Source organism: Lissotriton helveticus, chromosome 3_1 (assembly GCF_964261635.1).
Source record: "Lissotriton helveticus chromosome 3_1, aLisHel1.1, whole genome shotgun sequence".
Lineage (NCBI taxonomy): Eukaryota > Metazoa > Chordata > Amphibia > Caudata > Salamandridae > Lissotriton > Lissotriton helveticus.
Window position 1 is genome coordinate 877,080,897 of NC_136061.1, and position 72,089 is coordinate 877,152,985.

Consider the following 72,089-nt stretch of genomic DNA (forward strand, 5'->3'; position numbering starts at 1 on the left):
AAATATATTTACCAAGTACAAATCCCTCTCCAAATTGGCCAGCACTCAAACGTCTATGCAATCCACTGTGCCTAAAGATATAAGAGTCATGAGTGCTCCCTGGGTACTGAGCCACAATATCAGTGATTAAGTACTTTGCATTGCACACCATTTGAATGTTGAGGGAATGGTAACATTTCCTATTGCTATAAACAAATTCTGTGGCAGCAGGTGGAGTGATGGCAATATGGGTGCCATCTATGCATCCAATCACATGTGGAAAACGAGCAATTTGATAAAATTCCAATTTTGAATCTTGAATGTCTTGTTGATTGCTGGAGAGGAAGATATGATGCTGAAGCCTACTCATCATTGCTTCTAGGAAAACTCTAAAAAAAAGTGACAGAGCACTCTGAGACACACCTCCAACCTCTGCAATGACCCTTTGAAATGAACCAGAAGCCAGAAGGTGCAGGGAGCACAATACCTGCACATGTGTAGGAATTGAATGTGTTCTGTTTGTTTCATGTTCCAAAAAAGTCTTTAATTCATCAATTAGGTCCAAAATGGTGTTTGGATGCAGTCTGTATTTTTCAAAAATGTCCTCTTCTGTTAGCTGGAAAAGCGTTATCCGCAGTCTGAAGATTCTCTCCTGCCTCTGTCTCCTCTGTGCAAGAGCTTGAATGCGCAGCCTCCTAGCTATCAGGTAAAGTCCAGCCTTTGTGCTTTGAAAAAATGCATTGTGGGGTCTTTTTTATACTTTCAAATTGGTTACCACCTGACTGATGTTAGTGTTAATTGCGATTTCTCAATTTGCGAATTTCCTGTTTTTGCAAATAGCGATATTTTCATACATCTTTATGCGATTTCTAATGCTGCGATTTCTTAATTGTGATTATCGCAAAAAAGAAACCGTGCAAATTTAGAAATCGCAAAAAACATTCGCAGAATTCTACAAATCGATAGTAAGTAATCGCAATAATTGCGATTACTTATTTAGCGATGGGATTACTTACATACATCGCAAATTTCTATTTTCTTGTCGCAAACGGTGAATTTTAGTGATTCGCAGCGTTTGCGACAAAAAAATAGCTTGATACATCTAGGCCTATATCTCCCAACATGCCACACTTTAGATCGCAGGCGAACAGACGCTCAGTCCAGAAGACAGCGTGGCAGGAAGTGGGGTGCCTGCGCAGAGTCCTTTTCTACCATGGCTAGATGCAAAAGGTTTGTGTTGGAACTGGATAGGTTTGACAGTACTTTTGAGACACAGTATAGCACCACATGCACTGAAGAGCCATGTAGTTGTTCGTGTGCATCCTCAGGAGGTGAATCTTCAAAGTGCGTGCAACAACAAGAAGCTAGGCACATGCAGTGGTGCTGTAAAGAGAGTCCTAGGCAGTGACGAAGGAATGAGAGGTAAGTGGTGACCGATGTTAAGGTTGCCAAGTTGCCCCAACGCCAACTTTAGTTACCGCTGTTTTGCATGCTATCTTATACGAGTTAACGTAGAATGTTCCAAGCATCATTGCAAGTCTCATATTGCACCTTACAAGTGACCAAAAAGCTAGTTAGAGTCACTTGGGAGTTAGAGAAAGTCACCATGGTATGTGAGAGGGTGGAATGGGTCATATACATTGAATGGTCATTAATGTGATTAGTGTACTTGTTGTTGCTGTTTAACATACAAATGCTGTGTTTGTGTGTAGTCCAATTATCAGTGAGGTGGGGCACAGGGGTGGGGTGTAGTGAGGGGATAGTAGGAAGTGATGTTTTTTGCAGTGTGGGTTATGAAAGTTCATGAAAAAGTGGAGAAGTTATGGAGGTATAGGATGTATATCGATGTTGAAAGGGCATGGAAAATGTGAAGGGTATGTGCCTGCGAGGGTCAAAGTTCCAGTAGCATCAAAGGCAGCTAGACATTAGCATGCCATACCGGTTCACCCTGACATTTGCTGCATTGAGTCAGAGTTCATGCAGTCTCAAGACAGGCTGGGAGCTATAGGACCCAGTCCTGCTCTGCCAGGCACATGACCTCCAGTGTTGAACTGGGACGAAACATGCTCAAGTAGAGAAAAACTCACATTTTGCAGTTCAAGACTTTTTGCTGCGCCCTGTTTTGTAGTACTTACATGGTTGGTTCACGTTTGACAAAACGAGTGGCAAGCTGTGCTTTTTAAATAAAGCAAAATGGGTCAACAGTGTTGTGCAGAACTTGGCAGGGTTTTACGTATTTTTAGGGCTCGGCCTCCGCCCACTGAAAGTGGGAGGAGTTTCGAGATCCTAATGTTAAAGGAAAAAAAAAAGTTTCTCCTAGGGCTTTGGCGAGACACATTCCACACATTCCTTAGTCTGGTATCTCATCTGGCCAGTGATTCGTCTTCGTTGTGGTGTCGTTTTAATAGGCTTGAAGTGATAGGGTAAATGTAGTTATCCTCCGCCATGTTGGGCATTTTTCGTTCGTGTGCGCGCAAAGAAGTACATTAATTATAATTAGGAGCTGTCAGGGTGCCTCCGTAAGTGAATCCAGATGGCCGGGCGCGTTCACCATTCAGCAGCGCTCAGCGCGCAGCTGCTCCATGCCAGGCCGGGAAAGGGCTTCATTAGTTCAAGAACAAGAGTCTGACGTTCTGTCATGGGCTGTTCTTTTAATCTCAGTTTCATTTTTTTTCTGGAATGGTCCGTGGCCGGTGTGAATGGAATTGTTCTCTCGAGTTTATTATGTGTTTCTTTGCAGCAGCTTTTGTTTTCGGAGCTGAGGTAATGAATAGCAAGCTGGCAGGCAGCGCCTTTTAGAACTGTTTGCTTTCTGTTTGAGACTCCTGACAATGTTTTACAAAATCTTTTTTCTAAAAGCAAGCATCTATCGGAAGTGGGAGATAGGAACCTTTTGACTGGTTTCATATAGTTCAGAGATTCACTTTCATTCCTCTTTAAATATCACTCTTTAGGTGTTCAAGGTTTGTGTATTTTTTTTTTACATATCTTAAGACAATCTAAAAGTATTTTTTCAAGATGAAATGCCAAAGCAGCACTATGCAGAGCAATGACATACTACAAGTGGCATACTATAATATTTTTTTAATAAGGGGCAAGACGTTGAAAGCCTAATAGCATTCTCAAAGTTTATGTGTAGTGTTCATAAAAGCAGCAAATCTGGGATAAGCTGGGGGGAACTGTCTTTCGCTCTAAAGGCTGTCTGTCAACAGGTTTCCGCTTTCAGAAGTCTAAGTGGAATTCTTCAGGACTGTTTATATGGAGTAGTTGCACTATTCTAGCAGACAGTAAAGCATCTGATTACAGTGGTCTTGGGGGCAGAAAACATGACCGCCTTGCTCCTGTCACACTCACATACGTGTACATGACAATTGTGAGAGTGCAGATTGAGAGTTGAGAGTGCAGATTGAGAGTGCAGATTGAGAGTGCAGATTGAGAGTGCAGTTTGAGAGTGTAGTTTGAGAGTGCAGTTTGAGAGTGCAGTTTGAGAGTGCAGTTTGAGAGTGCAGTTTGAGAGTGCAGTATGAGAGTGCAGTATGAGAGTGCAGATTGAGAGTGGTGTTTGAGAGTGCAGAGTGGAGATTGAGAGTTGAGAGTGCAGTTTGAGAGTGCAGTTTGAGAGTGCAGAGTGGCGGTGCAGAGTGCAGAGTGGCGGTGCAGAGTGGCGGTGCAGAGTGCGGAGTGGCAGTGCAGAGTGCAGAGTGGCGGTGCAGAGTGGCAGTGCAGAGTGCAGAGTGGCGGTGCAGAGTGGCGGTGCAGAGTGCAGAGTGGCGGTGCAGAGTGGCGGTGCAGAGTGCAGAGTGGCGGTGCAGAGTGGCGGTGCAGAGTGCAGAGTGGCGGTGCAGAGTGGTGGTGCAGAGTGGCGGTGCAGAGTGGTGGTGCAGAGTGGCGGTGCAGAGTGGTGGTGCAGAGTGGCGGTGCAGAGTGGCGGTGCGGCGGTGCAGAGTGGCGGTGCAGAGTGGCGGTGCAGAGTGGCGGTGCGGCGGTGCAGAGTGGCGGTGCAGAGTGGCGGTGCAGAGTGCAGAGTGGCGGTGCAGAGTGGCGGTGCAGAGTGGCGGTGCAGAGTGGCGGTGCAGCGGTGCAGAGTGGCGGTGCAGAGTGGCGGTGCAGAGTGGCGGTGCAGAGTGGCGTTGCGGCGGTGCAGAGTGGCGGTGCAGAGTGGCGGTGCAGAGTGGTGGTGCAGAGTGGCGGTGCAGAGTGGCGGTGCAGAGTGGCGGTGCATAGTGGCGGTGCAGAGTGGCGGTGCAGAGTGGCGGTGCAGAGTGGCGGTGCAGAGTGCAGAGTGGCGGTGCAGAGTGGCGGTGCAGAGTGGCGGTGCAGAGTGGCGGTGCAGAGTGCAGAGTGGCGGTGCAGAGTGCAGAGTGGCGGTGCAGAGTGGCGGTGCAGAGTGGCGGTGCAGAGTGGCGGTGAGTGCAGAGTGACGGTGAGTGCAGAGTGACAGTGAGTGCAGAGTGACAGTGAGTGCAGAGTGACAGTGAGTGCAGAGTGACAGTGAGTGCAGAGTGACAGTGAGTGCAGAGTGACAGCAGAGTGACAGTGAGTGCAGAGTGACAGTGAGTGCAGAGTGACAGCAGAGTGACAGTGAGTGCAGAGTGACAGCAGAGTGACAGTGAGTGCAGAGTGACAGCAGAGTGACAGCAGAGTGACAGTGAGTGCAGAGTGACAGTGAGTGCAGAGTGACAGTAGAGTGCAGAGTGACAGTAGAGTGCAGAGTGACTGTAGAGTGCAGAGTGACTGTAGAGTGCAGAGTGACTGTAGAGTGCAGAGTGACTGTAGAGTGCAGAGTGACTGTAGAGTGCAGAGTGACTGTAGAGTGCAGAGTGACAGCAGAGTGCAGAGTGACAGCAGAGTGCAGAGTGACAGTGAGTGCAGAGTGACAGTGAGTGCAGAGTGACAGTGAGTGCAGAGTGACAGTGAGTGCAGAGTGACAGTGAGTGCAGAGTGACTGCAGAGACAGTGTGTCAGGGTGCACATTGTGTGAGTGTGCAGAATGAGTGTGCAGGGTAAACAGTGTGTGACTATGCAGGGTGACATTAGGAGTGTGCGGGTGAGCAGTGTGTGAATGTTACGGGGCAGTGTGTGAGTGTGCAGAAAACACCACACACACATACACCACACACACATAACGCACACACAAACCACACACCTCAGTCTCTCAACACCACACACTTGTCACCACTCAACACAACACACTCACCACCACACTCACTCCCCAGGCTCACCCCCACAGACTCACCACCACACACTCACCAGCACACAGAAAACAACACACACAACAACACACCCCCAGCCGTCAATGAATGCTTTCACCATGCACAAACACCAACAACCATCATCCATCTGTGCACGCTTTTACCAAGCACACACCCACCAGCCGTCAGTGCACCCTTCCACCAGGCACACACACCAGCCGGCAGTGCACTTTTCCACCAAGCAATCGCAGTATGGTACACTTTACTTTTAAACATATTCATATAAAGCACAGCATGCCACCATTGGTAAAATTACAATTCAACAAACATACTTCCACTACACACCACATGCACACACTCCATAACACATGGCAAAAAGACATTGGCATTTACAATGCCATTAGCTCAAACTCAAATAAATCCGAGCCCGATTGCATTTCTAATGCTTGTTTATTGTGTGATTATTAATTAAGGAACAGCAAAAAACTTGCTCTTCACAAAGTACTCATCACACTTCCTTCCAACCTGCTTGTCTAGATGCAGGCTCCATTTACATTTCTGCCCTAGGCTCTGCTCTGACCATTTGCTTTGGCTCTTACAGTACTCATGTGCTAACCACTAACAAGCCAGCTCACATTGGGTGCAGAACCACCGTTTTGGCACAAAACTGACCATATTTTCTGTTTTGGGACAGATATTTTCATATTATCGTATTGTGAGGTAGTGCATTCCAGACCTAGTACCCTCCTGAGGTAGGATTTCATACAGTGTGCTATCTCATCTATACTAGCATATCACATCTGCCATGGATTGCACATGCTGTTGTAGTGATGTAGTTCATTGCATTAAATGGGGAGAAGTCTGTCCTTGATCTGCCCTCAGTCTGGTGAATTGTCAGATTGCTGTTGAGGTCAAAATCTATGTCTGCGATGTGTCATTGCCACCACAAAACAAACGGTGGATTCTGCTGGGCGAGCAAAGGGAGGTTTATGTCCCTTTTAGGGATATTTAGGAAACAGTCAGAACAACGCAGGCAGGGCCACCCGTGTTCCAAAAATACAAGCTCTACCACACTTGTCTTAACCACGCATATGCCTTAACCACTCAAATGTGTGGTTCAGGCAGTGCGTGGTCTACCTGTTGCTGGGCAGAAGCAGGAAGGATCGGGAGAGGAGGCTGTGTGATGAGTGAGTCTGGGGCCGGGTTTTTAGGGGGAAGGTAGTTCTTAAGGCTTGGGGCTAGTTTTCAGGGATGAGGGTCGGAGTTGTTTTCAGGGCTGAGGGGCTAAGGGAAGTTTTTAGGGCTTAGGGGAGGGAGGGGTCATGTTTAGGGCTTGGGACAGGGACGTTTTTAGGGTGTGGGGCAGGAGGTTGGTTATCAGGAGGATGGGGTCGTTTTTGGTCTCAGGGCAGGGGCTTGGAGGGCCATTTTAGGGCTCATGGTACGGGGCGGGGATCAGGATACATTTTAGGGCTTTGGGGGTAGGGTAGTGTATATTGCCCGGTGGGTCGGGTAGTTTTTAGGGCTTAGGAAAGGGTGGGTAGTTTTTAGGGCTTGGAGGCAGGGGAGTTTTAAGGGCTTGGGGGAGGGGGTTGGTTTTAAAGAGGGAGGGGTAGTTTTAGGTCCCAGGGCAGGGGCAGGGGACGGAATTTGGGGGGCAAGACTTACCTGATAAGTCTTAACCACACATAAATGTTTGCCATACATGCCTTAACAACGCATAGTTCGTTGTAAAGGCATGCTTGGAAATAGCATATGCATGGGTAAGACTTGTGTGGTTAAGACCGCGTGGAACTGGCATGTGTGGTAAACACGTGTAGTTCTGTAGCACAATCATTGAGTTTACTTGTAAAGACGGTGAGCAGGATTAGCTATTGCCCCTCCAACGACCTGGTTTCCTTTTCTTCTTGATGCTTGGTCTGCACTTGATTGAGTATTTCTGTTTCTTTTCCCTCGAGGACATACTCATGGACTGTGCATGTGAGCTCCTGTCTCTTCTCGCCGTGGGCTTTACTTTTCACTACTCGTAGAATTGGCCTCCTATTTCTAAGACTTGTAGAAAATAGTATTGGAAGCCTTTGCTATCACTTTTCCAAGGGTGAATCCAGGAAGGTTCAGCTCAGCCTAAACAGCACAGAATGCCCTGGCAGTGCCATAGGCAAGATAATGAAAACAAAACCACTGGGTATGGGCTCCCACCGGCATAGCTTGCCACGAGCATATAATGAACAAGAAAAAGTGCCACTGCCGCTAATTCGAAAATCAAACTTTTGTTTAGTCAAAACACATGGGTAAGGCAATGTGTTTGTTGAATTTAATTCCACTTTTTTATTTTCTTTAGATTTTCAATTGATCACTTCTATTTCAATGAATAATTTTTGCATGTGTTATACAAATATTAAAACCTGGTGTACACAACAAATATAATATACATTTCTCACAAAGACCTTACTTATTTACAAAATAGTGCATCCTACTCAACATTCAGTCTTCATTCATCCATCAATCAAACCACTACAAACAGCAAAAAAACAAACCGTAAATGATTCGATAAATGCTGGAATAATAATATTCACAACAAAAAGCCAATGTTTGTTTCACAACAGATTGAATGTATGCCATTTTTTCTTGCATAAATTGTTAATTTCTCTTTTTTAGGCTTATGAGGAGTCTACGCGTTTCGAACTACCGTTATTTCGTAGTTCTCATCAGGATCATATCTGTAATGGAAAAACAGAAATTGCTTTAGGAAAGGGGTTGCCTGTTTCTACGCTGCCTGTGCCCAAAACTCAAGTTTCCTCACCTACCTCGCACTCGTCAGAGAAAGCTGGAATTGTTGTTAGAACCTCAGTCTAAAAAAATATCAGAAAGCCACAATCAGGAAATGAACAATTCATAAGCACGTATATTCAGCATTCAAACCCATTCACTATTCATCCTCACTTACTTGGAGGTGTCGGTTGGCCCGTTTGGACTGACCTGGCTCGCCACTGTCTAGATGGAGAGGGAGCAAAAACGTTTCGTAATTACTAACACGTTATCGTGTGTTTCTCAAGTTCTTAGACATCTCAGGTTCTCAGAGCGCCGCTTACCTAGTGGAGCGAGTCAGGCGCGTTGTGTGTTTCTTTGAAGTTTCGCCGTTACCGTTTTTGTTCTGTTGGGCAAAACAAACACGATGTCTTAAAAAGTGTGTCAGAATGCTGCCTTTAAAGTTTAATTGGCAGTGCGGTAGTCGTGCGTTTGTTTGAATTTTGGTATCTCTTACTTGTAAAGACCGAGCTGTCTAGCGTCTTAGTACGAGGCCATCCAAACGCTGACCTAGTTGTTTTCACTTCCTGGTCCGCATAGGATCATGGGAAGTGTAGTTCTAAACCATTGCGCTATTTGTAGTATGAGAAAACTTTTTTTGTTTAAAGACTTTATTTTTTCTGTGCGGACATGTGGGTGGAAAACTATCAATATTTTCAATGATAATGCTAGTGTTGGACAAAAAATGACGACCATTAATCGCGCATGTTCATTGGCTGCCTTGTGCGGATTGTATGCACATCAACATTCTTTTTCTCTGTTTAGGTTGTATTACAAACACTTTTCTTTTTTTGGGGGGACCTCGCTGATTATTGTGGTGGGTTGGATGTCAGTATATGTGCGTTATGTTTTAATGAATTGTTGCGCTTGAAGCGGTGTCAATAAATTACAGCTTGAAAATTTCCGTCAGTTCATTCAAGCCTGAAAAGGCTGTGTTGAATTTAACAATAAGCATCGCCTCTCTTTTTATTAATTTAGCATCCAAGTCTCCACCTCTTACGTCATTTTCCACTTTAGAGATTACTGTCCAAATCATCTCGCTTTCTTGATGTTTTTTTTCTTTCCAATGGTTAACCAAGGGGGCGTTGGCAACATTGTTTTTAATTCTGGATTTGTGCTGTTGTATCCTCACCCGTACTTCTTGGTTGGTTTTCCCAATGTATAGAAGATCACATGGGCATAAGATTCCGTAGACCACATACCGAGTTTTGCAATTTGAAAACACTTCATGTTTCCAGTTGATCTCATTGTACGTGAAGATTTTCCATTCCTTTGTGGAATCACAACATGAGCAATTGCCACATTTGTGATGACCTTGAATTGGGGGCAGACGCAACATTGTGCGCAAGTCCGGATTTTTTGTTTGTGGTAATGCAGCTCTCACCAGATGGTTGGAGATGCTGTAATTTTTCCTGAATGCAAACAGTGGTTCATTTTCAAACGATTGATCCAGGTTTTTCAACAAGTGCCAGTTCTGTTTGACTAATTTTTTCGACATGTTTGAATTGGGACAGAAGGTCGATACAAATACCATTCTTTCCATTGTCTTTTTTGGTCTTTTTTCTAACAGACATTCTCTCGGCGTCCACCATGCTCTCTTTAATGATTTCTTGAGCAGTTTCTTCGGGTATCCGCGTTGTTTTAGATTCATAGTCAGAATTTCTGCATGTCTTAGATATTCCTCCTTTTCTGTGCAGCTACGACGGATGCGAAGGTACTGCCCATAGGGCAAGTTTTCCTTTAAACTCCGCGGGTGGTTACTTCCAAAGTGTAACGCTTTATTTCGGTCCGTTGTTTTTTTTATACAACGTTGTCACTAGGCCACCTCTGGAGGGATAATCCTCCACGTCTAGAAATGGCATCTTATCTCTTGAATGGTCCAAGCTGAATTTATTCGATGGTACCCTGTTGTTTATCCATTCATGGAAATTTCTTAGGTTCTCTTCTGATCCAGTCCACACGAAGAAAATATCGTCTATAAAACGATACCAATGGGTTATCCATTGGACAAAAGGATTATTGTTGTACACAAATGTTTCTTCATATTTGGCCATAAACAAGATGGCCAATTCCGGGGCAAAGGGGCAACCCATGGCCACGCCTCCTATTTGAAAGAAGAATTCCCCATTGAAATTAAAATAATTTTTTTTGAGGGCGAATTCTGCAAGTTTTCTTATAAATGAAGTTGGCACTTTGTGTGGTCGTTCCCGCTCATCAAGATATGCTTCAAGGACATTAATGCCTTCCTCCTGTGGTATTTTAGTGTAAAGGGACGTAATGTCCATGGTAACCATTAGATGAGTATTTTTATCAAACTGAATGGTAGAGAGCTTGTTTAAAAAGTCGGTTGTATCTTGTAAGTAAGATCTGACCTGATGGAGAAAAGGCTTTAGGAAAAAATCCACACATTTGGAAATCGGTTCTAGTAAGGATCCACATCCTGATACTATTGGGCGGCCAGGGGGTGCGGTTGCATCCTTATGTATTTTAGGCAATACGTATAATAGAGGTATTCTTGGATGTTTCGTTTTCAGAAATTCTAGCTCTTTTTTTCCTAGGAACCCCTGTTCAAAACTCCCATCCAGGAAAGCAAATAGTTCATTTTTTAAGTCAGATGTAGGATCTTTTTTAATTTTTCGGTAACATGTTACGTCGTCCAATTGTCTGCTGACCTCTTGTATATATAATTCTTTGTCCCAGACAACTATTGATCCGCCTTTGTCGGCCTGTTTTATGATGACCGAAGTGTCTGATTTTAAATTGGTCAAGGCCACTGATTCTGCTTTTGAGATGTTGTATTTGATCCATTTTTTATTTCCTTCCATTTGGGCCACAGCCGATAATAAAGTGCGTTCAAATGTAATCATTTCTTTCGGGACTTTGTTGGTTGGTGGACAAACTGTTGATTTGTTGCGTAAACCTGTTGACTCCGATGTCATTTGGTAGATGTTATCTGCAAAAAACTATTTCAACCTCAATTTCCGACAAAATTCGATCACTTCGGTTTTAAGTTTGATGAAGTCTGTGTGTTTAGATGGAACGAATGTTAATCCTTTCCTCAGAACGGATTCTTCATCTTTAGTGAGTATTTTTCCAGATAAATTGAATATGGGTGATGGGGTTAATTCTTGTAATTTTGCCGTCTCGTTGACATTTCCCATGGTTGAGGGGTGTTCCTTGTCTTTCCTCGTTGTTTTGTCTGGCCTCCACCTAAAAAAGGACCTTGGTGTTGTTGCTGGAATCCTTGCTGTTGTTGTTGGTGGCCACCTCTCCTGTTGTAATTGCTCTGATAGGTAGAATTGTCCCCTTCACTTGAGCTTCCTGATGATGATGTGTCTGAGAAGGTTATGAATTTATTGTAGGATCTCCCCTGGTATTGTTGTAGATGTCTTTTAGATTCCGGTCTTGAATAGAAATCCGCTTGGAGAAAAGGGTACACTTTCTCAAGATTGAAGTTGAGTTTGTCCTTCTCGAATTGCGCAGTTTTTTGATTAACCTGTAATCTTTAAATTCTCCAATGTCCTTCTGAACTTTGTCCAGTAAAGTTTTAGCGTCCGTAATTAATTGGTTCGTGGAGATTGCAATTTCTAGCGCTTGAATTTCCTCCAATTGCGTTTTTGATAGTCTTTGAGCCGTTTCTATGGTTAATACCATAAGGTCCCTACTGCATTTGGTCTCAATATAACGGTAACCTTTTTTGTATATGGGATCCTCTGTGAAAATAACAGGAATGTTTTTTATCTGTAATCCACCTGGGATTGTTCCACCTCTCAAATGTTGTAAAAGGAAGTGACCGTGTAGGTCCGTCCAAATTTGTTTCTTTTTTAGCCTTGTAAGTTTGTCTATTTCATTTTGGTTCTGAACCGAGACACTTAGTGATGCGGAAACGAATAGAGGGGGGGCAGCTAATAGATTCCTTATGTGTTCCTCGCTGTACGCAAATGCTTCATTCTCAGAAATACTATGAAAAACCTTTCACACACTCTTACCACCAGATTCACTGACAAAAAATGATGATAATAACCCATTTCAGCACCTCTTTGTCTGCTGACTGGTTACTCACCGAGCCACAAGGCTCACAATCCTTACTCAGCTATTTATACTGGGAAAAAGGACCACACAGACTGTTGCCTGCAATTAACACTGAAAACAAAACCACTGTGTATGGGCTCCCACCGGCATAGCTTGCCACGAGCATATAATGAACAAGAAAAAGTGCCACTGCCGCTAATTCGAAAATCAAACTTTTGTTTAGTCAAAACACATGGGTAAGGCAATGTGTTTGTTGAATTTAATTCCACTTTTTTATTTTCTTTAGATTTTCAATTGATCACTTCTATTTCAATGAATAATTTTTGCATGTGTTATACAAATATTAAAACCTGGTGTACACAACAAATATAATATACATTTCTCACAAAGACCTTACTTATTTACAAAATAGTGCATCCTACTCAACATTCAGTCTTCATTCATCCATCAATCAAACCACTACAAACAGCAAAAAACAAAACGTAAATGATTCGATAAATGCTGGAATAATAATATTCACAACAAAAAGCCAATGTTTGTTTCACAACAGATTGAATGTATGCAATTTTTTCTTGCATAAATTGTTAATTTCTCTTTTTTAGGCTTATGAGGAGTCTACGCGTTTCGAACTACCGTTATTTCGTAGTTCTCATCAGGACCATATCTGTAATGGAAAAACAGAAATTGCTTTAGGAAAGGGGTTGACTGTTTCTACGCTGCCTGTGCCCAAAACTCAAGTTTCCTCACCTACCTCGCACTCGTCAGAGAAAGCTGGAATTGTTGTTAGAACCTCAGTCTAAAAAAATATCAGAAAGCCACAATCAGGAAATGAACAATTCATAAGCACGTATATCCAGCATTCAAACCCATTCACTATTCATCCTCACTTACTTGGAGGTGTCGGTTGGCCCGTTTGGACTGACCTGGCTCGCCACTGTCAAGATAAGGCAGCAGCCTTAGAGCCTGTCCTGGCGGGGCACAACATAACGAGAAAGGACAAACACGCCCTTTTCATTCAGCAGTGTTGTTTTGCCAGGAGTGCTAGAAAACCATGCAGCATTCCTGATGGGTTCGCTCTGGATTTGTTCTGTAAGGTGACCACTTTTATTTCATTTCCAGGGGTTGCCGAGCAGTACTCTGCCCACTCGTGGAACTCCGTGGACTTTGGTGGAGTTTTTCGGTAACTACACTGAATTCCAAAGAGTGAAACTCCATGAGCTCCACGCAGGCCTACTCTTGACTAAAATCTCCTTCTCCATATGCCTCTTTATGTCTTACGTACAGTTTCTCAGGAGAGTGCCTTTTTCATTTCATCCTTCAAACATATCTACATCAGGCTGTTTTTGGCATGTGTCACATGGTTGAGATTTCAAATCAGGAGCAAATAACCTCAGCTTCATGACTAACAGTCAAAGATCACACGTTGAGATATTTATTTTAATGTAAACAGGTTGTGTGGCAAAGGTTGACAGCATCTGAGGACAATGGCAGCAAGCTGCCATCCTTGATTGCCAGCTGAAATATTTAGATAGGAGATTAGTAGCTGTCATAACATTCATAGAATGTTAAAAAATGAAAGTTAATTTTTTTTTAAATACATCCTGTTTCCATTTAAGGAAAACCAGCTGCATAAAAAAAGATTGCTTTATTTAAAAGCAATTACAGACATGATTGTGATGTACTTGTGTCATTGTGATGATCCCTGCAAAAGGTATCATTCCAAACGAGTCAAAAGCTGTGACCTAGTGCATTAATATTCATGAGGTAGGTAGATTTGTGACCCACTCGGAATCACTAATTTAAAAAAAGTTTCATACATCAGTAATAGCGATTTCCTAACTGCGATTCACAGAAAATCATAATTTGGAAATCACTATCCTTAATGTGAGTACCTCTGTCCCATAGTTCACAGCCTCAGACCAGCAGGAATATGCAATCACTAGCCCGGGATATAGTGAATGTACAGATGGGGACATTGTGACCAAGGTTAGGTCAAGTGACACACAGCACAAATAAAATGGCATTATGGTGGGGATTCTGTTTGCTTCGGAGGCATACTATTTGTAGCTCCTGAACATGCTAGACAGTAGAGTTTTATGCAGGGTTGAAAGGCTCTCTTGGAATATGCAACCCTAGCACAGAACTGGCACACCACTCACCATTGCTTAGTGTTACTTGGCTGGTGTCTGACAGTAACGCAAATGTGCTGAGCCAAAAGAGAGATAAGATAATACACAGAGAAGGGAAGGACATTCCTCCCTCTCACATTTCCAGTGCACCTTCTGAGACATTCCTTGTTGCTGCCCCTTGATATACCCCACTTTTTGCTTCAATTCCTTTGTGTCTTCCTTGAGGAATAATGCCTCTTTGGGGAACATGAATCGTTGATGTATCCTCCTTCCTCAAGCAGATTGACAAGGGGAGATGGAACCCATCTACATGGTGGCATGCTTTTTTCACTCGTCTTTGTCTCTGTGTGGCACTAAGCCTTGTTTAATCTTTGAACATTCCTGCAATCATTGTAAAATAGTTATCGCGTTGTAAGCAGAGGGACCATTAGAAGATTTTTATTTTTGGAAAGAACTGTGGCGTTATATAGGTACAGCTCTTCTTCAAGGCAGCTCTGACTGAAAAACGCCTAATATAGACCCATATAAAATGCACCGCTTCTTGGATGGAGAACTGAGTAGTCCTCTATTGCCTCATATCCCATCCTCGTCGCCAATTTATGTTGTGTCCTGGAAGAACTTGAGTAAGTCCAAAGGCAGGGTTAACGGGATAGATTTATTCCATCAAAGAGTTCAGCAGCAAAGAGCCTCACAGAGCGTTTCTCGTCATCAGCCTCCAGAGGATAACTGCCCAACTGGAGCTTCAAAGAGAGTAACATTCCACAGTGCTAGGCAACTAATACAATTGAAGGATGCAAGAGAAAGAATATCATAATAAGAGCCAGGATAGGATACAACACCTCAATTATAAATTGAAAGGAGCAGAATTACTGTGTTAGATAAACACACATGGAGCAGAAACCAAACCCGCCTCCAGACACCCGTACTGGGGGGACAACAATGTTTAGAAAAGCAGGTGAAAAAAGAATTGTATCTGCCACTGTTATCAATTACAGGGTTTCAGCTTGCATGGAGATTCTGATAACATTAGCAGTAGTCATGGAAAAGGTATTTAAACATACTCGCTTGTGTGATTATTTTGTACTATTGCAGCAGGCAAGTCAGCCTTCTATACATATGTAACTCAGAGGCAAATCTGAAATTTTCTATTTTCCCCTGTTACAAAAATAATGTCTTTCTAGATTTCCACAATCATTGAACACCTAGGGCCACATTGCATAAACATTGTACATGTGGCAAAAATGGTAAATCTATTTTTTCACTATTTTCCGATGATAGTTTGATAATGAATAGAGCACCAGCTAACATTGTATACAGTATTGCACCATGGAGCATAACATATTTGGTCATGTTTACATAATGAGGAGTGTGGCAAATACGGGTTGGAAGCAAAATACTTTTGCTGTCTTTTGCATTACTAGTTTAGAGCATAATCAGTAGCTGCTTCTCACATTTGTAGACTTCCTTGTTACCTCTTTGATTTAGGCAAGCTGAATAGCTGGAACGCATTAGGGATACCGCATACTGTCCCACTCTGTCCTGCAGAGATCAGGACAGTATGCTATGTTATGTTATAGGGTATTTGTTAAGTGCACGGCTACTCTGAGGAGTGTCCCTGCGCTATCTTGACCCCGGACCAGAGCAAATGAAAGACCTAACAGCCATAACCAGGTAGTCTACTCTACTGTTGGAAAAGCCAGGTTTTTAAGCTTTGCCTAAAGCTGAGGAGGTCACGTTCTTGTCTAAGGAAAAGTGGGAGACTATTACATAATTTTGCGGCTACTACCTGAAAGGAGCGTCCTCCTTTGCAAGAACGTCAAAACTTAGGCACAATTGTCAATTGCTGGGTTGATGACCGCAGAGTTCTGGATAGCTTGAGGGCTGACATTTTTTCCTGACATATGGGCCCCAATGTTATTTAGGGCCTTAAAAAGTCAGCACCAGGGATTTAAAACTGACCCTTTTTTCACTGTTAACCAGTGCAGGGATCTAAGGTGGGGAGACATGTGTGACCTGGGTCCGACCATGAGCACAGCCCTAGCTGCCGCATTTTGAACTACCTGAAGGCAGTTCAATAAGTGGTCCGGAAGGCCCAGATACAACACAATTACATAGTGCAGCCTTGACATGATCAGTGCTTGGACCACAGTTTTCCTATGAGGGATAGGAAGCAGGGGGAGGAAATTCCTCATCATTTTTGAAAGCCCGAAACAGGTGCCAGCAACCAACTAGATTTTTTGTGATGGAGACTGGACTATCAGGGGAGATACATTTTGTGGCACCCATTGACGCCATGCGTCACCTAGAGTGTGTCCAAAAAAAATAAATTCTGACTTGTCAGAGTTGCAGAGTAATTGATTTTGCCTGAACCAGTCAAAGACCTTGGTTAGGCAAATATTGACTTCATTACCGTTAAGCACCACATCCTTCTCACAAGTAAACAGCAATTGCGTGTCATCAGCTTACAATATAATTTTTGCCCCATATTGTTTGACTAAAGGAGCAGGAGGGCTATGTATATATTAAACAGGGTAGGGCTTAAAACAGAACCCTGTGGAGCCCCTACATTCAATGGAGGGGTGAGGGCTGAGAATGGAGGAGCCCAGACTCTTTGCGGCGGCTATCCAGAAAGGAAGAAACCCATCTGAGCACCGTGCCCCCAATGCCGCTCTCCCTCAGTCTATGAAGGAGGCTATCATTTGGCACAGTGTCGAAAGCCGCCAAAAGATCTAATAGTATCAACACAGCCTTTCCTCCTCTATCAAGGGTGGTTTTGATCGTCTCTGAGATTTCTAATAGAGCCATTTCTGTACTGAAGTTTGCTCCAAATTCTGATAGGCTCGGGTGGAGCACCTGGCTGACCTCAATAAAATCTGTGATGATGGCATTCACATATTTCTCTATACCACAGTCAGTCTCTTCACCACTATTATGGCCCTTACACACCTTAGTAGAACCACAAAGGCAATGTCAAATTAAGGAATTTTTATCCACAGTATTTATTAAAAAAGTATTTTAGAAAATATTTTTGGTTAAAAACACATCAGTTCATTGGCGGCATAAGATTCTTCTTAATACAGAGCCTAATGCTCATCAACAGTTTTATCACACTGACTTTAGCAAAATGCACAAATTAAATTCTTTTTTTTTTTAAATTATATTTATCCCAACAAGGTTGTCGAAGTGTTTCGGTGGATTCGGCTGTGAGCCCCACCTTCTTCAGGACAATTTATAATACACATCAATCTGTAAACATAAAAATCCAAAGTAAAAATACATCCAAGAGTGCGGTTTTCATTTACATTTCATCTCTTTTGAAACCAAATCTATACATTCTGCACTTATGCTGTTTGTGGTCCTAGGATCGACATGCCTCATTATACTCCTACAATTTCTCCCCCTTCTCATGGGTACGTGCCCTCATTCACTCATGATTTCCCCTGATTATCTTATCAAAAATACCAGGTTTTTCCGGGTCCATTTATACCCTCCATTTTTCTTTTAAAAAGTTCACCTTCACCCTCTCCTTCACCCCTTGCGCTTATGTACTTTTTTACGGCTGCATACCTTCATCAAATCTATTACGTATCCTTTTATTAATTCAGGTACGTCTGTTTACGATTTTCAATGCTGGTTATATTCAATCCCAGTCTGTAAATAAAAGTAATCGTTCTAGTGTCAACTACTTGTTCTAATGTTTAAATTTAACATAACACAGGGAATACTGTTTCTTTGATTGTATTTTACCCAGTTCCTGTGGGTCCAAAGGGTACTCTCTTTCTCTTTAAGTCTATTCACATATTTCTCCAAAGCCTTGGAGTAATAAGGTAAGAGTGATATGGTCTATAATTGCTGGCTACCAAGGGATCGGCTAATGGTTTTTTAAGAGCGGAAGAATTTTTCCATGCTTCAAATTTTCTGGCATCCTTCCCTCAAACAGAGATAGATTCAATATCCGGTTGACAGCTAGATTAATTACCTCAGCAATCAATGCCAAAGTTTTTGCTGGACAGGGGTCAGAGGGGGATCCAGATTTCAGGGCCTTCATGATTTTAAGTGTAGTGGCCTTGGGCATAGGAGAAAACTCCAAAAGAGTATTCTCCATAATGGGGAATACGGGGAGAGGCCTAGCAATATTGCTCTCCCATCCAGGGGGGCTACTAAATGAGTCCTGAATGGTTTTAATTTTCCTGTAAAAGTATTGTGCAATTTAATTTGTCCATTCATTGGTAGGGGCAAGGAAGCTTTTTGAGGCATGAGGTGAGGAGAAGTCCTTGACAATCTTGAACAATTCTTTGGCACAGTTTTCAGCTTGTTTAATTTTTTTAACCCAAAAATGTTTCTTTTCCTCTCAAACTTTAGCATAGTGGGCCTGCAAAGCCGCTTTATATGTAAGTTTATTTATGGGATCAAACTTTCTCCTCCCTAAACGTTCTAGATTTTTACATGCACTTTTCCTTTTCCTTAAGGACTCAGTAAACCACGGTGCTGTGGTTCTGCCTTGTTTGGCCACTCATGTTTTTTAAAGGGGCTAGCGTTCTGGTCCACTCCTGAAGCCAGCCCAAAGAGAGTACATCATGTTCTAAGTTATTGTTAGCTGATATAGGATGATGGCAAAGTATAGCAGCTAAAGCCTCTGTTGTCATTTGATCGAAAGATCTAAAGCTTTTCGACTGATTTTTACAGTAAGACTGAGACTTGGCCGGAACCTTTTCCAACCTAAAGGTTAGCAAAAAGTGATCCAACCAAATGATTGGCCGGGGAACGATTGGTTCTAGCCAAATTGGTGAAAAGTTTAATCTAGAGTATGACCCTTTTCATGCGTTGGAAGCTACATATAAGGTGTCAAATTGAAAATGCTCAATAGTTCACAGAGTATCATAGCCTCTGGGTTGGTCATTTGGTCGAAATGAATGTTAAAATCCCCCATAATCAAGCACTGACTGTTCTTGGACACAATGGGCGTGATAGCAAGGCCCAGGGATTCCAAGAACATTCCTGCTGGTCCCGGGGGCGGTAAATTACAGCGCCTGTGATAGACTGGTGAGCCGAGATCATCAGATGTAAACCGAGTCCCTCTGCCCCTTCTAGCTCTGTCATAGGTATTAATTTGCAGGAGAGTGGGTTTTTATATATAATCACCATGCCCCCGCCCCTACCTCCTGGTCTATCCTTCCTAAGTATCTTATACTCTGATGGGAGGGCGCTGGCGATGGTAGGGTTTGAGCCCTCATTGAGCCATGTTTCTGTCGCAAACATGACATCAGGCTTTGACTCTGTGAGGAGGTCAAAAAGTTGAAGTTCATGCTCTTTTATGGATCTAGTATTGAGAAGGACGGCTTTCAGCTTACCCCGTCCCCCACAACCCCAGAAAAAGGGAAATCAATGGCCTGCTCTATCTTACTTAAATTACCGCCTCTATCAAACTGTAAGTGGGAGCTCCACTTACACTCCGTACAGATGAATGGCTCTAAATCTACTGATATGGGGCATTGGGAGCATCGATTTATGCCACTACCAAGCATCAAAAGTTTTTCTCTACTATATACTTGTGTGGGGTTATAAGAGCCAGTGTTACCTGGTGGAAAATCCACAGCATAACTGGCGCCGGTCGCCTCCGGATCGCGGACGGGCGCAGACAGGTTTGCCTTAGGCGCGCCAGCGGTACGCCGCTGCTTGCTTGCGCAGCGTCTCTCTTTATGTGTTCCAGATTGAAACACTAGACCATACCCCGATCCAAAATGGCATCCGGGAGTGTTGAGTCAGAAGAAGTAATCCGGGTTTGAATCCCACCAGCCCCCTTAAGTTTTCAAAGTTTTCACAGCAAATATGCAAACTCGCTCCTGCACTAGGAACTACGCATTAGTGAAAAGGTGACCGGCTATTTGAAGCTGTTGGTCCACCTCCATTGGCAAAGTTTGGGGTGAGGTGGCCCGCCGTGGACGGCACTATTTTTGGCGCGCTGCAGAGGCGAGCAAGTAGTGTCTGTCGACTACCACCAGCCACCCAAAAACAAGTTGTCCGTGAACCGTCAGACCACCTCCCCTCACGCCCCTGCCCCCCAAACCCCCTCCCCCCGGAACAAGTCATCTGACGGTCACCACCCCCCGCCCTTAACTGCATCAGGCAGCAAACTGAGTGCAGTAGGTCTAGCTACGCCACTGTGCACCTCACACTGTGCAGACAGCAAACAAACTGCCTTTTTTTTAAGGAGGGCAGGTGCACTGAGTGAATCATCGGCTGCCCCTAATATGACATCAATGTACCCCGGGTGCCAAGATGTGGGTGCAGTCACCCATTACTCACCAGGTACCCTACCTTTATTGTGGTCCCTGATGTTTTAAAGGTAGTCCTTTAACTATGTTTAATAGCTGCTCGGTGTTTGGGTTATCAGTTAACCATTTAGTAACATGATGCTGTTTAGAGTGTTTAATAATAATCGTTTACAAGAAAACGTAATCATCTGTCATTGCTTTTCAGTGTATTTGGAGTGTCATGCGGTGTTTGATGGCATTTTGTAATGCCCTGTGAATTTGGTGAAATAAACCCAGTTACCTTCATTATGTAGTTTCTCATGTAGGTAGGAACCTTATAATTTCTAAAATGTATTCAAGGTGTCCAAAGCCATAATGTTTTTCTTTGGAAACTACGCAGATTTTTTGTTCTTAAAGTATGAAAAATATGGGCAGGTGGCAACATTCTACTAGATGAAAATCAGAACTTCTGCAGCAATTTTATAGACGAGTGTAATTTGACATACCTTTCCTTTATGAGTGTTACAGATGCTACCCGTTTCCACAGATCTTACCAGAAAAAGAAGTTTAGTTTCAGCTCTTACCAGAAAAAGTTTAGTTTCAGCTCCAAGACACACTACCGAGAGAAAACCTGCACTCATGTAGAAGCAAAGGAAAACTGGTGTGCTCTGAGAACTATGTGCAGGTGAATAACTGGGAAACACAAAACTTCACTCCTGTATAACATTGCCTTATTGGAGTTAAAAATAGAAATTCTATACACAATGGAGTGATATTTTGTAAGTACTATTTGACTACAATATTAATGTCAGATGTTACTTTTAATATCAGTGGCGACTGGTAGGGAACAGGGGTGGCAGGGCAGGCATGGAGGATGAAAACAATAAAAATATATATTTTTAAAAACCACTTACCTCTTCTGCCGTCTCTCCACCATCATCTGTCCGCTTCTCATCTCTTCTCTTCCAGTCGGGAAGCAGGAAGCACACAGGCTCCCCAAAGCCAATCATAACACTGCTGTCACCATGTCAGCAGTGTGGTGATTGGTCTGAGTGCTGTGGTTCGGAGCTCAGATGAGGACTAAACCTGTGCATGTTCTCCACCGAGGCTGTGCATTACAGCCTAGTGGGGAACATGCAAAGTGCACATGACTGTTTGGCCGGCCCAAGATGACAGGTCAAACCGTCATGTGCACTTAGAGTGTGCCCACCACTTCTCCCCTTGTGACCCCAGCCCATCCCGCGCCAACCTAGCCCCATAGCTACAAAAGATAAAATTATAATAGCGTTGTTCCCCTGCTCTGAGAGCAGTGAGGCAACGCTCCTGCATCCTAGCGGAGGAGCCACCCCTGTTTACCGATATTCTGACATTCAGCCACCACAAAATGTGGTTTTAGTGTGGCCAAAGGTCAGGAGATATCACTTCAACTACCACTATATGTTTGGTGAAATGATGCCACCTCATCGGGCAAACAGTAATGGACAATGGATCCCTTAGTCCTCACATTGAAAACTTTAGGGAACAAGAAGACCAACCACTTAAATAAAAGTAGTGCAATTGCTGCCTTTTTATACTGTGGTCCGAGTGGATCAGATGTGCAATCAAAGAATTGTATTCAGATAAATATCGATTTATCACATTCTCTTGATGTAGTAGGCTCCTTTGTTGCATTGTGGAGTAAATTCTTACGCCTGCACAAATGGGATTTTGAGCAGGAATGCAATTCCCACAGTTTTCCCAGACAGATTTCTTAGGGAGGAAATTGCCAATTGTATTGGGGAAAATCAGTGGAAAAGGGCAAAATGTGGAATTGTGTGTGGAAAACCAAAATTCTCCGTTTCTTGACAAATTCCTGCCTCGAAAATTCAAAATACGAGGTATTTACTGTGTATCATAATTTCCTCACCAAAATGGGCAGTAAATAGCATGCCTATTCTACGGAGGTGCCTATAGAAACATTTCGTAGTTCCACAATAATTAACTACAGGTATAATAAAACATCTTGGAAAAACTGTGATCATGTACTACTAGGAAACGAAGGCTGAAGACAATTAATCTACCGATATGTACAATGGGTGATACCACATCTCCTTAGGGTTGTAATTTAATTACCATATCGGAGTGTTACCTCTGATTAAGTATCAGTCTCTAATGGGGTTCATTTTCAGTTGCACAGAAATGAGTCCTCTTTCTAATTCGCTTGGTAATCCTGCACAGTTAACATATTTTAAGTCACTTCATCTTTTTTCAAGGAACTGCTGTGCAAATTATAACGAATTCTTTTTTTTCCTTGTGCTTACCCACATGAATCCCTTTGTTCTTTAAACGATTTTCTAAGGATACCTTTACCGACATTCTTCGCCCTTATCACTATTTGTGGCTGAGTCAGCTGAAACCACAGTGCTGCCTACCTCAGCATTGGTTCCTTCTAATGATAATATTGTCCTTGTAAAATATCTCGACTTTTTCTAATTCCAATTGAAGTGGTTAGGTCAGCAGAAAGGCCAGCATACAGAAACACTGTGGTATCTCTCCATGCTTGAACATGTTATGATGAGATATTGACACAATCTTTGCCACTCTGGACTCTAAGCTTCAGCATGGCCACTCCCTAAGAAAAGGTTGTTTCTGGCACGTAAACTTGTTTTTGTAAAACATGCTTAGTACTTTATTGAAGACCTTCTAAGGGGCACACGTGGTGCTAAAAACAACATGCAATTGGTAAGTTTTCTAGATCTTTTATTCTACAACACAGCTCAGAATTCTGTTTTCCAGTCCATGTGGCTCTAAGGGCTTCGTCAATGTGCCAACCTGAGACTAAAAACCAGTCGGACTTCAATCACCCCACAACACACTGAGCATTATTTGAGTAAGAAGTCTTTCAGGTATAGATCAATCCCCTGAAGTATTATGTGAATCGTCAGTGGAACCTCAAACCCCCTTTCATTAAAGAAGAACACACTTTAGAACACTAGAAATATCAAGATACATTTAAAGTTTTATTTTTGAAATCAACATCCCGTCCTAGTGCCCACAGTATGAATTGCAACTACAATAAAGATAAATAGAATGTTAGCTGCAACATTTGCTGAAAGTGTAAACAGGAAAAACTGTAACATATCTATTGCATGATTTTATAGGAATCCTACTCTCATTCTTCGACTTCGATTCACTAAACTAAGTTTAGAATAAAGGGGAAAAGAAAGATGAATTTCAGCTTCATAGATGTTCACATCTGAATACATCTTTTGACAATTAATCTTATGTTTAATATAATTTCAGAGCCTGTTTTTCTCTTCTAATGTTCACAGCTGGCTGGTAAGCATGACAAGTGAAGGAGGAATGCCTTCCCACTAGCCTTCAGCTAAAATTGGGTGATGCGATTCTGCATGGGCTGTCTCACCTGCACAGTGGTGCCTCTCACGCCCTTCACACCCTATACCTGGCTTTTGTATTATTCTGTAGACATTGTTTTAACATTTAGGATAAACAAGACTTTGTTTTTTGAACAATGACAACACACATAGTACACATTTATCAGCATTCTATGAAACTTTGCCCATAACTCAATAGTAGTGTAGTATAGATGGTGGGTTCATTGTCGACGTTGATAAGTTAGAATGAGCTTCGCTGCCATGAGGCTGCTTTTGTGCACACCACTGCACAAGTTTATTTTGCAAGACTCTGCTTGTGCCCCTTTCACATGAGAACTGTCTGCCTTTCGTGTTCTCTACGGTGATCTGAGGTTTAGTCTGCACACGATGTGCAAGGTCGATCAACAATACCCCTTGTTATTCTTTTCTGGTCAGTCCCTCGCACCTAGACATAACATGACACACAGAGCTGCACTACTGGAAATCGTATGCTTTAATATTGCAGGCAAAACATGTGGTTGACACTTGGAGGGACACCTTTACAGATAAAAGAGCTGTGCTTGTCCTGAGATGTAAACCTTTCATCTAGGCCTTGAGTGATGGGTTCTGCTGCCAAAGCCCAGAGGTCTTCCTTTTTATAGTAAATTCCTTCTTACCAGGGGAGGGTGGTCAGGTACTGTAGTCCTATTCCACTGTCTTTATAAAATGATTTCTCCATTTGTATTCTACGTAATTGTGACAAAGCTGACTATATTGGATTTATGCATTTTGCTGCTAGTAATGGCATGTGTACTGTACCATAGAGGGCTTTTGTTATAATAAACATTTTAAACTATACCATATCTGTAATTACTCTAATTGTAGACAAGGGTCAGGAGTGTAATGTTCTGGGTTGTCTAATTATTGGTAGCTTCGCTGTTAGTCGGAGAACGAATGAGACACTATTGCTAGTCATTCTGGGACTTTGGGTTCCAATGTGGTAAGTCGGTACATCCCCTATCCACTGAGGTCCTGGTTCCCTGCGCATAGTTCTGTATATGTGCAGAATCTCCGCAACATGGCGCCCAATGTTTGGTCTGGTTCTTATCTGCAAGACGCTTGAGTAGTGCTTGTGCTTGTCCACAATACCTTCACTTCTGTCTCCGGAGACAGCTGTGATGGTGCAACCTCCAATATTGATGTTTTTATAGGTTCATTCAAGCTTGAAGTTTTAAAAAAGGTTTCTCTATCTTTCTTCTTAAACCGGTTGTTGCGCTGCCACTTTTTAGGTTGTTCATCTTTGCTTTGGGTGATGGCACATATTATTCCGCTTCATAGTCGTGGGGCTCTCAGACCCTTTTTGGCTCTACATGGAGTCCCTGATGCTGGTGTTGCTCTCATTTTTGTAGTAGAAGCGAATCCAGCTTACTGCTTTGATGTGTTTTATTCATGGGTCACCTTTCCGGTGGTGGATGGAGCAGATAATCTGTTTTATGAGTACACTGCCACGGCCCTTCCTAATGCATATCAGCCATATCGGGCTCTGGAAGTTCAGCTTACAGCTTGGCAACACCGAATTTGGTTTAATGGTGCCCTTCCTCACCCAATCATGCCGGTCCGTTTAGGTCCTTTATCGATAGATGAGGCAACTTGGTCTGTTTTGGCTGGGTATACACCGCACCCGCGTGGGCTGACAACGGCCACGCTGGCAGAACTTTGCATGTTACATACTTCTTTGATACACATAAAAAGAGCTGTTATACAGTTCAAGTCAGACAACTTTCAGGTGGGACCACCTGGTGGTGCTGCGCAGCCTACTGGACCTGTTGGTGTAACCATCAGTCCTGTCATGGTTAATTCCGTCATGGGCAAACGGTCACCAAATATGGACGATTTGCCTTATTGGCTAGCTGAAAAAGTTGGACAACTTGAAGCGGTCTTTCCCAATACTTCTCCTGTAGAGAAACACAGGATATTGACTATTAGTTTGCCTAAAGACTTGCATCCTGAAGTAGCAGATTGTAACACCTGGGGTAAGGTGTTTACAGTGGTATATTCAAAGTGTTCCAGCACTCCCTCTATGACTGTACTCCCCATCGTGATTAAGCGCATTCAAAAAGAACATGGCGCTGAAGCAGCTGTTGAGCTGGGGATACAACAGGTGGCGGTGTTCGACGTGGTTGCTGATATGATCCTTCCCAATGTCAAGGGGGATGCAGTAAGCTTTCATGTGGTAAACCGCTTGGAGGCTGTCCCTGAGGCCGACAAACCACGCGAATTACCTAAAAGTATTGCAAAGGCTTATAAAACTATGGACTGCAATAGTTTGGGAGTTGAGAATTTTACTCAAAAGCAAACTCAATCTCAAAAACAACAACAGAGCCAGTCTGAAAAAGACGGGTGTCCAGTCTTTCCCAAAGGAAACTGGAAGAATAATAAGAAGGGGCAGAAACAACAGAAGCAAAGCTCTCTTGTGGGTTCACCGAAAACAGAACCCTCCAAGGGCAGCTACGACTTGCGCAACCTCGCGAAACTTAAACCTCTTGATAGATTTCAGATCCCGGATCAGCGTTCTCCTCGCTCTTCACAGGACACATCGGGCTGTCACCAGGATCGTGGCAAGAGTCAGCCTCCACCACAGGGACGTGATCAACCTAGACAATTTGAAGTCAAGGGAAAGCAGGAGGAACAGCCGCGCTTCTGAGCCCCATTTAAAAAAAAAAAGTTGCTGGTTTAACAGTAAGATATGCCTCAGACGGTGAGAACCAGACTGCTGGATTGGTCTTGGGCGGTGGCTCTGCTCAACAGCTGAGTCGAAGTTACTATAGTGCGGGAGGCACTGCATCCTTGTCTGGAGGCAACAGTAACTGACACTTTCATTACAGTAGAGACAGCTGACACCCAAGTTGCCCCCCCCCGATAGACTGTATAATACAGTTTTTCAAATTGAAGGTGACGTTCAACGTGTAATCACAGTGATTTTCTTACAACATTTTGTTGGCAGAGGCAGATTGGCCCCCACCATTTGTTCTGGCCACATCTAGAGAGGAGAAGGTGATACTTCTGAGTTTTTCATGGTGCTAGACCTGGCATCTTTGGCGTGGTTTCCCCTGTCTTTTTGCTTCTACCTCCTATATTTTTTATGCTGTGCTGGATTTCGTTTTTGCTGGTCTAGATGCTTTGGGCACTTTGCCACTGCTGATCAGTGTCAAAGTGCAAGTTGTCCCTGAGTAAGTTGTTATTGTAATTGGTTATCCATGATTGGCATATTTGTATCACCAAGAAGTCCCTATTACAGTGCAGTGAGTGTGCCAGGGCTGGTGGTACAAATGCGACTAGTGGGCCTGCAGCACTGATTGTGCCACCCACATGAGTAGCCCTAATATTGTGTCTCAGGCCTGCTACCGCCTTGCCTGTGGGCAGTCTGTGAACTGCCATGTCAACCTGGCCAGTGTCCCCACTGACTAGGCCTAACCCTTCCCTTTCTGTACACATTGGTCACCCCTATGTAAGGCCCAAGGTACCCCCTTGGGCAGGGTGCAGTGTATGTGAAAGGTAGAGCATGTACTAGTGCAGGTGACATGCTCTGGTAGTGAATTACAGCCATTTTCGTTTTTCACTATTGTAAGGCTATCTTGCCCATAGGCTATGATCGGGAATGCTGTGTACAGTGGTTACCTACATATCTTCCCATAGGAGCAAGATAGGACATAAACGTCTGGTATCCCTGAACTCAGAACTTAATAACACATCTTTTAGGAAAGGTGTTTTTTAAATCCTGTGTTTAAGAACAGCACTTTTAGAAAGTTGCTGTTCTCTTGTCTGACCTTTCTGTGTGCCTTGGCCTGTTTGTGAATTGCCCTTCTGGTTTGTGAGTGGCAGGGGCTGGGTGGCTCCCAGAGGCTGAATGGGCCATCCCTGGGCTGAATAGCTCCATCTGCATCTAGAGTGGTGGGAGGGGGTAGCACCTGGTCCTGACTAGGGCTGTGCCTGCCTTCCACAATGCGGGCTCCACCTCCTGCTGGGCGGCTGACGACCCTGCCCCTCTCTCCGAAAGGAAAGGAGAGGCCAGGAAAACAAAGTGCTCAAGGAACACCCAGAACTAGTTCAGACCGGGCTCAGAGCCCTCCTGCACAAAGGGAACAAAGACTTTTAGGGGTATAAGTATAGGACCCCAGACTACAGAAGATTAGATCATCCTGGAATCAAGAAGGAACTTCTGCCAAAGAGAGAGCTGGAAGACTGAAGAGGAAGGACTGTCCTGCTGTGTGTTTGTGGGCTGCCCTGCAGTTACTTTGCTGCCAAGCTGCCAAGGACTTTGATGTGTCCCCTTGCTTGAAGAGATCTCCAAGGGCCTGAGTTGAGCTGGCTCCCTGTTAAGAAGTCCCAGGAACAAAATGACTTCACCCCCAGCTTCCCTGAACTCTACTGAGAGAGTTCTGTTCTTCCTAGAGTGCTTGGGCCAGTTGTGGAAGTTGTACCTGTGTTTGTGATCCTGGAAAAGAAGATACTAAAGACTTTCTGCAAAGTATCACGCATCGCTCGCTTGCAGAGCGCATCCCCGTCAGTGCGAGGAAATTCCCGCCGCCGCGAAGATCGAGATCGTCACAGCGCCTTTTGCTGCTTCAAGAACCGACGCATCCTTCACTTGCGGAACGCATTGCTCTGGTGCGGTAAATGTACCATCTCTGCGAGTATCGTCGCAGAGCCTGTCGTCACTGGGTGAGATCATCGCACCGCCTGCTTGCGGACCGCATCATGACGCTGCGAAAGCCGTCGCAGAGCCAACGCATCGAGGGACCGCGAGAGGAGAAGATCGACGCTGCACCACGCATCGTCGCCGCACCTGAGGTCATCGCCGTCCCAAAGATCATTGCATCGTACGTTTTGCGAGACGCTTCCTACGGAACCTGCGCACCGGAATCCATACAAGGTATTGCCTCCCTCCCCATACAGACCGGATTTGTCGCAACACGCCCGCTGCATCCAACGGGGCTGTCACACCGCCTCCCCAGGCTCTCAGGAGTGACCCATCGCTTGTTTTTCAACGCGGCAGCTTTCACTTTGGAACTTTTGTCGCATCTAAAGGTACTTTTGGCTAAACATGACGCCACTGTGGATTATTTGGATGCAAACCCTTGAACTCCTTTAAAATCATATTCTTGAACTGTGTATGTTGGATTTTTTCATTTTGGTCTTGTGTAGTTTAGATAAAGATACTTTATTTTTCTAAAATGGTGTGGAGTCCATTTGTGGAGTTTTCACTGTGTTACTGTAAGTGTGGTACAAATACTTTATACATTGCCTTTGATAAGCCTGTCTGCTCATGCCAAGCTACCAAGGGGGTGATCAGGGGTTATCTAAAGAGTGTATCCCCCTTACCCTGACTGGAAGCAAGGGTCTCTATTTGGACATTGGTACCTACCTCTGCCAACTAGAGACCCCCAGATCTAACACATGGTATGTCCCCAAAGAGCATGCAAAGGCCTTTGCAGCTGAGTGGGCTTTAGCCCTGGCACCGGCAGTGTACCGAAGGTTGGGATAAAGATTCTCCGCCATATGAGATTCCATTGCGGCCTATGTCTCAACCACAACCCCAATATCCCATCCTACGGGAAGCTAAGGGTCCCATTTCTTCAGTTCTAACTGAGTTGGAGTATCAAGGTGTGATTGAGACATGTGTGTCACCGATCAATAATCCTGTTTTTATTGTATTCAAACCTGATGGGTCTTATCGCATAGCTTTAGACTACCGGCATTTGAACTTTTATTGTTCTACTTTTGTGGTACAGAATACCCTCTTGTAGACAGTCTTGTTCGTAAAAAATATAAAACAAGACTTGACATTTCCAATGGTTTCTACAGCCATAACCTGTCCCCTGAATGCAGTCAATGGACCGCATTCACAGCCGGTGGAAAACAGTAAAAATGTTGGTGTTTACCTATGGGGTATAAGAAGAGCCCCGTGGTCTTTGCAGCCCGTGTGGTCTCTTTGTTAGACAACATTGACCCAGATGCATACTTGTACGTTGTTGATATTTATCTGATGGACGATGAAATTTGGCCGCATCTATGCCGTGTTGACCGCATCATTCTTATGTTTGCTGACTATGATTACAAAGTTAACTTTGCTAAATCCCACATCGCTTGCTATGCGGTGCTCTTTTGGGGCTATGAGCTCAGCAATGAAGGTAGGGGCTTGGACCCCACTTTCTGGAGAAATGCGCACGTTTGCAGTCTCCGACTTCTATGAAGAAACTTCAATCTTTGCTGGGATTTTTGAATTTTAGGCGGTCTTACAATCCCGACAATACCCAGTGTATCAAGCCTCTTTATGCTTTGATACAACCTACATTTTCTAAAGCCAGCTGGCTTGCGGAACATTCTGTTCTTTTGCAGTCTTTGCAGTCTGATCTACTTTAATCTAAGTACTTGTTAACACGTGACAACCACACAAACCTGGTGATATGAATTGTACCAGGTGCAGTGGGTTTCATTTACTTAATATACAATGAAGGGGACACAGTTCCTATTGCATACAAATCTAATCTCGAAATGCGATTTTCCACTGTGGCAAAAGTTTTAACAGCTGTGCAAATGGCAGTCCTGAAGGAACGCGCACTAGGAGGAAATGCATTTTGGTGGTTACTCCTTCCATGCCTTAGAAGCAGGGACAAAGGCAAATTCACCAAACTCCTAAGCATTACATCACCGTTGGATACATTGGGCTACTTCTTTGACGTCTCCTAAATCCACGTTTATCTTTGACCCCTCTCTTTAGACACAGGATTTCTTGCAGTGTGAACACGTTCATCGCCCTCCTCTATCTTTGCTCCCTTTGGAGCAAGACAAATGACTCATTTACACAGATGGCTCAGCGCAACCGGTCACTGTTTCTAAACATGCTTAATCAGCGGCTTGTGCTATTGTGGCAGGTAAAATGGTAAATAGAGAATTCAAGTGTGAAATAGTGCATACACAGGCACTTGGAGACTGTACTGCCCAATTGGCTGAGCTGCGAGCTCTTGTTCTTGCTCTCGAGTTTTCAGTTCCAAAAGTATCTACTCTGATTGTGTGTGATTCTTATTAATTTGTCCAGACTTTTAACAACAACTTATTTTTTTGGTCTCAGAATGATTACCGAGACTCTAAAGGCAGCGCAATTAAGCAAAAAATGCTTTAGGTTGTAGGGGCAGATCTTAAATAATATCATACTGCTGGCCATCAGCGTGTGGGAGCACACGCTCTTGGGAATTGTTTGGCTGATGAAGCAGCCAAATCAGCAGTAGCCACGTGTTCTATAGCAGCCGTTACAAGCTCCATGACTAATATAATATGACATTTTGGCAGCAATAGCTGCTACTAAGGAGGGCCTTTATTATCCACAAGATTTCCTTCCAAAGTATTCCTATAACTTAACTCCCGATCAAGTTCCCTTTGCAAAAATACCGAAAGTTGGTGATCGGCTGATTCCCAACGCAGACCGCAGATCTTTTCTGATCAAAGCCACAAACAAAGGCTTGGCTTCGACCCATGCCGGAGTGTCTGGGACATTTTCTATTTTGCAGCAACGTTACTGGTGGCATGGTTTATATAAAAAGACCTGTAATTATGTACTTTATTGTGACATGTCAGCAAATTAAGCCTTCGACAGTAAGACGTCCACCACAAATGCAGCTTTACATCGCTGATTGCCCTTTTGGCTGTGTATATCTTGATCACTGCAGTCCCTTTTCTTCTGATACTGCACATAAATATATTTTGGTTGCGGGTTATTCATGCACTAGATTCCTTTGGGTGTGGCCACAACGCAGTGCTGATGTTCGAAATGTCATCAGGGATTTGTGCGTCTTTGTAGGGATTTTTGCCTGTAGCACCTTTCATTCAGACCACGGTCCAGTGTTTGCCTCTAAGGCGTACAAGGACGCTATGAAGTCTTTAGGGGTGCAGGTGCAGTTTTTGTCTCCATACAGGCCTGAGGGCAATTCAATTGTAGAGCGAATGAACTGTCACTTAAAGCAATCCTTGACAGCTTGAGTCTTAGGTACTGGCAGGAACTGGTTAGCCCATTTGTATGGAGTCCAACTTGCACTTAATAATCTCCCGAGAAGACCTCACGGTGGGCGGACCCCATACTAGATGCTCTTTGGCATCAAAATGTTTGTGCCGGACCTTAATGGTCTAGACGCTGAGGCCGCAACTTTTGATGTAGATAATCATTCTACTATCTTACAGAACCTACAAGAGACCCGTGCCAGTCTTGCTACTGAACATTGGCCATCATCCACTGATGGTGCACTGCTGATTCCGTTGGCTGGCTGGCTTCCTAAAGTTAGTGATCTGCTCCGACAGATGTTGGAGAATAAAAAGGAATGTAGTCCCCCTTACCCTACTCCACTTCCAATGCTTGCCTTGAAGGGTAATCAAACAGTCAATTTACCACCTCTTCTTGGTCGTAAAGACAACAGTTACATGGACAATGTCAAGCTACAACATCTGGCCAATTCTGAATAATATAACGGCTGCTGTTTCGGGTCCCACAGTTTCGAGGCTTTGTGCGAGTGGCACATCTTCAAGTACATCAAACGGCACTGTCATTGAGCTGGACCCTGTTGTGCATTCACCGCCGGCCTCCTCCTGCAATGAGGATTCTGACTATGCATATCGCATGAGTGAGCCTTTGCATGGATTGCAGGAAAGTCCTTTACGCCCTGGAATTTTTTTTCTGACTTGTCTTCCACTACTTCAATTGGCCCTACCAAATTGAGTATTTTTTCACATGGTTTAAAAAGACTTATTTAGTGCCTCCATGGACATACATCTGGTTGGCACTCATTCTGATTTTTCTTTTTATGTCTATTGGCTTTGTCACAGTATTATTTCTACTCATCAATGGTCACTACTTGCCCGTACGCTCCACTGTGAACTTGGTTGATGGTATTTTGGCCCCCGACTCATCTTCCACATCACGAAACGTGACCAGACTCTTGTTAAAATGTCAACGTTCCCTGTTGCTCATGGCATCGTCTGGGATAAAGTGGATTTTCAGGTCCATGGCCCGACCAAGATTATTAACGTACCCTACATATTACGTGTCTCCATGGGTGATGTTGTAACACAAGACAGACGTTCCAATGATTGGGATGTGCATGAAATGCAAGCATTGTTTTCAGATTTAAAGTATTATGCTGCTTTTGATGCTGAAGATTTGTATTTGAATTCTGCCAATTTTGCCAATTTGTTTTGTTATCAACATTATGGCATAATTTCATCCATAAGACTAATGCACTTCAACCTGTTGTTAAATATACACAGTGGGAACATTGCCCTACTCCATTAAGCAGTAGTTCGAAAACACTGAGAAATAAATGTACATACTTCACTGATTTTGATAGGCCCTCACCTGAGTCCTATTATTTTAAATGAAATGTTCCTTCAACTCCCAAAGTTATGTTGACCCATACAAAATTAATATATTCACATTTTTTCAGACATGATCTGTCTGTCAGGGGTTATAATCACTGGAAGGGCAGCATCTATTTGAAATCAATCTGGGGTTCTAAGACCTGGCAGGTGACCGACACTGAAGCCTTACACCATGCCTGCCTCATCCCAGCACAAATGTTGTTTTAAAATGATACAGTGTACCAAACAACTTGCTTAGGATTGGCAACAGCAAAGAAGTTGAATGCCCCTGCCGTTTCGTCTTTAGCTGAATGTCACAATTGGCGCAAGTACATAAACTTTACTATTGATGCATTACAAAATGTATTTCAGAATAACTCCTTTTATGTATCTGAAATGGTAAACAACGTTTATGACGAAACTTTTTTCACACATGGAATCACAACGCGGTAGTTACAATGACTGCATTGTGATTCCGCATACCATTACTCCGCAAGTCGGAACAATGATTTGCGGATGGGGGTGGGAGGTGTTGGTTTTAAAATCCAACACCTTCCCTAGTGTCCGCACAGACTGGAGTTGGAATAGTAAATGATACTATTACAACATCCAGCGCCCCCCCTCCGCAAGTCGTTGTTCCGACTTGGGGAGTAATGGTATGTGGAATCACAACGCAGTCGTTGTAACGACCTAGTAGTGATTCCATGCAGGAAAAAAGACTGCAGGAAAAAGAACTATATTCATCTGAAATAGATCCTTCAGGTTGGCTGGTATGGCAAACAAACTCAAATGCATGCTAACTTCGTTTTCATAACACTACTTTAGGTTATAAACAAGACAGACCCAACCCAAGATTTCCAGATTCCCATTCAGTAATTGGTAAATTACAGTGGTTGCAGGAATCGACCCTATCATCCATTAAACAACTTTTATTGTTGTTTCCAATAATATTAATTTGGCCGACTTTCTCTTGAGACCCAAAGTTTCTAGAACAAAGAAATGGATATACGCAGCTTATAATGAAATTTGGAAACTTTCACAAATTGAAGCAGCGTCTCGCTTGCGGGAAATGGACCAAGCTAACTTAGAAAAGATTCTTGTTGTTGAAGACAACAGTATTAATACACTGTCGTCCCACATTTATATACTAGATAATGTTGTTTCTTCTGTTATTGCTATTGTACGAGAAGATGTGTGTGTTGTATCATTGTCCCAATCAATTGCGTTCTGTAATGCAATTTGCATGGACTTTGCAGACTCTAAAAATGGGAAAAGTACCATGGGATTATTTGAATGCAACTGAATTATTTTTACCATTTAATTTAACAGACAAACAGCAATTTATGTCCATGAAATATGTTACTTACACTCATCTGCACATTGAAAAGATAGATCCTTTACCTTTTTCTGTCACGGAGGCTGACTCTGCTGTCTGGCTCATCCATGGAGCTATATCTTTACCTTTCTCACAATTTCAATTCAGCTCTTATATGAAACATTACCCGCTAGGCCGCTTTGAACCCCTGGGTAGTGCTTTTCTGCATGAACTGTGGTCTTTGCCTTTCATCTATCGCTGTTTACAGGACAATAAGTAGGTATACCTTACAGGGAAGAACTGTGATTCCATAGTAGGTTATTCCCTGGTGTGCAAAAACATAAAGTTACACGGGGCATGTAATATGTCTGCTCCAAACCTTGCTTTTGTTATAAAGGGTAAACCAGTACCTGCAATAATTTCCATGTTCAGTCTGCTTACTAATGGCAGTTTTCTTATTCTAAATAACCAAGAATTGCTGAGGCATGCTTGCTGGCATACCTTACATTGTAACGGTTTTACAGCGAGTAATTTGTTGCTATAATGTGCTCCCCCCCCCCCGCGTGGGCAGATTAAAGGCGATTTTAACCCAACAAGAAGTACCCCTTACTTCAGCACGAGAAACCTTCAACCTGCAGGTGGATAGCGCTGAGATTCAAACGCTTCTAAACTCTAATCTCTCACCACATTGTGGGGAGCTCTTACATCGCATATTTAATGCGTCAACTACTCAAGGCCTGACACATTTTTTTTTAAGGCTGTCGGCTCTGGCCTTGTGACTTCTTTTCAGACTATATTTGGTGTAATACCAGCATTCATTCATTCTATCTTTTACAGCGTCTTTGGTGGGTTCCCCTTAATACTGGCATTAGCAGCTGAAATCCTGCTTCAGCTGTGCCTGCTGCGCAATGACTGCTCCTCTTGTGGCTCAGCACAGACCGGGCCGGCTTCAATTGGTCCATGACCGCATGCATGAATGCTTCGGTACATTCCCACTGGCAACACTCAGTGTGTCCTATGCGTTGTCCTTCCATTTTGCATACTTCACTTGCGTGCAATCAGTCTTTTCATGCTTACGATTTCAGTTCACCTGGACATTGGATTTATGCCTTTCCAATACGTCATGTACTGACCTGGATTAAGACCAGCTGATGGGTCATTTGGTGGTCCATGAGCAGGACTGTTCTGGGATTGGCTTAATGGCACATACGCCTGCACTTGGAATTTTGTCTCACTGGGATATATGTGAGGCTGCACAGAATCTCCTATTTCAGAGTTACATCGGATATCACACAAGTTATCAAGCAATGCTAATGGAAGCACCTGACTATGAGGAACACTCTTGTTCGTTCGGCTTGCTGAATTGGATGGTGTCTCTGTTTTCTACTGACCACAATGATGTATTTTTGGAGGGTGTTGCATTCTTTTTCTCCTACACTCTCATGGATTGACCTCACAAATGCCCCACCAGCATCACTTGGGTTTCGGATGCCGTTCTTCCAGTACATATTTTCTTCTTCCATCATTTTTTTTCTAGACTCAATTTCTTCAAACTTTTCTAAATTAAGGGACACACTTTTTAAAACTCTACTCGTGCTTTTTGAACTCTGTTTTCCTCCTATGTCTACATACAATGGACTTACCGGAGGAGGATGTTGTATCGAAAGTGGGTTCTTTGTCAATGTTTCTAAGTTAGCATGAGCTTCGCTGCCATGAGGCTGCTTTTTTGCACAACACTGCACACGTTTATTTTGCAAGACTCTCTTTGTGCCCCTTTCACAGGAGAACAGTCTGCCTTTGGCGTTCTCTACTGTGCTCTGAGCTTTAGTCTGCACACGATGTACAAGGTCGATCAACAATGCCCTTGTTATTCTGTTCTGGTCAGTCCCTTGCACCTAGACATAACGTGACACACAGAGCTGCACTACTGAAAATCCTATGCTTTAATATTGCAGGCGAAACATGTGGTTGACACTTGGAGAGACACCTTTTCAGAGAGAAGAGCTGTGCTTGTCTTGAGATGTAAACCTTTAATTTAGGCTTTGAGGTATGGGGTCTGCCGACAAAGCGACCCTGTGCTTCAGGGGCGACCCTCAAGGCACTGCGTAATCTTGCCCGATGGCGTTAAATCCTTAATGGAAAAATAAAGTTGTATTGACAACGTTGTATGGATATCTGTAGTTGTTTATTTCACTACTTTCATCATTTAGTTTCAGTTTGAATTTTGAAATGTTATCAAGTATATCATCCAATTCATCCATCACATGGAAACAAAACGTGAATACATTTTCATATGATCCCAATGCATTTCGTGCGTGCAAGCGCACTTCATCAGGGGAATCTGCAATTTAAGAAATGAATTGTGTTAAGGACACACACCGTATTCTCATTAAATACATACGACAATAATGATTATCAGAGTAACATTTAAATATCATTATTTAAACGCTATAAGTTCATTACATTATAGACATGCAATTGATGTTGAGAACCAGAAAATTGCCGACATCCATCATAAACCACAAACTCAATAAATAATGAATTACATTCTAAAGAATGTCATGATGTTAGCACAATGTCTATATTGAAAACGGGTTCAAAAATATTCCAAAATATATCAAAAAACATTCTGTGGCGCTGTGGTGGTTAAAAGGCAACCCTCGTTTTAGCTATAGCTGCATTTGTTATCTTGTGAGAACATCGTGGGATCCGTCTTTTAATACAATACGCTAAAGCTTTCAAGTTCCGTGTGCGTTAGTAATTAGAGTATAAAAATTCGCCATCTCCCTACCAACGGTAGTATTTTAAGCATACAGCATTATTTCTCACTTTTCTGTAATGTATCGAATCCTAAATGGATGACCTCGGTTTACCACGACCGATGTTGACTATTGTTCTTTTAAACAAACTAGGTGAAATAAAAATAAACAAAGGACTCGGGTGAATCCAGATGGTAACGCCATCTTGGAAAGGTGACATGAGCTCAAGGGTGTCATAGTGAAGCATAGTCTAAAGTGAGCGCCATCTTAGAAGAATGTGTAGTGTGATATATACAGTGAAAAAAATAATAAATAATGATCGCTCTAATAGAACAAATCTCGATGCAGTTCAATATTTTGAGTTCATAGATAGCAAGCGAATTCCAGCCGATCATTTAGTCCGTTCGGCTTCATAGAGTTGAGGAAATAAATACAAAAGTTCTCTCTTTGTAATAACAGTTTGTTATTGTTGATACCTGGCGTTCTCACAAGATAACAAATGCAGCTATAGCTAAAACGAGGGTTGCCTTTTAATCACCACAGCGCCACAGAATGTTTTTTGATATATTTTTGAATTTTTTTGAACCCGTTTTCAATATAGACATTGTGCTAACATCATGACATTCTTTAGAATGTAATTCATTATTTATTGAGTTTGTGGTTTATGATGGATGTCGGCAATTTTCTGGTTCTCAACATCAATTGCATGTCTATAATGTAATGAACTTATAGCGTTTAAATAATGATATTTAAATGTTACTCTGATAATCATTATTTTCGTATGTATTTAATGAGAATACGGTGTGTGTCCTTAACACACTTCATTTCTTGAATTGCAGATTCCCCTGATGAAGTGCGCTTGCACGCACGAAATGCATTGGGATCATATGAAAATGTATTCACGTTTTGTTTCCATGTGATGGATGAATTGGATGATATACTTGATAACATTTCAAGATTCAAACTGAAACTAAATGATGAAAGTAGTGAAATAAACAACTACAGATATCCATACAACGTTGTCAATACAACTTTGTTTTTCCATTAAGTATTTAACGCCATCAGGCAAGATTACGCAGTGCCTTGAGGGTCGCCCCTGAAGCACAGGGTCGCTTTTTTGGTTATTTGGTTACACACTCTGAGGTCGAGAGAGTGATACCTCAAGGGCACGCGACAAAATTTACCTCTGTAACTTTGAAACAGCCTGTGCTCAGCCACTTCTATTTGTGTCTGCTGACAAAGCCCAAAGGTCTTCCTTTTTATAATAAATTCCTTGTTACCAGGGAGGGTGGTCAGGCACTGTAGTCCTATTGCACTGTCTTTATAAAATGATTTCCCCGTTTGTATTCTATGAAATTGTGACAATGCTGACTATATTGTGTTTATGCATTTTGCTGCTAGTAATGGCACGTGTACCGTACCATAGAGCGCGTTTGTTAAAATAAACATCTTAAACTATACTGCGTCTAAATGTGTAACATAATATCGACGGACAGAAAATCGACCTGCAAAAATATCGACACTGAAATATAGAAGTAAAAAATATCGTAGTCCAATCTGCATAAAGGTAAGTACAAAAATATCTAAAAAAATATATAGTTGTCAAAAATATCAAAGTTAAAAATATCTTTTTTTTAATGTGTTAATAATAATGTACAATTAAGTAAATAATACATATAATTACAAGAAATATAGTTAAAAATATTAAAGGATATTTAAAAATAATAACTAATACATTAATTGTTAAAATAAATTAAACATATACATGTACAATAATATATATATACTCACTCCACATAGTGCAACATTAGGGGTAAAAATTACTATTCCCACTTCAAAGAGTGCAACAGTAGGGAAAGCATTGGATAGCGTAGGGGTAAAAATTACTATTCCCACTCCAGAGAGTGCAACAGTAGGGAAAGTGCTGGATAGTGTAGGGGTAAAAATGACTATTCCCACTCCAGTGAGTGCAACAGTAGGGAAAGCGCTGCATAGCGTAGGGATAAAAATGACTATTCCCACTCCAGAGAGTGCAACAGTAGGGAAAGCGTTTGATAGCGAAGGGGTAAAAATTACTATTCCCACTCCAGAGAGTGCAACAGTAGGGAAAGTGCTGGATAGCGTAGGGGTAACAATTACTATTCCCACTCCAGTGAGTGCAACAATAGGGAAAGTGCTGGACAGCGTAGGGGTAAAAATGACTATTCCCACTCCAGAGTGTGCAACAGTACGGAAAGCGCTGGATAGCGTTGGGGTAAAAATTACTATTCCCAGTCCAGTGAGTGCAACAGTACGGAAAGCGCTGGATAGAGTCGGGGTAAAAATTACAACGCCCCCTCCAGAGAGTGCAACAGTAGGGAAAGCGCTGGATAGCGTAGGGGTAAAAAATACTATTCCCACTCCAGAGAGTGCAACAGTAGGGAAAGCGCTGGATAGCGTAGGGGTAAAAATTGCTATTCCCACTCCAGTGAGTGCAACAGTAGGGAAAGCGCTGGATAGCGTAGGGGTAAAAATTACTATTCCCACTCCAGAAAGTGCAACAGTAGGGAAAGCGCTGGATAGCGTAGGGGTAAAAATTACTATTCCCAATCCAGTGAGTGCAACAGTAGGGAAAGCGATGGACAACATAGATGTTAAAAATAACATACGTATAAATGAAATAAATATTGTAATTAAAAAATGATTTATTAATAAATTTAGGAGGAATAAACTACAAATATATAAAAAATAATAAGTATTTTAATAATATTAAATACTTCCCACCCTATTTCCCAATAAACACACAACACACTCCAGATAACATTTCGGCCAATTAAATTAGTTTTCAATTAATCAATTGATACAAATTAATTAGCAATTAATAATTACATTTAAAAAATCTCAATAACTATAAATAGTATGTAATAAAAATTAATAACCAATTAATAATTAATTAACAAAATATTAATCATCAATACCAATAAATAATAGTTAATAAAATTAATTATCAATATTCAATTTTTCTTAATTAATTACTTCATTACAAATAATTTACTTACCACCGTATTCCCCTAAAACACACAATAATAACACAATAATTAATAATAATTAATTCCCAATTACTAACTAATAAACAATAAAATAAGTATTAATTACAATAATTAAAAATTAATGATGAATTAATTAAAATTAAATTACTTCCAACCCTATTCCCTTATAAACCCACAACCCACTACAGAAATAAAACACAAATTTTAATTTAAAAAAATGAATAATTCCTAAAAATTATTATTTAATCTACTATAAGTAAATTACTTCCCACCCTATTTCCATATAGACCCACAACCCGCTACGGTACTTAAACACAAAATTTACTTTAGAAAAATTACTAATTTCTAAAATATGTATACATATATTTAAAAAACAGTTCAATACTTAACAAAAAATATAGAACACATACATATTAAATACATACTAAAATACATAACACTCATAAATATTGATATTATTAACATCGATAATTTAACTATCGATATTAACTAACATCGATATTTACAACATCTATATTTCTTTTCTTACCTTAACTTCGATATTTATTTATTTTATTTCTTTATTTAGTGTACTTATAGAGCGCAGTCCTGTCACCCAAAGGGCATCCTGGCGCTTTAAACTTCAGCAGTTGCACTATTCGCTTACTCAACAATTTTAGGAAACAGGTGCGTCTTTAACGCTTTCCTGAACGGAAGGTAGTCCCTCTGGCTTCTCAGAGAGAGAGGCAGGGAGTTCCAGAGTTTGGCCGCTGCAACACTGAATGAGCGACCCCCCATCCTGACTCTCTGAAACCTCGGGACTACCAGCAAATGCGCCGAAGAGGAGCGGAGAAGTCGCGGGGCGGAGTACCAGGAGAACATATTCTGCATAGGTATCGGGCCCAGTTGATGTACTGCCTTAAACACCAAACTCGTGGCTTTGTACAGCACTCTCAGATGTACCGGGAGCCAGTGTAGCTCTCTCAAAGCTAGAGTAGAAGAACTAGATCTAGAGCGTGAGAGAGCCAACTTGGCGGCCATATTCTGCACCCGTTGTAGCTTCCCCAACAGATTTTTTGGGGCCTCTAGAAGTAACGCATTGCCATAGTCTAAACGACTTAATATGGTACCGCGGACTACTTCCGGCCTAGCTTGGGCAGGGAGAAGGGGCAGAACTTTGCGCAGCATGCGCAACAGCATCATGCACGTAGAAGAGGTTTTATTGACGTGCATATCCAGCTGTAGATTTGGGCCGAAGATCACCCCCAAGTTGCGAGCAGACTCCGCCGCCGACACTGGCTCGGGAAAGGAGGCAGGCCAGAAATTCCCAGGAAGTGCCCGCGGGATCCGATCTGTGGAACAGTAGAGCACCTCCGTCTTTGCACTGTTGAATTGTAAGGAGTTGGCCCGTAGCCAGTCCGCTGTAGCTGCCATGCAGCGGTGAAATGTCTCCAGCGAGACCGCATTATTGCCCTCCAAGGAAAAGACCAGCTGGGTGTCATCGGCATAGTTAAAAGCCGAGACACCAAAAGATTTTATAAGCTGGACCAAGGGGCGGAGGTACAGATTAAAAAGTATTGGGCTGATGGCCGAGCCCTGTGGGACCCCCTGCCCTACTTTCCTTGGCTCAGAGCGAAATGGAGGGAGCGAGACCAACTGTTGCCGACTGCCAAGATAAGATGTAAGCCAGTCTCTTGCATCCTCTGTGACCCCACACTCCTCCAGTCTCCTGATGAGGGTCCGATGGCACACCGTATCGAACGCGGCCGACATGTCGAGCAGCACTAAAAAGGCTGCCCGACCACTGTCGACACGCAAACGAAGGTTGTCCAACACGGTTACCAGCACGGACTCCGTCCCGTGTCCGGGGCGGAAACCGAACTGTGCCTCATCGAACCATCCGATGTTCTCCAGGAAACCTGAGAGCGAACGGGTCACCCATTTTTCCATGATCTTAATAGGAAAAGGGAGCAAGGAAATTGGCCTAAAGTTGGAAGGACAAGTCGGGTCCAGCGTTGGTTTCTTGAGCAGAGGTGACACTACTGCTAGCTTCCAACACTCAGGGACAGATGCCAACTCCAGAGACTGGAGGCAGATGGAATACAAAGGTTGAAAAAGTTCCACCTGAAAAACCTTCCAAAATTTGGGAGGCAGTGGATCAAGCGGAGAGCCGGAAGACACCGTATTTGCCAAACTACAGAATTCCTCAAAGGAGGGACGGGGGAAAATTTTTAGTTGGGGTCGACTAAGATGAATGTCCGAAGCTCCCAGGCTAGAAACTGGGATACTCGACTGGGTGAACTGTCCGGAGCTCCCAGATCAGGGCCAGAGGCACCTGTCTGGGGTCGACTGGGCAGGCCACCCGGAGCTCCCAGTTCGAGGGCTCTTGCTGGAAGAGCAGATTCGGTCGGCTGGGGTCGACTGGATAACTCGCTCGGAGCTCCCAGGCCAGGGCTACAACCAACTGGCCGGGGTCGACTGAGCGGGCTAACCGGAGCTCCCAAGCCGAGATTGTAGATATTCTTGACTTTGATAGTTTGTCCCTACGATATTTAAAACTCAATATAACTGTGCTTCAATATTTAAAAATTGATATTTTGACTGTCCACCACTACGACTCTCATTACTCCAATTGTGAACAAGTATGAGTGAGTGAGATTAAATACTGTGAATATATTTGAGTGGACTTGATTAACACGTTGCAAAGAATAAAGTGATACCAAAGGGGATGATGGACGGAGCGTTTGAGCAAATCAAACACTCATCCCCAGTCAACTGATCTGGGTTTAATCCTTCATCATTCTTTAGCTCATTCCACCACCCCAGTTCAGAAATGGCCATATGCAAATCAGTCTGACCCTGTGCCTCATGGGAACAGTCCAGCCCGAACTGCCAAGCCATGTCTTCCCTGGACCGGAAACAAGCATTCTCGGACCGGTTCCGGGTTCATAACCCTCATCAGCCAGGCTATCTTGAATTCAGTGGAAAAGTGAGCAAGGGACCGACGTCTGGGCATACCCTGCCAACATAGGGCGAACAAAGCGATTCCAAAGGGGATGATGGACGGAGCGCAGCCACGGCCGGTAGTAGGTGTAACTGCAGGGCGGTGACGTAGGGAGGGGGAGGGGCAGGTGGGGGGGTTGTTATGTATGGATTACGGACTATAACATGTAAGTAAACATATAAATAAATAAAACGAATTTCGTTGTGTGCACTGCATCGCATTTGGTGATGCAGTACACACAACAACATTTGTTTTATTTATTTATAAGTTTACTTACCTGTTATAGTCCGTAATCCATACATTACAACCCCCTACCCTGCCCCTCCCCCTCCCTACGTCACCGCCCTGCAGTTACACCTACTACCGGCCGTGCCTGACGGAGCGTTTGAGCAAATCGAACACTCACCCCTAGTCAACTGATCTGGGTTTAATCCATCATCATTCTTTAGCTCACTCCACCACCCCAGTTCAGACAAATGGATATATCACTCCACCACCCCAGTTCAGACATGGCCATAAAGGAACATAAAAATACACATGTAGTCTATATCAGTCTGAGGCATTCCTTTCAAAATGATGAACACGTGTTACCTAAAAAAAAAGAACACTAGAGAAGGAAAAGACATGATAATCTTAACACAACGAGGAAACAAGGGCCACATGACACGTCAAACTGCTTGTGCCAAATGCTCTTGCACTGCCATCCCACAATCTCTGCCATCTATTTCAAAAGGATGCCATGAGAAGCGTCTCTGTGCATAGGTGCTTCTAAAATAACAGGTTGAAGGGCACATCAATACACACCTTTCGGGCTGCATCACATATTAGCTTGTGTGCATCTCAATTGTCCTATAATATGTTGGGGATAAGCTCTGCTGCATAGTAGCTATGTTATGTGAGTTGTAACTCAGTCTCTATTTTCACTAAAGCTATTAAAACACTGTTTACCTGACAAAGAACAGTGCTTTGGGTGTTTCGGGAAATACTCTTCTCACTCTGAAAATCCGCATGAGGGTCCTCTCAGCCACGCAGGATGCAATTCCTTACATAACTGACGATTTCTGTTCATTGATATAAATATGTTCACAGAGTGCACATTATTTGTTTTTATTCCATTTTCACTAATTGCAGTAGCTAGAATTATGAGAAGGTCCTGAAGAAAGCCAAGGCGATTTTGCCCATTTTTGGCTGAAACTAGTTGACCATAAATCAACGGCATATTTGTTGTCAGCCGCTCCTGCATCACTTTTTAGTAGGTATGGAGGCATACTTTAATAAAGTTTCTCGTATTCTTTGAGTTGGATGCGCGGCGGTGCCTTCTAAATGTTTGGGATCCGAGTGACCTTCCGTCCCATGGGAGGGTGTGGGCCAAGCTGGCCTGTGGTATTGCAAAACATAATATAGCACAATTATGGGGGGCGAATAGACCGCCTACTATTGGGAAATGGATGGAGGACTTGGACTGGTGTATGTTCAGGGAGCGGGCAGTGTATGTTGCCAGAGGGAGACCTAAGAAGTGGGGTAAAATCTGGGGGCCCTGGTATGCATATAAGGGGGACATTTTCGCTCCTCCTGTGGAGCCGGCTGATCGGGTAATGTCGGAGGACCCTTGAACACCTGTGTTGCAATTTGTGTAGTGATTTTATTGATGGAAGACATCCATTATTGTATTGTGAGCCATGATGTGACCCAGTGTATTATTGTATGTGTTTATGATTTCATTTGAGTGTTTTCAATAAAAATAATTTTTAAAAAAACATACCGAATTATTACCTACATCTAATTTACCGATTCTAAAATACCGAGTCCGTAAAATTCGGTATTTTAGAATCGGTAAAAAAGATTTCCCTACATCTAGCCCCATATTCTGGTTGAAAACCTCTAAGACTGTTCAGGATTACCACACATTGATCTTGTGATGGATAATTTCTTTGCCTTTCCTGGTGGTGGGAAGCACTCATGACAGGACTAAGTTGAGGTTTCAGGGACAGGCCATATAAATTAGGGCATTCTTTTCATTAACATGTGCTCATGGTTTGGCTACGATGTGTTAACAAACATTGTTTTTTGATTGTACATTTTACTCTTAGCTCTAGTATAAAAGTATTGAAGATCATGAATGTTCATGGGCAGTTACAAATACCTTGTGTATTTTATTGGTGTAATTATTTTTATAAAGTGCTGGTTCATTTGCTGGTTTAATTACTTTTGTATTAGTTTTATATTTGTATGAGATGTTTCAAATCTGGATGTTTAAGGTTTTTAACCGAAAGAAATATTTTGAGTGACTGACAGGCCATATGACCTTCGCTTGGGGCATCAGATGGATGAGTACTAGGGGTACCCAATATCCTGGACTTTCAATTTCAGGTGTCTGTATTTCAAGAGGTCCATAGTGAGTATAGGAAAGTCAGTTCTGGGCTAGAAGAATTCAGTGTGTTACAGTGCAGCACCATCCATCTTGGAGTCTGTTTTCCTATATTTTGGGATGGCAAGATAAGAAATCTTCAATAATACGCTTGTTTGCTTTCAGTGACATAAAATAATATATTGGTGACCAGACGTGTGAAAGCACACATTTCTATTTGCAGAGCGTAAGCTGTAAAACACTTGTATTCTTGTTGGTGTAGGCTTTGCATTCCTCAGAAGCTGGCCCTGTGCCCTGCTTCTCGTGCCAAGAGCAAGCAGGAATCTACCTCTCCAGTGAATGAAAAACAACAAAAATGCCTGATTGGCACCATTCCAAATGGCCTTAGGCACACTAAACACAACAATTAAGATATCAAATCTGATATTTCACAACACTAAGGGATGTTTTTTTTTATATGCAGGGCATGTGGTCTACCACTTCCATCAAATTCTCGGACCGCGTGCTATACTCATAGTCAGGCAGATCATTGGTTTTCTGATGGAGACGCCCTCTCTGGCTCCAATGTCGAAAAATTTACTTTGATGCCATGATGGAGTTGGGGTGGTCAGCGTAAGCACATCAGACTGCATACCCTATTTAGAGCAAATGGTCTGATGTATTTGGTGCCCTGGAGAAATTCCCAGGATGTGGGGGTTTTAGCATTTTGTATTCCAAACACAAACTACCACTTCTGGAGACCTGGACATTCAGCAAACTTGCAGTGCCTTTGCTTGGAATGTTGGAATGCGGCTCTTTTGGAGGCACAGAGATCCCCACTGGTGGTGCTCTCTAAATTTGATAGTCACCCACCAACCAATAAATAAGGCCTCAAAGCTCAAACCTTCCGTTGATTTGGTAAAGTTTTCAAGATAGCTGTCTAACCCTTAAGTTTCATCTCATCTCACCTTGGTTCATTCTTTTTGTCTGAAGATTCTAAAGGGAATGCTGGGAATGTTTTAGGCAAGGTAAGAAAACAGTGGCCATCTGAATGCCATATTTCTTTCCTGGGTTTAGTCAACTCTTTCTTTGATCCAAGTCTCTCCATGGTGGATTGTATGAATCTTGGTTTGCGACCCTCAGGCTTCAGAATACCACGCCAACAATAGAGACATAGCAAAACGTGTCAAGAAAATTACTTTAATGGTGCATATTTTTGCAATCAGCAGGGAGCACTCACCTAGATGTATAAAATAGTTAAAAGTTTAATAGTATACCTTGTAATCACTGAGCATGGTTGACAATACATGGGAACTGAAGAATGCTATATATATTTAATTATTTTTTAGGTGGGAATGCAACCAAATATGGGTCAAAATGTTAAAAACCTCTTTATCTATCCCTACCTCTCTTTGCCTTTTGGTCCCTTTATAACCACAGTTTCAAAAATATACTGATTTAGAAGTTTTCTAGAGCCTCTACATGTTGTTCTGCAGCAGTGCTTAATTTGTACAAAAAGAAGTGCCAGGGCATTTTACAGCTCGTGTCACTAATGCTGAAGGCCAGCTTCACCTACTAACAATCCCACTCAAACTAGTGTAACATTTTGGACTATTTAAAGTCATTGATTCTGTAGGGATAGTCTAAAAGTACTAGTATTCTCAATTTTAAACAGTATATTATATAGGTAAATGCTTCACTGATCTGGATGTAGTAGACTCATAGAGCCTAGTCAGTAAGTGGTGGTCTGTATTTCTGTCGCATATTTAATTTCCGGTCATCCAAATAATAGGCAAGGCTCACTCCGCATGTGGTGTTGGTGGAGTAATCAGACAAGCAGTCAAGTAACTGGGCCACATCTTTTAGAGAAGTCCAGAAACCTCCCTGACCTGCTTTATGCAGATAACTGTGCTCTGCTATCTAGAACTGGCATTGTCTTGCAAATACTTTTAAACAGATTTAATGATTTTATGAGAGACCTGGGCTTAAATACAAATACAGCTAAGTCACATGTAATGGTGGCAGGGAAATTCCATTCATCTTTAAAGCCTTGCTTTGTGGACACTGCACAATGTTCCTACTCTCTCTTATCTAGGAGTTCAATTTGACCAAAAAGGCTCCTGCCACCATCTTTTAGAAGTCAAAAAATATGTTTTTATCAAACACTGGAGGCCTTACATAGGTTTTCGAAGAAATTGGGCTCTAAACCAATTGATGTGCTTATTAACATCTATATTGCACTTTCTTGCTCAACTATAACGCACGGGTCAGGTGTATGGGGTCTGTTAGAACCGGGAGTCTCTGGTTGGCAAAGGTAAGTACCTTGGCCCAAGTAGGGACCCCTAGCTCCGGTCAGGGCAACGGAATAACCCTCTGAGATAACCCCTGCTCACCCTCTAGGTAGCATGGCGCGAGCAGTCTAGGCTAAACTCGGAGACAATGTGGATAACATTTGCACTTAACACAACAGCAGTTCCCAATCCACCACAAACTGAGACCACACAGGTAAGTATATTTTTATAAAAATATATAACTTTATCTAGTTTCAGCAAGGTAAATCAAGCAGTTGCACGATAATCAATTCTTTAGAACAGATAGCATTTCTAGTTTAAAGGTTGCACGTTAAACACTTCATCTAGAACAAGGTTGCACTTAATTCTTAATTGGTCTTTCTTAATTTCAGGAAGTTCTCAAAACAAATGTCTCTAGTCTCTTAAATCAGCACTCAAAAATATGGCCACTGATTTATATGCCATTCGCTCTCAAAACGAGCCAAAGATCATGCCAATGTTTTATACCATAAACGGGACCCAGCCCCTAGCGTCAGGGACCCTTCGCGCCTCTAGCGCGTCTCACCGCAATGCTGTTGGGAGGGGGGATTCCCCTCCAGGCGCACCTCGCGGCGAGCGCTCACTAGCGCTCCAGCCCGGCCGGTCTCAGGACGCTCCACCGCCCGCTCTTGGTTCTCCAGGGAGCAGCGGGGAGCAGAGACGGCAGGCCGGGGGCTGGAGCACTCTTTCAGGTCCCTCGGCGAGGTCAGGTCCGTCTTCCCCGGGCCCGGCGGTGATCGCGGTGAATTCTCGGCTCCTCCAGTCGAGCGGGCCAATCCAGACGCGGCAGAACGGGCGAGCCTCCACAGCACCCGGGAGTCAGCCTATGGCAGTGCGGCTCCCGGGTCAAGCCTGCGATGACGCTCCTCGCCCTAGCCAATCACCGCACGGCAACAGTGTTGACGCTGCGCCGCACGGGCCAATCCCGTCGCGGCGTTTGGTGAGGGGGCCCGGCTCTCTCGGCCAATCGGAGAGCAGCGGGCTCGCTTTCGGTCGCGTTGGTACCAGCAAGGTACGGGGCCCTTCGTCGGGGGTTTACTGACCCCGGGTCGCGGTGGTGACGCTGCACCCAGGTTGTTTTAGTGCGCTCTGCTCGGGGAAGGCTCACAAACCTTCAGTCTGCACATAACCCGTGTCGATGAACACGGCGACCTCACAGCACGGCACAGCAGCCGGTTGGGCAGACAATGCACAGCGCAGCACCCTCCAGCCAAACAGAGGGTCGACGGTCAGGCAAACAGCAGGGCTTCACGATCTCTTCAGCCCACAGCAGCTTCAGGGGACACAACAGGGTCTTGGCAGTCCTTGGGCAACCTTTATGTCCCTGGGTTGCAGACAGGGGGCCAGCTCTTCTCAGGCCCTTGGAGATTCAAGCTGTAGGCACAGCACACAGCAAAGTCTCAGCAGTTTCAAGCAGGCAGGGACACAGCCCACAGCAAAGTCCCTTTCCCCTCCTCAGCTTCCAGTGATACAGCAGAACAGGTCAGCCCTTAGAGCACACAGCAAGGCAATCTTCCTTTAGTTCTCTCGCCGTCCTCCTTCCAGCAGAGGGTCCGTCTTGATTGTAGAGTTTCAGAATCTAACTTTCTGCAGACAGGGGTCCTTTCCTTATACCCCCAATGTCTTTGAAGTTCTTGGTGCATGGAGGCCCTGGGTCCAGTCTTAACCAGTTCTGGGGGTTGCGGAGCACTGAGGTGTCTCTGGCTTTCTTCTTCCTGTCAGCTTCAGGGCCAGGGGGGTCAGTTGACCACCAGGAGAGAGCGAATGTGGGGGAGGTAGGCAGGCACAGCCCAGCACCTATCTGGCATTCCTTCCTCCCTCCTCCCAAGCAGGCAGATGTGCCCTTTCATCCCCGGGATGGCTCCGACCCTCTCCTCTGGGGCTTTGCAGCCCCTTCCTGTCACATCCAGACCAGGCAGACATTCCACAAACCCAGGCACACCGAAAAAGGTTTAGACAAGAGAACAGCCACTTTCTAAAAGTGCTATTCTCCAACACAGGATTTAAAAACACCCTTCACTAAAAGATGTGTCATTAAATTCTGAGTCCAGGGATATCTCTCATGGATGTTCCATCTTGTTCCTATAGGGAGATAGGCTGGGATCCAATGGGACCAGCCTCCCCAGGCTACCCTAGGGAGCCCTACAGCCCTACAGCAGTGAGCACACAAAGTGGCTGCTGCTCTCTACCAGAGCATGTTACCTGCACTAGTACACGCTCTACCCTATCCATTCACTGCACCCTACCCAGGGGGGTACCTGGAGTCTTCCATAGGGGTGGCTGATGTGCACAGACAGGGGAGGGTTAAGCCCAGCCAGTGGGGACACTGGCCAGGCTGACATGGCAGTCACGGACTGCACACAGGCTCTGCGCTGGCAGGCCTGAGTCACCATTTTAAAGCTACTCATGTGGGTGGCGCAATCCGCGCTGCAGGCCCACTAGTAGCATTTGTCATCACCGGCCCTGGCACACACAGTGCACTTTACTAGGGACTTCGTGGTGCTACAAATATGCCAATCAGGTATATTCATTCAATATCACAATTTACAGAGGGAGCACTTACCCTCTGACACTGATCAGCAGTGGCAGAGGGTCCAAAGCATCTAAACCAGCAAAAACGAAATCCAGCACAGCATCAAAACACATGAGTCAGAGGCAAAAAGATGGGGGAAGAACCACGCCAAAAGGTGTCAGGTCTAACACGTGTCCCCTCCAGCTGAAAGTGGGGAGAACTACCCAACCTCTTGGGAGTCCTCATCACTAAGGCGGAAGAATCTGGACAGACCGTCAGCGTTGGCGTGTTCTGTACCAGGGCGGTGCTCCACCGTAAAGTCCATCCCCTGTAGGGAAATGGACCACCTCAACAATTTTGGATTCTCACCCCTCATCTGCATTAACCATCTGAGGGGCCTGTGGTCGGTCTGAACACGGAAGTGAGTCCCAAACAGGTAGGGCCTCAGTTTCTTCAGAGCCCAGACCACAGCGAAAGCTTCTCTTTCAATGGCACTCCATTTCTGTTCCCTGGGGATTAGCCTCCGGCTAATGAAAGCCACAGGTTGGTCTCCTCCCTCATCATTGATCTGTGAGAGCACTGCTCCCACGCCTTGCTCTGAAGCGTCAGTTTGCACAATGAACTCACTTGAAAAGTCAGGTGCCTTAAGCACCGGTGCTGTGCACATGGCAGTTTTGAGGGTGTCAAAAGCAGTTTGACAGGCCTCAGTCCAATTCACTTTCCTGGGCTGATTCCTAGATGTCAGCTCTGTCAAAGGGGCCACAATGGTGCCATAGCCTTTGACAAACCGTCTGTAATACCCGGTGAGACCTAGAAAGGCTCTCACCTCCGTCTGGGTCTTGGGGGGTTCCCAAGCCAGAATGGTATCAATCTTCGCCTGTAGGGGCGCCACCTTGCCGCTCCCCACCTGGTGTCCCAAGTACACCACAGATCCCTGCCCTATCTGGCATTTACTGGCCTTGATAGTGAGGCCTGCCTTCTGCAGAGCCTTCAACACTTCAGTGAGGTGTTGCAGGTGTTCCTCCCAAGTGGAGCTGAACACCGCAATGTCATCCAGGTAGGCTGCGCTGAATTGCTCCAGCCCTGCCAGTACCTGGTTGACCAATCTCTGAAATGTGGCGGGGGCATTTTTCAACCCAAAGGGCATGACACGAAACTGGAAGTGTCCTTCTGGCGTTGAAAATGCTGACCTCTCCTTTGCCCCGTCAGTTAAGGCAATCTGCCAGTACCCTGAAGTCAAATCAAAAGTACTCAGGTACTGGGCAGCTCCCAACCGATCCACCAGCTCATCAGCTCTGGGGATGGGGTGCGCGTCAGTCTTCGTGACCGCATTGAGCCCACGGTAGTCCACGCAGAACCGAAGTTCTGGGGTGCCACCGGGGGTAGCAGCTTTCTTAGGCACTAAGACCACTGGGCTAGCCCAGGGGCTGCTGGAGGGCTCAATAACCCCAAGCGCCAACATCTTGGAAACTTCTTCCTTGATGCTAGCTCTGACCTTGTCAGCCACCCTGTAAAACTTCTGTTTCACAGGCATGCTGTCTCCAGTGTCCACGTCGTGGACGCACCACTTGGTGACACCTGGGGTCAGGGAGAACAGTGGGGCGAACTGACCCAAGACTTGGCGACAGTCCTCCTGCTGTTCTGGGGTCAGGGTGGGGGAGAGGACCACACCATCCACCGACCCATCTTGCTCCTTGACTGCCAGGAGGTCAGGGAGAGGATCACTATCCTCCTCCCCTCCAACATCTGTAGCCATGAGCATAGTCACTTCAGTCCTCTCAAAGTGGGGTTTGAGGCGGTTCACATGTAGCACTCTCAGGGGCTGCCTGGGAGTCTTCAGGTTAACCAAATAGGTAACCTCGCTCTTGCGCTCCACCACCTCATATGGCCCAGACCACTTGTCACGGAGCGCACAAGGCTCCACAGGCGCCATCACCCACACTTTCTGTCCAGGTTGGAACTCAACCAGAGAAGTATTCTGGTCATACCACCTCTTCATTTCCTCCTGGCTAGCCTCCAGGTTCTCTTGAGCGAGCTTCCTGAAGCGCTTAGTCTGGTTGCGAATGGCCAGCACATAGCTGAACACATCCTGAGGGGTTTTCCCACGGGATTTCTCCCACCCCTCCTTCACCAGAGCCAGAGGCCCTCTGACAGGGTGGCCATACAGCAACTCAAAGGGACTGAACCCTAATGATTTCTGAGGCACCTCCCTGTAGGCAAACAACAGGCATGGCAACAAGACATCCCATTTCCGCCGCATGGGCTCCTCCAGGCCCATGATCATGCCCTTCAAGGTGCGGTTGAATCTCTCAACCAAACCATTTCCTTGAGGGTGGTAAGGAGTGGTGAATTTGTATGTCACCCCACACTCAATCCACAGGGACTTCATATATTTAGAAATGAAGTTTGTCCCGCGGTCCGAAACGACCTCCTTCGGAAATCCCACCCGGGAAAAGATCCCCATCAGGGCACGGCCCACCACTGGGGCGGTGACTGTCCTGAGCGGAAGGGCCTCCGGGTACCTAGTGGCATGGTCCACCAAGACCAGGATAAACCTGTTGCCTAGGGCTGTCTTGGGATCCAGGGGCCCCACGATGTCAATGCCCACCCGCTCAAAAGGGGTGCTCACCACGGGAAAGGGTTGGAGGGGTGCCACGCGCTTCCCTCCACTCTTGCCACTGGCCTGACAAGTCTGACAAGACTTACAAAAGGCAGAGACGTGCGTCTTCATCTGGGGCCAGTAGAAATGGGTGACAAGCCTGTGATAGGTCTTGTCTTGCCCCAGATGTCCTGCGAGAGGCACGTCATGAGCCAGACCCAGTAGGAAGTTCCTGAAGCGCTCCGGTACCACCAGCACACGGGCTGCGCCGGGCTCAGCGAACTTAGGCTCACTATAAAGTAAGTCATCCTCCCAATAGATCAAATGCTCCTTGGACCCCAGGCCTGCGGCCTGGTCAGCAGCCTGCTGCCGCACACCAATGAGAGAAGGGCACTCCTTCTGAGCCTGGCAGAATTCCTCCCTGGAGGGACCACCCTCTTGCTGCCACTGGGACAGCTCAGGCAACTCCCCTAGTTCGGCCACCTGCTCCCCTGTAGGTTCCAGGGCATCCCCTTCCGGGTCTGCCTCCTCCTGGACCGTGGGAACAGTGGGGGCCGGTTTCCCGCGCCCTCTACCCCTTCCTCTCTTGGCAGGTCCCTGGGCCATTTTTCCAGGCTCCAGCTCTGTTAGACCGCCCTCTCTTGCTGTCATTGCACGGGTGGACACACAGATCCACGCAGGCAAACCCAACATCTCCAAGTGAGTCCTGTGCTCCACCTCTTTCCAGGGGGAGCTCTCCAGGTCATTACCTAATAGACAATCTACAGGCAAGGCATCACTTACTACAATCTCCAAAATACCGGAGACTCCTCCCCATTCAAATGGAACTTTCGCCAGCCTGCAGTAGCGCACTGAACTGTCAGCTGCCACCACAGGCCGGAGTACCTGGGGAACAATTTGCTCTTCAGACACCCACTGACACCTAACAGATGTCACGCTGGCCCCTGTGTCTCTCAGAGCCTCCACCACCTGTCCATTGATGGTCACCTTCTGCCCGTATTTTTTAGTGTTTTGGGGCAGCAAGGTTTCCTGGGCCATCTCTCGGTCTCCTAAAGAGACAAGGGTCATCACTGCTAACCCTTCCTCCCCACTAGAGATCAAATCCCCTCCCAAAGCTACACTGGCCAATGCCGGTGCTGGAGCACCAGAGGGTGCTGGAGGTTTCTTTGGACATTTGGGAGCAATGTGCCCCACCTGCCCACATGTAAAGCAGGTAGGTGGGGGCCTGTTGTCCTGCTTGCCCTTACGGGGCCAGGACTTCTTAGCCTTGGGGGGTTGAGACACCTTCTCCTGGGAACCAGTTTGGGGCCCTTTAGAAGACTCCTTTTGATTACCCGTGTCCCCCCCACTCTTCTGCTGGGGACCCTGTCCACCCTTGGCTGGGGTACTTACCACCCCCTTGTGGACCCTGGTGCTAGTCCACCGGTCCGCCTCTTTAGCAAGCTCACTGGGATCAGTTAACTTACTATCCAAAAGATGCTGGCGCAGCTCTGGGACACACAAACTACTTAAGTGCTCCCTACTAATCAAGTGACACAACCCCACATAATCAGTAACTTTGCTGCCCTTCATCCAACCTTCCAGTGCACGCGTGTACATACTCACACACTCCACCCAAGTACTTGAATCAAGCTTCTTGAAGTTCCTAAACCTCTGGCGGTACTGTTCAGCAGTGAGCCCATACCTGAGGCACAAAGCCTCCTTCATGGCGGAGTAGGACAAAGCATCCTCTGCTTCTAAGGGTGCCAAAACATCCCTCCCAGAGGCCTCAAAATGCTTCCACAATCCTGCTCCCCAATTCTTCTCAGGCACTTCATTCATCCTTAGGGCTAGTTCATACGCTCTAAACCACGCATAAATATCATCACCCCTCTGATAGTTCTGTACCAGATCCTTTGGTATGTATACCTTACCCGCCTGTACTGGTTGTGCGCTGCCACCATTAGAACTGGGCACCCTCTCTTTATATTTGATGGCCAATTCCTTCATGCCCCTCTCATGGGCCAAGTCGAGCTTCTTCTCCTCCAAAGCGAGAGCATCCCTTCTCTCCTGCGCCGCTCGCTCCTGCGCCTGCCTCTCAATTTCCAGGCGCAGTCTCTTCTCATCGGCGTCCGCTCTGAGTTTCAAAAGCTCAATCTCATGGGCCCTAGTTCTCTGATTCTCCTCCACTTCCTCTGGAGAAATATTCCTACTGGAGTGGGTGCTGCCGGCCCTAGACGCTGGCTTCGCCACTGGCAATTCACTGGGCCAAAACCCAATCTCCTGTGCGCCACCCTCTTCCATAGGAGCTTCTGGGACACCATGTTTGGCCTCCCACCAGGCCCTCAGAGCTGTCTGTAGCTCTTCCTTATTTGCGCCGCCCCTCACTGGGCATTCAAGCTGTTTGCAGACTTTTCTCAGTTGCTCCTTGTTATAGGTTAACAACTTCTGGATTTCAAATTCCACCTCCACGTCTCCATTCACGCTTGGCGCTTTCCGAGACATGATGCTTCCTACCCTTTTTCAACTAAAAAGGTTTCACCAAAAAGAAAAAATCCTGCGCAACCTGTTCCGCTAAACTAGACTAGTGATGTACAAGAAATCACTGCTGGTCAAGTGCAATCATTAGTTCAATATCCGCACCGCGAGCCACCAATGTTAGAACCGGGAGTCTCTGGTTGGCAAAGGTAAGTACCTTGGCCCAAGTAGGGACCCCTAGCTCCGGTCAGGGCAACGGAATAACCCTCTGAGATAACCCCTGCTCACCCTCTAGGTAGCATGGCGCGAGCAGTCTAGGCTAAACTCGGAGACAATGTGGATAACATTTGCACTTAACACAACAGCAGTTCCCAATCCACCACAAACTGAGACCACACAGGTAAGTATATTTTTATAAAAATATATAACTTTATCTAGTTTCAGCAAGGTAAATCAAGCAGTTGCACGATAATCAATTCTTTAGAACAGATAGCATTTCTAGTTTAAAGGTTGCACGTTAAACACTTCATCTAGAACAAGGTTGCACTTAATTCTTAATTGGTCTTTCTTAATTTCAGGAAGTTCTCAAAACAAATGTCTCTAGTCTCTTAAATCAGCACTCAAAAATATGGCCACTGATTTATATGCCATTCGCTCTCAAAACGAGCCAAAGATCATGCCAATGTTTTATACCATAAACGGGACCCAGCCCCTAGCGTCAGGGACCCTTCGCGCCTCTAGCGCGTCTCACCGCAATGCTGTTGGGAGGGGGGATTCCCCTCCAGGCGCACCTCGCGGCGAGCGCTCACTAGCGCTCCAGCCCGGCCGGTCTCAGGACGCTCCACCGCCCGCTCTTGGTTCTCCAGGGAGCAGCGGGGAGCAGAGACGGCAGGCCGGGGGCTGGAGCACTCTTTCAGGTCCCTCGGCGAGGTCAGGTCCGTCTTCCCCGGGCCCGGCGGTGATCGCGGTGAATTCTCGGCTCCTCCAGTCGAGCGGGCCAATCCAGACGCGGCAGAACGGGCGAGCCTCCACAGCACCCGGGAGTCAGCCTATGGCAGTGCGGCTCCCGGGTCAAGCCTGCGATGACGCTCCTCGCCCTAGCCAATCACCGCACGGCAACAGTGTTGACGCTGCGCCGCACGGGCCAATCCCGTCGCGGCGTTTGGTGAGGGGGCCCGGCTCTCTCGGCCAATCGGAGAGCAGCGGGCTCGCTTTCGGTCGCGTTGGTACCAGCAAGGTACGGGGCCCTTCGTCGGGGGTTTACTGACCCCGGGTCGCGGTGGTGACGCTGCACCCAGGTTGTTTTAGTGCGCTCTGCTCGGGGAAGGCTCACAAACCTTCAGTCTGCACATAACCCGTGTCGATGAACACGGCGACCTCACAGCACGGCACAGCAGCCGGTTGGGCAGACAATGCACAGCGCAGCACCCTCCAGCCAAACAGAGGGTCGACGGTCAGGCAAACAGCAGGGCTTCACGATCTCTTCAGCCCACAGCAGCTTCAGGGGACACAACAGGGTCTTGGCAGTCCTTGGGCAACCTTTATGTCCCTGGGTTGCAGACAGGGGGCCAGCTCTTCTCAGGCCCTTGGAGATTCAAGCTGTAGGCACAGCACACAGCAAAGTCTCAGCAGTTTCAAGCAGGCAGGGACACAGCCCACAGCAAAGTCCCTTTCCCCTCCTCAGCTTCCAGTGATACAGCAGAACAGGTCAGCCCTTAGAGCACACAGCAAGGCAATCTTCCTTTAGTTCTCTCGCCGTCCTCCTTCCAGCAGAGGGTCCGTCTTGATTGTAGAGTTTCAGAATCTAACTTTCTGCAGACAGGGGTCCTTTCCTTATACCCCCAATGTCTTTGAAGTTCTTGGTGCATGGAGGCCCTGGGTCCAGTCTAAACCAGTTCTGGGGGTTGCGGAGCACTGAGGTGTCTCTGGCTTTCTTCTTCCTGTCAGCTTCAGGGCCAGGGGGGTCAGTTGACCACCAGGAGAGAGCGAATGTGGGGGAGGTAGGCAGGCACAGCCCAGCACCTATCTGGCATTCCTTCCTCCCTCCTCCCAAGCAGGCAGATGTGCCCTTTCATCCCCGGGATGGCTCCGACCCTCTCCTCTGGGGCTTTGCAGCCCCTTCCTGTCACATCCAGACCAGGCAGACATTCCACAAACCCAGGCACACCGAAAAAGGTTTAGACAAGAGAACAGCCACTTTCTAAAAGTGCTATTCTCCAACACAGGATTTAAAAACACCCTTCACTAAAAGATGTGTCATTAAATTCTGAGTCCAGGGATATCTCTCATGGATGTTCCATCTTGTTCCTATAGGGAGATAGGCTGGGATCCAATGGGACCAGCCTCCCCAGGCTACCCTAGGGAGCCCTACAGCCCTACAGCAGTGAGCACACAAAGTGGCTGCTGCTCTCTACCAGAGCATGTTACCTGCACTAGTACACGCTCTACCCTATCCATTCACTGCACCCTACCCAGGGGGGTACCTGGAGTCTTCCATAGGGGTGGCTGATGTGCACAGACAGGGGAGGGTTAAGCCCAGCCAGTGGGGACACTGGCCAGGCTGACATGGCAGTCACGGACTGCACACAGGCTCTGCGCTGGCAGGCCTGAGTCACCATTTTAAAGCTACTCATGTGGGTGGCGCAATCCGCGCTGCAGGCCCACTAGTAGCATTTGTCATCACCGGCCCTGGCACACACAGTGCACTTTACTAGGGACTTCGTGGTGCTACAAATATGCCAATCAGGTATATTCATTCAATATCACAATTTACAGAGGGAGCACTTACCCTCTGACACTGATCAGCAGTGGCAGAGGGTCCAAAGCATCTAAACCAGCAAAAACGAAATCCAGCACAGCATCAAAACACATGAGTCAGAGGCAAAAAGATGGGGGAAGAACCACGCCAAAAGGTGTCAGGTCTAACAGGGTCCATGTAATATTTAATCCTTGCAGATCATAGAAAACATCTTTCTCAGAAGGCTTCTGGCAGTTCTTTCTAGTCTGCCAGCTATAATACGCCATATGGAGGTAGGAATGATTCCTTTATCATATATATATATATATATATATATATATCATCCCAAATTGCCCCGGAGCATGAGAACGCCACTCCACAAGGATGGGAAACATTCCTTTTAATTTGCGCTAAACACGATTGCAGCCCCAGGTCATTTTAAAGCTTCCCAACGCGTTTCATTGCCACTTGCAATTTCTTCAGGGGAAATGGGGAGACACAACCAAAACCCGGTGTCGTACTTCAAACGATTTTAAATAGTGCTTTTTCCCACAATGCACGGTTTTTCAGTTACAAACTGCTTACTTTTTCACTCGGGTCCGGTTTTGATGTCTGTAATGTTTTTTTAAAATCCATCTTTCTTTAATGTTCATTACCCTCCAGTGGGTTCCAGGGCTGCTTTCATGTTTAATTTTGGCAATCCTTAGCGCTTGGCAGGCTGTTCCAGTAACAGCCTGTAAGACCTGCTTGCTTCTCAGGCGGTGCATTCTCTGCGGCGCGGAGCCTGCCGCATATTAAATCATCCCAAATTGCCCCGGAACATGAGAACGCCACTCCACAAGGATGGGAAACATTCCTTTTAATTTGTGCTAAACACGATTGCAGCCCCAGGTCATTTTAAAGCTTCCCAACGCGTTTCAGTGCCACTTGCAATTTCTTCAGGGGAAATGGGGAGACACAACCAAAACCCGGTGTCGTACTTCAAACGATTTTAAATAGTGCTTTTTCCCACAATGCACGGTTTTTCAGTTACAAACTGCTTACTTTTTCACTCGGGTCCGGTTTTGATGTCTGTAATGTTTTTTTAAAACCCATCTTTCTTTAATGTTCATTACCCTCCAGTGGGTTCCTGGGCTGCTTTCATGTTTAATTTTGGCAATCCTTAGCGCTTGGCAGGCTGTTCCAGTAACAGCCTGTAAGACCTGCTTGCTTCTCAGGCGGTGCATTCTCTGCGGCTCGGAGCCTGCCGCATATTAAAACATCCCAAATTGCCCCGGAACATGAGAACGCCACTCCACAAGGATAGGAAACATTCCTTTTAATTTGCGCTAAACACGATTGCAGCCCCAGGTCATTTTAAAGCTTCCCAACGCGTTTCATTGCTACTTGCAATTTCTTCAGGGGAAATGGGGAGACACAACCAAAACCCGGTGTCGTACTTCAAACGATTTTAAATAGTGCTTTTTCCCACAATGCACGGTTTTTCAGTTACAAACTGCTTACTTTTTCACTCGGGTCCGGTTTTGATGTTTAAAAAAACATTACAGACATCAAAACCGGACCCGAGTGAAAAAGTAAGCAGTTTGTAACTGAAAAACCGTGCATTGTGTGAAAAAGCACTATTTAAAATCGTTTGAAGTACGACACCGGGTTTTGGTTGTGTCTCCCCATTTCCCCTGAAGAAATTGCAAGTGGCAATGAAACGCGTTGGGAAGCTTTAAAATGACCTGGGGCTGCAATCGTGTTTAGTGCAAATTAAAAGGAATGTTTCCCATCCTTGTGGAGTGGCGTTCTCATGTTCCGGGGCAATTTGGGATGATTTAATATGCGGCAGGCTCCGAGCCGCAGAGAATGCACTGCCTGAGAAGCAAGCAGGTCTTACAGGCTGTTACTGGAACAGCCTGCCAAGCACTAAGGATTGCCAAAATTAAACATGAAAGCAGCCCTGGAACCCACTGGAGTGTAATGAACATTAAAGAAAGATGAGTTTTAAAAAAACATTACAGACATCAAAACCGGACCCGAGTGAAAAAGTAAGCAGTTTGTAACTGAAAAACCGTGCATTGTGGGAAAAAGCACTATTTAAAATCGTTTGAAGTACGACACCGGGTTTTGGTTGTGTCTCCCCATTTCCTCTGAAGAAATTGCAAGTGGCAATGAAACGCGTTGGGAAGCTTTAAAATGACCTGGGGCTGCAATCGTGTTTAGCGCAAATTAAAAGGAATGTTGCCCATCCTTGTGGAGTGGCGTTCTCATGTTCCGGGGCAATTTGGGATGATTTAATATGCGGCAGGCTCCGAGCCGCAGAGAATGCACCGCCTGAGAAGCAAGCAGGTCTTACAGGCTGTTACTGGAACAGCCTGCCAAGCACTAAGGATTGCCAAAATTAAACATGAAAGCATCCCTGGAACCCACTGGAGGGTTATGAACATTAAAGAAAGATGGGTTTTAAAAAAACATTACAGACATCAAAACCGGACCCGAGTGAAAAAGTAAGCAGTTTGTAACTGAAAAACCGTGCATTGTGGGAAAAAGCACTATTTAAAATTGTTTGAAATACGACACCGGGTTTTGGTTGTGTCTCCCCATTTCCCCTGAAGAAATTGCAAGTGGCAATGAAACGCGTTGGGAAGCTTTAAAATGACCTGGGGCTGCAATCGTGTTTAGCGCAAATTAAAAGGAATGTTTCCCATCCTTGTGGAGTGGCGTTCCCACGTTCCGGGGCAATTTGGGATGATTTAGTATTTGGCAGGCTCCGAGCCGCAGAGAATGCACCGCCTGAGAAGCAAGCAGGTCTTACAGGCTGTTACTGGAACAGCCTGCCAAGCGCTAAGGATTGCCAAAATTAAACATGAAAGCAGCCCTGGAACCCACTGGAGGGTAATGAACATTAAAGAAAGATGGGTTTTAAAAAAACATTACAGACATTAAAACCGGACCCGTGTGAAAAAGTAAGCAGTTTGTAACTGAAAAACCGTGCATTGTGGGAAAAAGCACTATTTAAAATCATTTGAAGTACGACACCGGGTTTTGGTTGTGTCTCCCCATTTCCCCTGATGAAATTGCAAGTGGCAATGAAACGCGTTGGGAAGCTTTAAAATGACCTGGGGCTGCAATCGTGTTTAGTGCAAATTAAAAGAAATGTTTCCCATCCTTGTGGAGTGGCGTTCTCATGTTCCGGGGCAATTTGGATGATTTAATATGCGGCAGGCTCCGAGCCGCAGAGAATGCACCGCCTGAGATGCAAGCAGGTCTTACAGGCTGTTACTGGAACAGCCTGCCAAGCGCTAAGGATTGCCAAAATTAAACATGAAAGCAGCCCTGGAACCCACTGGAGGGTAATGAACATTAAAGAAAGATGGGTTTTAAAAAAACATTACAGACATCAAAACCGGACCCGAGTGAAAAAGTAAGCAGTTTGTAACTGAAAAACCGTGCATTGTGGGAAAAAGCACTATTTAAAATTGTTTGAAATACGACACCGGGTTTTGGTTGTGTCTCCCCATTTCCCCTGAAGAAATTGCAAGTGGCAATGAAACGCGTTGGGAAGCTTTAAAATTACCTGGGGCTGCAATCGTGTTTAGCGCAAATTAAAAGGAATGTTTCCCATCCTTGTGAAGTGGCGTTCTCATGTTCCGGGGCAATTTGGGATGATATATATATATATATATATATATATATATATATATATATATTTATATATATATATAGATATAAATATATATATATATATCGTATACAACTTGCCCCTCTTATGCTTTGGCGGTCTATTTGGACAAAAGAGGAACCCGTACTCAAACAAGCAATAATGCAGGACTGTTTAGGCCTTGAACATATGCACGAAATACCTTGGCTTAGCAATGTTTGAAAGCAGCTTGAACTAATTGGGAGAGTAGATTTCTTTTTTATACCGCTACTTAGTGCAGCCCTCCCTAAAATTCAGTTAAACCGAGACCTCCTAACCCTATCAAGGGAGCAAGAAAATTATAGGGAGTGGGGCAAGAAGAGAGTGGAGGAATATTTACCTCTGGTCACTACTGAAAGAGTTGAACCTTACCTTTTGCTCCCTTATAGCCACTCTAAAAGGTTTTATGTTATCAGATTTAGGCTTAACTACGCACACTTCCTGGTGTCTTTACAGTATTTTCTGCTTCCTTTTTAGATCATTGCCCATGTGATTGTAACTCAACTCAGAATATGTTGCACTTTTTCTTCTTTTGCCCGCTTTATTCCAAACCAAGGAAAGACTTAATTATTCCATTATCACGGGTACTAAATATTAGAAAATATAGGCTGGTGTTTCATTATCCCCAGCTGCTTAATAATGAATATATATGTGAAATGGTATATACAATTATATTTCATCCCACTTAAAGCTCTGCCAGTACATACCTTGTTAGATTCGATGGGACACAGCTTCGTCTGATAGTTGTGCAAGGCATGACATGCACATTCCATTCTGTGATCTCAAGAGAGAAACAACTCATGGAATCAAACATACACCCTCCCGAGTGCTTAATTTGTACTGGATGTTGCAGGGGGTGGGCACTAGCGCTCATTTTTTGGAAACAAAGGGAATTTTCATCAACTGACTCTAACCAAGAGCAAGAGAGAACAAGCATTTGCAATGCAATAGGTCTCGCATTAGGAAAGTTTGAGGTATTGGTATTGCAAATGACAAATATTTTATTTATGTGTTGGTATTGAAAGTAGGGAAATTACTAGCTTTGTCATTTACAATGCCAATATTTTTAACTTTTGCAAACGTGACACCTGTAGCATTCTAATGCAATATGTGTTGTATTTACATGACTTTGAAGTATTAATATTACAAATAACAATGTTTTTTTTTGTTTTAATAATTAATACTTAAATAAAAGTTATTGTAATGTATAATGGCAATAGCTTAAACTTTTGTAAATAACTAATGGGAAGATTATGTTCAGTGTATTTTACTGTGATGAAAATCCAAGAACAGAAGTGAAATATTAACATTATTTTGTAACATTTCTAATAAAGCTTAAAACATTGAGAGAACATATTAGAACCAGTTGTTGTTGATTGGTTGCAAAGAGTGATGCTGTGGCGTTCAGTGATGCTGTGGCCTTCAGTGGTGCTGAGTTATGCTGTGGCCTTCAGTGGTGCTGAGTGATGCTGTGGCCTTTAGTGGTGCTGATTGATGCTGTGGCCTTCAGTGGTGCTGAGTGATGCTGTGGCCTTCAGTGGTGCTGAGTGATGCTGTGGCATTAAGTGGTGCTGTTGGTGTTGAGTGTTGCTGTGGCGTTGAGTGGCGTTGAGTGATGCGGTGGCGTTGAGTGATACGGTGGTGTTGAGTGGTGCTGTGGTGTTGAGTGGAGCTGTGGCGTTGAGTGGTGGTGTGGCGTTGAGTGGTGGTGTGGCGTTGAGTGGTGGTGTGGCGTTGAGTGGTGGTGTGGCGTTGACTGGTGCTGTGGCGCTGAGTGGTGCTGTGGCGTTGAGTGGTGCTGTGGCGTTGAGTGGTGCTGTGGCGTTGAGTGGTGCTGTTGCTTTGAGTGGTGCTGTGGTGTTGAGTGGTGCTGTGGCGTTGAGTGGTGCTGTGGTGTTGAGTGGTGCTGTTGTGTTGTGGGGTGCTGTGGCATTGAGTGGAGCCGTGGCATTAAGTGGTGTTGTGGCATTGATTGGTGAAGTGGCATTGAGGGGTGGATTTGGAGGTTGGAGTTGGAGGTTGGAGTTGGAGGTTGGAGTTGGAGGGTGGAGTTTGAGGGTGGAGTTGGAGGGTGGAGTTTGAGGGTGGAGTTGGAGGGTGGCGTTGGAATGTGGAGTTGGAATGTGGAGTTGGAATGTGGAGTTGGAATGTGGAGTTGGAATGTGGAGTTGGAATGTGGAGTTGGAGGGTAGAGTTGGAGGGTAGAGTTGGAGGGTGGAGTTGGAGGGTAGAGTTGGAGGGTGGAGTTGGAGGGTGGAGTTGGAGGGTGGAGTTGGAGGGTGGAGTTGGAGGGTGGAGTTGGAGGGTGGAGTTGTAGGGTGGAGTTTGATTTAGAGGGTGGACTTGGGCTCTGTAGTTGTCTTGCGTGTGGATTTGGAGGGTGGATTTGGAGGCTGGAGTTGTAGTTGGAGGTTGGATTTGTAGGGTGGATTTGGATGTTGTAGTTGGAGGGTGTATTTGGATGTTGTATTTGGAGGGTGGAGTTGGAGGGTTGAGTTGGAGGGTGGAGTTGTAGGGTGGAGTTTGAGTATTGTGAGGGTGAGGGTGTGAGGGTGAGTGAGGACGTGTAAGGATGAGGGTGTGACGGTGTGTGAGGGTGTGGGGATGTGTGGGTGAGGGGGTGTGAGGGTGAGGTGAGGGGGTATGAGGGTGTGTGAGGGTGACTGAGGGTGAGGGTGTGAGGGTGATTGAGGGTGTGAGTGCTGTGAGAGGGGTAAGGGTGTGATGGTGAGTGATGGTGTGTGAGGGTGAGGGGGTGAGGTGTGAGGGTGAGTGAGGATGTGAGGGTGTGTGAGGGTGATAGGGTGAGATGAGAGGGTGTGAGGGTGTGAGGGTGAGAGGGTGTGAGGGTGAGAGGGTGTGTGATGGTTTGTGATGGTGTGCGATGGTGTGTGAGGGTAAGTGAGGGTGTGTGAGGGTAAGTGAGGGTGTGTGAGGGTGTGGGGGTGTGAGGGTGAGGGGTGTGAGGGTGAGGGGATGTGAGGGTGAGGGATTGTGAGGGTGAGGTGGTGTGAGGGTGAGGGGGTGTGAGGGTGAGAGGGTGTGTGAGGGTGAGAGGGTGTGTGAGGGTGAGAGGGTGAGTGAGGGTGAGAGGGTGAGTGAGGTTGAGGGGGTGTGAGGTTGAGGGGGTGTGAGGGTGTGTGAGAGTGGGATGTGTGAGGGTGGGTGAGGGTGTGAGGGTGAGTGAGGGTGTGTGGGTGAGTGAGGGTGTTTGAGGGTGGGTGAGGGTTGTGCACAGAGGAGACGAGTAGGGTGAAAAACGGAGCCATTGCTGGGACTTTTCTGGTAAAATACTTGTTGAGAACCCAGGCCAGTATAATGCTGTCTTCTGCGTGCAAGTCTGGGAAGTCATGGTGTATTCGGCAGTGGTGCAAGTACGGTGAAAAACGGAGCAATTGCTGTGACTTTTCTACTCGTAACTAAAAAAAAAAGCTCTCGGCATTGCTGTAGCGGGAGGGGGGGGCAGGCGGGGGAGCTGCAGCCTTTGAAGACTGATGCCTAGGGCTAGGCAGACAAATGGTGGTGCGCGATATGCACGGGGGGGATACCAGAAACTAACCACTGAAATCTGCAAGACTAGTGTGACCAACTAAGCCCAGAGAGAGTGCAGCCACAACTAGTAACAATCCAAAAACATAACATTGTGCACGCAGATACAATCCATGCCTGTGACACTAACAGCTCTGAATATCTGTGACAGCGTTACAGGCGGATGAGAGAAGGGGCAGAGGAAACAGACTAAGAAGTGTGGAAATCTAAAGCCGAGCTAGAGAGTGAAAGCGGACACACTAAGGCTGGTCTGTCTGTGAGAGAAAGGCAGGCTGCAGTATTAAGTTATATCAAGAGAGGAGCTGGGAAAGAAACTGCAGACAGAAGGTTTAACAGAAGTGCACAGAGCCACTTCACAGAGAAGGAATAGCAGAGGAGGTATTGGTAGCAGAAATGAATACCAACGGGTGACACTGAGGCAGATAGCAAAGAGTAAAGCTAGGAGAGAAAGAGTCCTGAAACAAGGAAAGCGAAAGTAAATGGGAAATCTAAAGCGGAGCTGGAGAGTGAGAGCCCACGTACTAAGGCTGGTCTGTCTGTGAGAGAAAGGCAGGCTGCAGTATTAAGTTATATCAAGAGAGGAAAACTGAAAGTAAACTGAAAGCAGAGCGCAAAGCAGAGAGCGGCCGTGAAAGAAGTGAAAACAATGGAGGAAGGGTGACGAGACGCATGGGGAGCAGCAGCCTTTGATGTGCCGGCCGGCCATGCAGTGAATAATTAGGGGAGGAGAAATGCCGGTCTGAGGCCGAGCGCAAAGCAACAGATGTCTTTGATGTGGAGGCAGGCGGCAAGCTCGTGCACGAGGCGTGCACTTCTCAAAATCCGCTGGAGAGCCCTTGGCAGAAAGTATGGTTTGGCTGCATTAGGGCTCTTTTCCTATTCCTGCGGAATAGGAAAGGGGCGAGCCCTAAAAAAACTGCAAATAGAGATAAACAGAGGAAGGGAATGATAGGAAAAACTATGACTAAACGGAGAAAGCGAAGATGAAAAAAAAAACTGAAAGTGTGAGATAAAGAGACATGAAGTGCAGTGTGGTGTAAGCAAGAGGCATGAGGTGGAAACAAGACAACACCATCACACTACATCACTGAGATTGGGCTCCGAAGAAAAATGGTGTCATATTTTATTATTCTTTACAACTGAAGTACTGCTCTAACACTTCTTTATGAAACAAATCTTTGGTCTTCCATTATATTACCTTTGAAGTAGTCACCGAGTAAGTGTGAGACAGAGAACAAGGAACAAGGCTCCCCTGTATTTTCTGAAACACCTATTTTTTTTATCAGGCGGGTGAAAGTGCAAAGTCAAGTAGCTCAAAGGACAAGGAAGAAGGAAGAGAAAAAAAGAAACAAGGAAACGGCACAGTTCTAAATGCCAGTGTGGATTCTATTACTTTGACCTTTTATGTGTTTGTCTTTCCTCCTTTGCTTGTGCTGATTCTAAAGATCTTATGTCGTGCATGTTATCGTGAGTGAAAAGAGCCTGAAATCCCGAATCTGTCAATCAATTACTTACTGTATTGTAATGCGAGATGTCTGCGTATAGTGGGATAGATAGAAGAATATTACGAAAGGAGACTTTTGCAGAGGACTTTGTGTTCTGCCTTTGCCACAAGTTTTTCCTTTTTCTCCCCTTGTAACGCTCGAAATTCCGCAGTCAGTTTATTTCTGGGCACTCACGGTTTGGGCTTATGAGGGTACAAAGACAGATGTAGGGATAAAGTATTTTCATAGGAGCACGTAATTTGCTAGGAAAGCCTGGAGTTCAGAAAGTAGCGTTATTAGGGCCAAAGATGGCAGCTTAACCAGGAAATCACAATGAGTTTTAAAGAATGTATTTTTTGTTTCTCGGCATTTTTTTGTTTCTTGCACCAAGGCTCATGGAAACCTTGCTACACTACTGTGTCTCAGATGAGCTCGTCACATGAAACCTCAGCATTTCTTTAAGGGTTATTTTATATTTTGTCTCTCCTTTGGCCATCTCCTAGCCATGGGAGAAGACCTAGAATTGATTCCAGGCTGCGTCATCTTATCAGATCTACAGAGGCAGAACCTCCATCCAGTGTGGCTCACTTTGCATCCAGGGTGATTTGCAGACTTCTGCCCTTTAGGCCAAGCAGGGTTCACTTTATTTCTGGTCATGGCCAGTTTCATGAGGTAATGTCCTCCCCATGTATAGTAGAGGCTGAGGTGAGCAAAATGCTTCCTCTGAATGAAGTGCATTTCACCATTCACATTCTTCACCCGTTGCCAGGGACAGGCATTGATGTTTTGGAAAAAAACTGTTGGGTTGCCTCAAAAACTGAATTGGCTAAAACAGACTTTTTTGGGTTAATTCACTGGCAGGGTGGACACATTCCTTCTGGGTGAGTTTAATTGCTCAAATGGGTGGCTTGGGGCGTGGCCCTGTTATGCCCCCTCTCCATGGAGAAGGTAGGCCCATACTTTATTTTCAGTGTCCTAGAGGGTCTAATTCACCAAAATACAGACATCAGTGCTTCTGAAAGAACCTTTTTTTCTGAAATCTGTGGCCTTAACTTCACAAACCGACCAACTGACTGTGTATCATTTGCGACTAAGGACACAAGTCTGCCGAAATCTGAAAAGCAAAAACCACGTCATAAAGCTGTCACAGCTTGTGTCGAGTGAATCTGAAACACACTTACTGCAGAACTTCTTCTTTACAATTGCTCGTTCTTCTCTAAAAGAGCCATTAACCCTGACATTCAAGATCTAAATCAACTGATTAGCCTACTCGTAGACAGGGCGTGACTGCTCAGTTCCTCACCCACCCATCCACTGTCCTAGAGTAAACGCGTAGATCTTGCTCACTGTTGATAGGTCCATGTTCTCATGAAGGCCTTGGAACCCTCAATGGGCAGCAACCCATGCTGCACCTGTTGGAATCAGGGAGCTTCACATAGGTGCTTCAGGCCCAGCAAGTAAAGTCTGCTTAACACTAGGTTAAAGATGTAACCTCATGGAGACTGGCGCCAGTACATTGCTTTTTGTTTCTCGTGTCTTCATTTGACTCACTCATCTTTACATCACATTAGGGAAGGGGTTGTGGTAGTGCTGTCTCTTGGAGTGCTACATCTCACAAAGGCTCTTATTGTTCAGTTCCAATAAAGTCTTTTTTAGCTTGTCTCTTTGCTTTTAGAGAAATGTTAGCGTTAGCCCATTAGCACAGGGATGCTGGTTGGTATCTGCGCTTGAAATGCCATCTTGCCCTCTTCCTGGTGGACTGTTTAACCCTTCATTGCCTCCATAATAGAATGCTCAACTTGACAAACTGAATTGGTTGAAGGTGTCCAACTAGACATGCTGCCACTTGAAAGCTGTGTTTTAAAACTTGTATAAAGGCACCGGGTGGATTTTGAAAAGCTCTGCTTGTTTCACACATCAATGCAGATATAAGCTATGCTCGTATATTTTGTAAGGGTGACCTCTTTCTTTTCACATCCTGGTTTAAACAAGCAGAGCCAATGCCGATCATTTATGTTTTTATAGTGTAAACCGTTCTGTCAGTCGTTATTAACGTACAGCAGGGGTGCAGGATTGGTCGTAGCAATTCAACCTTCTCTAACACAAATAATTCTTAAAGGGCAGGAGGAGTGACAGTAAGTCCTGTTTCAAACACACACAACAGATACAATACAGGCTGCAACAGGTAATAATAATAATAATAATACTGAAGTTTGATATAGCGCAATCAGCTACCTCGCAAGGAGGTGTCCCGGTGCTAGTGAGCTGGTGACACATACCAAGTGGTTAAATAAACACGGGGGCTAAACATTTATTGATTAAAAGCTTCCCTTGATCTCAGAGTAAGTGCAATCAGAGTAAGTGCAATTAGAGTATCAACAGTGCAAGCATCTTCCCTCATACAACAGCCAGAGAAGCACATCTTAGAACATACACTACACACAGGGCAGGAGCAGATCGACCTTCCCCCTCACAGGATGCGTAAGTGGAAATCCTGCAGAAGCAGTGAAAGCTGGCTTCCTTGTATAACCGATAAAAGTGGCTAGCCAGGATAGCTTGGAGAGAAATTCGGACCCACACAGCCTGTATATGCTGCGTGACCCAACAATTTGTTTAACAAAACATTTATTTTCATTTATAATCAAGCTTCAAAAGTTCATACAAACATGTCTTCAAAGGAAAGACCTGTCAAACAGTCAAGTCAAAAACATACAATTGTGTGCACGATCAATACAAATGTACAAACATGTATAATGAATACTCAAAATTACATGACACCAAAATAAGACTTAGTACACAGTACATAGAATGTATGTAGCTTGATTATAAATGAAAATAAATGTTTTGTTAAACAAATTGTTGGGTCACGCAGCATATCGGGCGGTGTGGGTCCGAATTTCTCTCCAAGCTATCCTGGCTAGCCACTTTTTTCTGTTTTGCAATTGTTGAGGTCCAGGCTGGTCAGTTGTAGGATCCAAAACCTTCGTTGTGTACGCTTTCCTTGTATAACCGTCACAGCAAGGCAAGAGCAACATAAGCCTCACTGAAGACAGCTGCAGTGCAAGCTTCGTTCGGCACAGCATGTCAGCAGCAGTGCAAGTTTCATCACTTCATCGAAACTGAACAGCTATGGCATCAGTGCCTTGTGAGTTACACACAGATCTCCGCACAGGTGCTCAAAGCACACAGATCCCTGTGTGAGTGATTAGTGAGTAAATATGTGAGTGCTACAACCACTTTCACTCAGGTAGCACTCTGTCAGAACACGTGCCCTCAAGCCTCGTGCATTCACTTGTCATTCTGTCAGTGATATATCTGTCATAGCGTGAAAGATGATCCAATCACTCCACCTTTGTTGCAGCTCCTATATTAGACATATCCTTCAGTTTTAATGGTGTTGCCTCCAGCTCTTGATCCTACCTCCTGCAATTCTAATTCACTGTTGTCAATGAAACTGAGATCCATTAGGCTGACCCTTGCTGTACCCAGAAAAAGACCTTCCCTACTTGTGCAGTGAAAGAGGCAGGCGAAAGAGTCTGATATCCGGCAAGACAGTTCAAAAGCCTCTTTTAAGTCAAAAACAAAAAAATGTTCCTCAATGGTGCTCTTCTGTTCTCCCCATCCATTGCCTCTTAGATCTCTTAGTTCCTGCCTACTATCTATCCGATGCTCTCAAGCACTCTTCCTATACCCAGATGCACTTTCTATCTTCTCCTTGTCTGCCTTTTTCTTTTTCCTCTTTTTCCCTCCACTTTTTTCCCTTCAAGTGACTATTACGATTGCATTCCTCAAAGTCTTCATTCTCACCTGGTGTCTGTCGACTTCTTTACACTATTACACATTCAGTAACACACCTCTCTCATCCCCTCTATCTCTAACTTACCCCCTCACTTACTTTGTCCTATCTTCTACTTATAATTCCCTCTCCGCTATCTTTGGTCAGAGCAAGGATTTTTATCATCGTTGGGGAGGGCATATTTGTCTGCACCACCCCCTCTATAAATGGTACCACATCGCAGCGTGTACGGGTAATATAGTATCCACTGCTAGTGGCAGCCATGTTGTCCACCTAGTATTCTCTGCCCAAACAAATTGTCCTTGCTCTCTTCTACGTGTTAATTCATCCATTTTTTCTCAAACATTCTCAATTTGACTCTCTTCTCTCATTCAAACTCCCTACTCTTCATAAATATATGGCCTTCACACCTTCTTTTTACTACTCATCTCCCTTTCTCTATCTCACATTCTCCTCTTCTCTCATCCTCCTATCTCACACTTTACATTTGTATGCTCTTTAAATCTCCAATATCTGGCACCCTGATTTCTACCTCCTCTATCACCTGATGCACATACGCACATAGTCCACTCTCTTTCTTACCGTTATCTCTCTGTTGTCTCTCATACTTTTCTGACAATGTCCTTCTACATATCTTCGGGTCCTGTCATCTTCTGAAATTCCTTCTCTCTGTCCAATACATTCCTCTTATTATCCCACTCTCACTCACATGCACCCTCACACAATCCCTCTCTGAAAGACAAGCCTGTCTTATTTGCCAGCATACACATTCTCTTTCTCTCTGCACTCTTAGATATTATAACCTCTTTCAAAGTCTGCCATCTTTTTCTCATGTCCCTTCTGTTTCACACATATACTATCATTTTTTAACACCCTCACTCAAACAGGCACACACACCAAGGGTGGCTGTGTTTTTTCTACCACCAGTGCAAATGTTTCTTTTTTGTTTTTTAAACATTTATTTATGTTAATAACTTAAAACGTACCCCACAATGTACCTCATAAGCACCCCAAAATAAATAAGCTCTCAATAATGAATATTAAGATCATAAGAAAGAGAGAGAGAGAGAAAAAAAGCAGAATAAATAAATAAATAAATAAATAAATACATAAGGAATAGAACAGTCATCACGTTTAGCCAACACAGTTTAAGCAATACCTGGGGTAAGCCTTCACCACATAAAATGCACTCCTATTTAGCAAACATATAGAACTACAAGCCGCAAGCATATCATCCCAAACATTAATCCTAAAATGAAAACACTCTGTTAGAAATGGGGGTCTCTTTTCCGGAGTATAATATAACATACAGGTTGTTCTAAACTGTTGCAGCCTTAAGCTAGATGATCGTACGG